This window comes from Rutilus rutilus (genome assembly GCF_951802725.1).
Source record: "Rutilus rutilus genome assembly, chromosome: 13".
Taxonomy (NCBI): Eukaryota; Metazoa; Chordata; class Actinopteri; order Cypriniformes; family Leuciscidae; genus Rutilus; species Rutilus rutilus.
Window position 1 is genome coordinate 1,538,490 of NC_140218.1, and position 72,089 is coordinate 1,610,578.

The window sequence follows — 72,089 nt, forward strand, 5'->3', positions numbered from 1 at the left end:
GGGATGGAGGCAGTCTATACCAGAAGTCCCCAGCTTAGACTGTGATAATGTTTTTTCAACAAAAAAATTATGTCCATATAATGTCATTATACTGCTATTCATATCTGACTAATTTTTTGGGGGGCTAGTGTTATCAGGGGGAAGGGGATGTAGTGAAGTGTAAGGTTATTTGGGAGTGTGACCACTAGAGGGCATGCTTGTGCAACAGATTGCTGAATCTCTCAGAGTTACCAGTGTTGTTGTAGCCCCGTGCTTGGTGGCAGATCTAGCTTGTGTGTTCCTGTGTAAACATCTGTTAATAAAGACATGTCAGATATACAGTATCTCTCCATCTCCCTATTCTGCTGCACTACAGAATATCAAAAGGAGCAAGATACCAGCTGGAGATAATAAACATTAAATCACATCTCCTCTGTTTCGGTCCCTCTCTCTCTGTGGCAACCATGTTACGTCCTGTGACGTAGTCTTGTGTTTATATTGTGCTTGTGATTGTTTTCTCCTTTTTTCTATCTCTCTCTCTCTCTCTCTCTCTCATGCAGCACTCCAAATGATGCTAATTAACAGGAGCGTGGCTTTTCTGTTGGCAGCCTGTATAAAGCAGCAAAGAGACTGTGATCAGGAGGAATCCCTCTCCAGCTATCCCAGACATTGTTGTGTGAACTGCTGTTGAAAAGAGAACTTATATTCTGTTGTGAAATCAGTTGTCTGAGTACAACGACCATTTAGACTGTGTGAGTTTAAATTATTAAACCATGTAGGGAGACGGGCGCCAATTTATTTGGATTATCCATCCCTAAACTTTTCTCCTGTTTATTTCTCGCTAGTCAGGGAGAGAGGTAAGATAACTGTCTTTATTTTTTTATTTCTTTTGTTAGGTAATTTATCTGGGTTTATACTTAAGGAAGCCCTTGTTTTGTTTGTTATTTTGGCCTGGCCCTCTCCTGACGATCTGGTTATTTAAAATTTGTTTGCCTGTTTGTTGATCTTTGTTTGTTTTATAAATATATTGGTTAAACCTTTAATAAAGGAAAAACTCATTAAGCATAATTTTTCATTTTCCTTTTGTGACAAGGTGTAAATCGATGGGTCTTGTGTAGCATTTTAGATATATATATGTGAAAAGTAATTAGAGCTGGGATAGACGGAAAAAAGATTTCTCACGTTTATTTTTTTATTTTTGTTACATCATTTGTTACTCCCTCTTTAAATCCCCAAGACTAAAGGGGGAATGTAACAACCATGAAACAAGCTTGTTCTCCAATAATCTTTGTTTTATTTACAACCTCTCTCTCTCTCTCTCTCTCTCTCTCTCTCTCATAACAGTCATAACTTTTTTGGTGCTTTAACTTTGCCACCACTAAAAATGAATACAAATACATCACAATAATTCTTAAATCATAATAAATACACTATAAAAATTTACTGTTGGTATAACTTAAAATAAGTTACCGGGTTGCTGGTAAATTCATTGGAATATATACAGTGAGGAAAATAAGTATTTGAACACCCTGCTATTTTGCAAGTTCTCCCACTTAGAAATCATGGAGGGGTCTGAAATTGTCATCGTAGGTGCATGTCCACTGTGAGAGACATAATCTAAAAAAAAAATCCAGAAATCACAATGTATGATTTTTTAACTATTTATTTGTATGAAACAGCTGCAAATAAGTATTTGAACACCTGAGAAAATCAATGTTAATATTTGGTACAGTAGCCTTTGTTTGCAATTACAGAGGTCAAATGTTTCCTGTAGTTTTTCACCAGGTTTGCACACACTGCAGGAGGGATTTTGGCCCACTCCTCCACACAGATCTTCTCTAGATCAGTCAGGTTTCTGGGCTGTCGCTGAGAAACACGGAGTTTGAGCTCCCTCCAAAGATTCTCTATTGGGTTTAGGTCTGGAGACTGGCTAGGCCACGCCAGAACCTTGATATGCTTCTTACAGAGCCACTCCTTGGTTATCCTGGCTGTGTGCTTCGGGTCATTGTCATGTTGGAAGACCCAGCCTCGACCCATCTTCAATGCTCTAACTGAGGGAAGGAGGTTGTTCCCCAAAATCTCGCAATACATGGCTCCGGTCATCCTCTCCTTAATACAGTGCAGTCTCCCTGTCCCATGTGCAGAAAAACACCCCCAAAGCATGATGCTACCACCCCCATGCTTCACAGTAGGGATGGTGTTCTTGGGATGGTACTCATCATTCTTCGTCCTCCAAACACGTTTAGTGGAATTATGACCAAAAAGTTCTATTTTGGTCTCATCTGACCACATGACTTTCTCCCATGACTCCTCTGGATCATCCAAATGGTCATTGGCAAACTTAATAGCAAAATAGCAGGGTGTTCAAATACTTATTTTCCTCACTGTATATATTTTTTGTTAAAGGTGCATTGCGCGAGAGTCTGAGTTTTCGCAGAACTACGCCCCCTCTGGCGGCAAGCGAAACTGCAACCAGAGGTGTGCACGCTCACGGACCACACGCACGCTTGCACGAGCTCGAGCTGGTCATAACCCAAGGAGCATCAGCCGCACAAATCTTTTGTTTACAATCATAATGTCTTCAGAGGTAATAAAGTTTTAAATCTGCAAGTAATTTAAAATATGTGAAAGGAAAGGCAATTGAGTAAATAACACACTTATGTGTGAGGGAAAAAATGGGGGTAGTAGAAAACTTCGTTTTTTATTCCCATCTATCTCCATGTTGAACTGTGTTATGTGTTTACTGTATCCACTTATGACTATTATTATGGAAACACGTTCATGAACAATATAAGTTATAACTTTGTAAAAGCTCAAAATTGTAATCATGATACCATACCATACACAGTCGGTCAACAAAGTACACCCAAATGTCTCAAGGTAATAAACAATCAAGTGGCACTATGACGTTACCATAAAAGCCAAACAGGCTAATCCGCCGAAGATTTGCGGGGGTTTAGCCTGTTTTATTGATCAGCTAAGTAGCATATTCCAATAGCAATACATCGTAATTAAGCAGTAATTTGCTCAAAATTTGTGTCTAAGTATCTAACTTATATATCAGCATTTTATATCACAATCATTCTGAACCTGATCACTGACAATGGTAAGTTAGTAAAACCTATTCCGATTGTACATTTATCTAGCTTACGCTAAAGCATTACACATTTTATGGATCGTCATTTATTGTCATTATTGGCCGTATCAGACATTAGAGAATGGGATATATCTTACCTTTTTATCAAGAAAAAAGCCAACTGAGGATCCCGTTTGAGCCCTAGAGCAGACCGGAGATCTCTCCATTTGTTGAAAGCCTTCCCTATGTTTACTCTCGTCTTACCCCGACGCCTGTCTGACTCCAATTTGGACCTTTTGGTTGCACTAGACAAAAGTTCTCTTTTTTTTTTTATCTTACGTGGAGTTTGCGTTGGTGTTTGAAATGAACTACAAGCCGGTCTCTTAGAATCCATTTTCTACGGAGAATGGCGGCGTCGGCGCATACACAATCACAAACCTGCCAGACATATGAGCGTGCCGTGAACGCGCATGACGTCACGCCCAGTCTCAGATTCCGACCCGAATCCCTCTTATTTATTTTACTGTACAGGATTATAGAGGCAATCGCAGTGATCAGAGAAGGGCTCAGTCAGCCCATCAGGCAATTGTTTAAGCATGTATGGGTTAGAAAACGGGTATTTTTAACATGAAAAGTTGCGCAATGCACCTTTAATACAATGAAAGTGATTGGTTTAATAAATAGAAACTCAAAATATTATGTTATCTGAACCACATTAATTATCTAAGTTGATTTGACAAAAGATAAAAAATTATAAACGCAACACTTTTGTTTTTGCCCCCATTTTTCATGAGCTGAACTCAAAGATCTAAGACTTTTTCTATGTACACAAAAGGCCTATTTATCTCAAATATTGTTCACAAATCTGTCTAAATCTGTGTTAGTGAGCACTTCTCCTTTGCCGAGATAATCCATCCACCTCACAGGTGTGGCATATCAAGATGCTGATTAGACCGCATGATTATTGCACAGGTGTGCCTTAGGCTGGCCACAATAAAAGGCCACTCTAAAATGAGAAGTGCTCACTAACACAGTTTTAGACAGATTTCTGAACAATATTTAAGAGAAATAGGCCTTTTGTGTACATAGAAAAAGTCTTAGATCTTTGAGGTCTAAGTAATAATTAGAATCGATAAAAAAATCGAATAATTCACGTAAGTAATAATTATAATCGATATAAAAATCGAATGCTTCACGATTCGGTTGTAGCATACAATGAAAATTTAATACAATATAGGTATATAAAAATTAAAGAAATGTGCGAAATAGTTCTGCGCCCCCACAGACACGCGCAACACTCTTTCATAGCCATAGATATGTTATGTAATGGACCAAAAAAGCTTAGAGTAAAAAAAAGAGTAGCGTCAATAGCGTAGCGATATATAAAGCACAGTTCACACATAAGCCACTCACTTTCACCCTTTTGTTGGTCAATGTGGTGAATTCGTGTGACCAACTTGAATACATGAGTGAATAACTGTGCGGAACTCCCGAACTCGCAAATTCCTATTAAAATGACTAGATTTCGCAGAGCAACAGTATAATGTGAGCACACCTTAAAGCACAAAGTATATATACTTCGGTTTTTGTTGTTCCACTGCATTGGCCCGGGTCGTTGTTTCACAGTAGAAAATTAAACTAAAGAGTCTGAACAACAACAGACACCTGCATTGACCAGCGCTTTTGTGTGAGGGGGTTAAGAGAGAGTCGCATCTTCAGTTTAAAATAATCAGTCATTCATTACTTCTGGAGAGAAATAGTGCAGACACTGGACAAAGATGAAACTATAGAGCGCATGTGTCGACCAGCTGTGTTCGTGCACACTATCAAATGGAGTATACTTTGAAAGGCTATGCGTTCAACTGGATGCATACGCTAGCATATGTGTAAAAAAAAACTAAGTGTACTTTGGGCTTAAGGCTGATTTATACTTCTGCGTCGGACCTACGCCAGAGCCTCTACGCTGTAGGCTACGCTTTGGTTTTCATTTATACTTCTGTGCATCGTTGTCCGCGTTGATGCGCAATTACACATGCAGAGGGAGCATGTGAAACCCGAGGGAGCGGTTCTAGCAGACCAATCACAGCGCTTGCATCCGTAGTTACGGCGTGAGTTCGACGCAGAAGTATAAATTGGGCTTTAACAGTGCGTTTTCACTGGCGCCGGAGTATAGTGACGTTTTTCATTTCATTCCTATGGAAAATGAGCTTCACGCTCGCGCAGTGGATTGTGGGATTGACAGCGGACTGGAGAAAGCGTTAAGAGCGGCTGAGAGCATCAAAAGGTTGAGCAGTTCGACTTTATGCAAAGAAAGTAAAAAATGTGGGCGGCAGCCAATCGCTGTGAGGTTCAGGTACTGGCATGGCCACAACTCGAATAAAACACTTTAATTGTGTGAAAACTTTAACTTTTTTTACTCTATAAAATACTTTTTATTTGATCATTGTTTAGGAGTGCAGAACTGATTCAGGGATCTTCATCCTATATTGTCACAGGTCATAGTTTATATTGTTTTGTTCTTGTGAGACACCGGTGAATCTGAATGTAATCATATTGTTACTTTAATTTAGTCAAATCTGGATTAGTTACTGACTTAGGGTTTCTAACTCGAAATATTAAGGATTGTGGTTATTTCTGTAGGAAAAGTCTGTAGCAAATAAATATTCTTTTAAAATATATATGGAATACAGTGGAATATATTTGTGTATTTATAATGTGTTTTCGAGTTATATATTTAAATTTACTTTTGAAAATAATGATTAAGATGTGTACACTCACATGAATTCAGGGAGTATGGAAAATGTGAGTCCTTTTTACGATTGAGGGGATGTAAAAAAATTATCTTGCATCACAATAAGTGTATTGTGATTGTCAAAACATTTTAGTAACTAAACTGAATTTTATTAGGTTTAGTGACAACATGTTACAATGTTTACATGGTACAATTTCTAGCAGCCTAAGCTATCTTTTTTTTTATTATAGCTTGACACAAATTTCACGATTTCAATTCAGTTCAATTCTTGTGATTTGATTTAATATTGACTCATTTGGATAAATATTAGGTACACAAGATAGGCGTTAATTTTTCTCAAGAAAAATAATAATCTCACCTAATGCTGTAAACATACAGAGAGCCCTATCAGATGGTAGTATTATTTAAGGTTAAAAAATACAATGCATTTTTTATTATAATAACAACTTTATTTAATGATATAAGTACTCTCTATAGCTCTTTTTTTTTTCTAGACAACTAGCTATATTATGGTCATTAAATGGCTTTCCTGAGGTAAATGTTATGTGACATAATTGTTCTCCAGCTGTTTTATTTACCCTTTCCGCGGTTGAAAAATACTGATTGATCGATATTATGTATGAGGAATATACATTTCGGTAAGTTGTACTGTTTCTTTCAACATTGTTCATTCGTGTTTATTTACTATTAGCTAGTAGAGATGATCGGTTCACGTGCCACTAGCGATCTGTCACGTCACATTTAATATGGAGGCAGAATAGTCTCAACTAGATTAAAAAGTTTGTAGAGACAAACTTTAAGTTGGCTTGAGAAAGTTTGGACCAGAAAGTTTGAAGAAGTTTAAATTAGTTTGAAGTTTAAAGTAGTTTGAAGTTTAAAGTAGTTTAAAGTTTGAAGTAGTTTAAAGTTAAAAAGTTGCTAGAGTGTTTCTAGTGGGTTGCTAAGGTGTCCTGGGTGGTTGCTAGGTGGTTGCTATGGTGTTGCTAGGCGGTTTCTAGGGTGTTCTGGGTGGTTGCTAGGCGGTTGCTAGGGTATTCTGGTTGGTTGCTAGGGTGTTCTGGGTGGTTGCTAGGCGGTTGCTAGGGTATTCTGGGTGGTTGCTAGGGTGTTGCTAGATGGTTGCTAGGGTGTTCTGGGTGGTTGCTAGGCAGTTGCTAGGGTGTTCTGGGTGGTTGCTATGGTGCAATTCGTGGGTTTCCATCCCCCGCACTTTTTCGTAGGGGCAAGTGTGTTCACGATAAGTTGAGGTTTTCGCGGGCCAATGTGTATACATCCAGATTTAAAATTCAAAGAGTCAAGATAGTCTATACGTGAGTTTCATGTTTCCATGGTAATCAGTCACTCGTGCATCACGACACGCCCATGCTCGCACCCGCGCTGTATCCATCATTTTCATAGAGGTCGCATGAGTTCAAAACGGCAAAAAACTCTTTACTCCTTTTTCCTGAAAAAGTCAAGCACTGTAAGTTGTCATGTGGTATCCGAATTGTGTTGCACAATGATGAATAACACTGCCTATTTCTCGAGTTGAATAATTAATTGAATAATAATAACAAGTTTTGATGGAAATTGAAAATATTCACTACTCGCACAAACATGTGCTTATTTTCAGTCTTTTTTTCATTCGTAATGTCTTTTATTTTCACAGATATGTAATCAAAGCCCTTCAAATTAGAATGAAGATGGTGATTGTTAATGCTGAATTTGGATTTTCATGCATTAACAGCCACTATATCTGCTTGAATCATGAAGCGTTGTAACGTGTAGCCTACATGATGTTTACCATATATAATTCAGTAACACTTTACAATTGTTAGATAAAAAAATTTGTAGACAAACTTTAAGCTGTCTTGAAAAAGCCTACCCAGAAAATTTGAAGTAGTTTTAAAAGCTTGAAGTTTGACGTAGCCTACACAAAAAACAATTTGAAATATGTAAAACAATATAGTACAATATACAATACTAGGCTATGTGCAGTATAAAGGACAGAACATCTGCATTTCTTTCTTTCTTTCTTTCTTTCTTTCTGTTTATTGCTTTAAACATAAATAGCATATTAAGCCAATTAAGCAAAAACCTGTCAACAAAGGTCTGCAAAAAAAAAAAAAAAAACCTGGTATTATGCTTGGCATTCTGTCCCCCTCACTTTTCAAATGATGGCTACGCCCCTGGATGAAGGAACATCACCTGCAGCTCAACCTGGCAAAGACTGAGCTTCTCGTCCTCTGCCAATCCGTCTCTACAACAGCACGACTTCACCATCCAGCTAGATTCATCATCAATCACCCCATCAAGGTCAGTCAGAAATCTTGGAGTAACACTGGATGAGCAGCAGACCTTCACAGATCACATTTCAAAGACAGCTCGATCATGCAGGTTTGCACTGCATAACATCAGGAAGATCAGGCCTTTCCTAACTGAGCATGCAACACAACTTCTCATCCAGGCCCTGGTCATCTCTAGGCTTATCTCTGGTCATCTTAGTAGCCTACACTGTAAAATATTTTTTGCTGCATTAAATTAAGGCCGTATAGTCATTTCAACTGTTAAATCTTGAGTAATGATGAATTGCTTTGACTTGTGAAAGTGAAAACTGATAAACTTATGTTAATGTAAAAATATTTTGCCATGAGTTATTGATCACATTTTTCCTGAGTGTAGATCATTGTAATGACATTGTGTTTTCCTCTTTTGTGCACTTTTACATAATACACCAACACTTGTATCTGTTCCCAAGAAAGTGGAGCTGAAATATGTGCAGTAAGTGGACATTTCCTAACTTTCCAAAGGAAAGAAAGTATAAGACTTTGTAATGGCCATTTGTTTCCATTGCACTGGGCAGTGAATAAACCCTCTCAGATAACTGTCATATGGAGGAACTAGCCTACCTGCAAGCGCATAAATAACTTTACTTAATTTATACTTGTATGCTTTATGGCTGCAATATAAGTTGCAGGATTCCACATCTACAGAAAGGCCTACAGAAGAGTCTGCACAGACAGAGGACACATAGGCCTACAGGTGGGCAGTGGATAGACAACGTCTCCTTTTTTATTTGTTGCATGAGGCATGTGTCTAATATCACTTGACCACTGGCTTTTCTTTACAAAGAACAATTGAAATAAAACTCAAGGAACTAAGCATATTTGTATTTTATTAAACATTTAATGAGAAGTGTTTTTTTTTTGGCAATGTTGTGTAATTTGGCACATGCAACAATGTCCCAGGCCCTGTCAGGTGTGCAACCCTCAGACTTTTCAGACACTGAAATCTTCCCTTTAGTTAGCCAAAGTTCATTTCATTGTGTGCCCTTGTCCTGGCTAGAGCTGCATTGTAACTGGTTTGGGTCAGGGAATGGGGTCATAAAACACCTGTCTGCAGGCAGGAACATGTCATAATCACCTATGAAGAAATGCAGTTCTGTTAGGATCAGCATAAGTGTATGTAATACAGTGAGCTTGATATTTAATTGTGGAACTTTTCTTACCACTTTCAAATAATGTGCATAAATGTGAATCTCTGAAAATTCTTAAGTCATGCACAGATCCTGGCCATTTTGTTACCAATCAGTTAGTGAAGCCTGAGTGACATATCTGTAATCGGCATGGTCATGATTCGATGATCTTCATAAAAAATTATGATAGCCTAAAAAAAAAAAAAAAAAAAAAACTGCTTTAGCCTACAACATTGGGTCTTAAGTGGCTTGGAAATGCCAAAAAATAAATAATAATAATAAAACTGTTTTTTAAACATAAAAGCGACAAAAAACGACAATCTCACGAATCACGAGAAAAAATATATATCTCAGAAAGAAAGCGCACTATCGCGCTGCGCTGGACTCCCCGTATCAGCTCCGCTTATGAAGCCGGGATCTAATCCTGTTAACATGAAATAAGCCTGCTCCCGAGCAGGTTTAAGTTTGCGCACATGTTGCTATGGCAGCAATTGAAGAACCAAACAATCCAAGATCATGCCAAATCGCCAACAATCAAATCCAGCTAAGTGAGTTAGCGACGTACGAAGAACCCATGAAGGCTGAGTGACACCCTTAACCACAATGTGTTGTTGCGCCGTTGCTTGTCACCTGTTTTTAAAACTAAGCCATTAAAATTGTGAATCAGTAGTAGGCTACACTGGATTGCAAATGTCTGCGTGTTTAGGGCTTTTCCGGATATTATTGTTGTTTGGGCTTATGATAAAATAATGCGTCAATACTTCGAAAATAATCTAAACACCGTTCTCGACAAAGGCAATCCAGTCAAATACATTACAAAAATAAAAAATAAAATCGCATCTTCACTTGACAAAATTGCACAACGCAAATTACAGTCAGTATCGGGTTTAAAATCATTATGACCATTTTACAGGAGAAGAGCGAGTTTGAGAGGGGCGGAGACAAGTTGCGTGTCTCTCTCTCTCTCTCTCTCTCTCTCTCTCTCTCACACACACACACACACACACACTCACTCACTCACAAACTCTCTGATGGCATCGGGGTCTCTCCAGTGGATCTTCACACTGCTGATGGTCCTGATCATCTTTCAGGGTGTGTGTGTGGTGTTTTACTACATACCCGACAAACACTCGTCCAGGTGAGCGCTTTTATCTCAATATTTCATTATAATTCAATAAACGCTATTTAAATGAATTCAAATCGGGCTCTGTGTTGCTGGTTTTTAATTAGCCTAAAGTGTATGACTAGTTTAAGATTTGCGTCTTAATAAGTGCTTTATTTTTATTTTTATTTTTATTTTTATTCTAACTGATGACTGTATATTGTGCATGCTGTCATGAAGTTGTTAAATTGTTTTCTGAAGAGTCTAAGAAACACACAAGTGATATTTAAATGTCATTAGTTTAGATGGAAACGTCATTATAATTTTAATCAGAATAGAAATGTTTTAGATTTGTTACGCAGGAGAGTAGAGCTGTTCAGGACTGAATCAGAGATAAAGGTGTTTCACTCTATCGTGCTTCAAATAAATCCTTCAGTTTAGTGCGGTGAAAATATTTGAACCATGTGCTGTATAGGCTATTTCAGCAAAAGTAATTCCAGAAAATGTTTGTAACATCTTAATGCCTTATTGTAGCGTTTATCAGATTAGAGCTGGACTATAATATAGTTATATTTTGTGACATTATTTAATCGCGGAGTTGACATTTGCTGTCGTCTACAGATGAAGTTGGACATACTTGTATTACTTGTGTATTAAAAGACCTGGCAATAATATCATTACATTTTGCGATGGAAAAAATAAATCAATTATTGTATTGATTTATTAGTAGGCCTAGATCTGAGTGCTAATATATCAAATACCTTGTTTTCTGTTCAGATGGAATGTTTGTGTGGATGAAACTGGAGTTTTCCTTCTGGAACAAGGAAAAAATGCATGCAAATAAGTGGCTGCCAATATATGATATGCAAATATCATCAGTGGCTGGTTTTAGTGCAATGATGTTTTTGAGCATTGTGTTCAACATTAGGAGAAGTCTTGCTGAAATCTACTAAAAGTACTAAATCAATATTCCTATAGAGCAATCATCTGATTTCATTGAGAATTTAGGGTTATAATATGTTTTATCATTGGCATGTTCTAGCTGAAATTGTGCATCCTGCTCTTCAAGAAGAACTGTTCAACACTTAACCCTCTGGTGCTCTGCAGTCATTTTTATTTTATTTTCCTTATTTATTTATTCAAATTTTTTTACTTCATTGGAATGGTACGAAACAGAAAAGTAAATGGTAAATGGTTTTGGCACTTGCTATGTGAACACACACACACACACACACACACACACACACACACACACACACACACACACACACACACACACACACACACACACACACACACACACACACACACACACACACATAAATCATGGACATGATTCGAAAAGGTTAAATGGTCCTGAAATAAATAGTCACATTTGTGGCCAGTAAAGTTTCCAAAGAACTTTTGATTCTCTTATAGGTCTGTAGAAAAGAACTGGTACTGAAACATTAAGAACCCTTGATAGCCAGCCAAAAGTTAATTAAAAAGAATAGGGTTCTTTGCTGAAAGTAAATATGTATATTTGCTGAAACCTTTATTTTTAAGAGTGAGGAGGAACCCATTAGACAGAACCTACAGGCGCAACAAGAATGTAATAGATTGTGTGCAACAGGGTTATCGGCACTTTTGATTATGTTGATCATTTAGAGGAAAGTTAATGAGCAGCAAAAAAAATGACATTTGCTCTTTTTCTTTCAGAGATGCGATGACAGAGGCGCTTCAGAAGCTGCGCTGCGAAAAACTCAGACGCAAGTTTTCCGTTATCAAACCGGCCAAAAGGTGCGTGAGAATGAAGATCAACCAGCGATCCTGATATTTCAAAGAACTGATCATTTAATTAAATGCCTTTGTTTCCCTCTCAGTATAAAACTCAAGAAGTTCACGCAGGAGCTGTCAGATTTCATGAGCTGCCCGTACAAATCAAACAAAACTGAGCAGGAGCTAAACAGGTGTGTCTTTATCATCTTTACATTCATGCTTATGCATTTGGCAGGTCATCCAAAGGTGACTTGCATTGCATTCAAGGTTTACATTTTCTCAGTCTGATGGGGATCGTACTGATGATCTTGGCATGATAATATGCTAATTGAGCAACAGGAACAACTTGTTTGTTCAGTTCCTTTAATTTCTTTATTCCTCCGTCTTTATGTCCTTCAACCAAGAAGTTAAGTTTGAGCAACACTAGTGCATATAGACAACTGGAATCATCTCATGAAACATTTGGTATTTTAGGATAACAGAGTTTGATACTGTGTAGAAGACAGAATCTTTCAGGAACTCCCAAATATGGTTTGTTCTTAAGTCTGTGTGGTTTACTTCTGGCATTTAACCCTTCACGTGTGTGTGGGTATTTGTAGTGGATTATTTGGGCGGGTTTGTTTTCCAATTTGGCAGCCGGCCTGGACTTCCAGATACCTCTGCTCTTGGCAAAATAGTTTCTATAAATTGAGTTTGTTATTTACTGTGTGTGTATGAGTAGATGCTAATTGATGGTGTTCAGTTATTATAATGCCAATGTGAGTTTTTAACTTTGAAGTTTCTAGCTATTTTATTATTCAACATTGACGAACAAAATACAACTTTTCTACTTCTACATATACGACTCGTGTCCTCTCACCCACCCACTCAAAACGGACCTGTGTGCCCTTAGGGCTATTTCCCTGGTTTTCCGGGGTGGCGTAGTCGATCATATATTGCCATTTCTGTTAAAAGTGTGGTAAACCATTCTCAATCCTCTCGCACTCGCACCGCAACGCTACATAATGACAAAGATGAATTAATGATATTAAGAAGAGGATCTATGACCTCTGGGAGCATCTCTTTCAGTAGCTTAGTCGGTATAGGGTCTAACATACATGTTGCTGATTTAGATGATTTAACGAGTTTAACGAATTCTTCCTCTTCTATAGCAACGAATGAATCAAATCTTTCCTCAGGGAGACTACAATGCACTGTCTGATGCGATACTGTAGTAGACGGCTGCATAGTTATAATTTTTTCTCCAATATTATGAATCTTATAAGTAAAGACGTTTATAAAGTCATTACTGCTGTGCTGCTTGGAAACATCTGGGATTGAAGCTTTATTTCTCGTTAATTTAGACGCTGTTTATAAATACTGTTTTAAACACTGTTTATTTTAAACACTGTTTTAAGACACTTTTTCAAATAAATGCCTAGGGTTTTGTTAGTTTTCTTCTAAGAGGGTTGAAAAATAAGCAGATCTAGCAGCTTTTAAGGCCTTTCTGTACGCAATCGTGCTCTCTATCAATGAAATGCGAAATTTTATTATCACTTTTTTCTTCCAGTTGCGCTCCATTTTCCTGGCTGCTCTCTTAAGGGCCCGAGTGTGCTCGTTGTACCACGCCGTTGGAGTATAACACTGTCATAAAAACCTCTGTTTGGCAAGCAGGAATCATTTTACAGCTCAATGTCTAATACAGTATACAACAAATAGAGGGGTGCAGATACTGTCATGATTCTGCCTTCGTGTACCAGATCTTCTCTTGTCTTGAGGCAGGATCATGGCAGACTCATGTTTTATGTGTAAGCACATGGCCATTTGTTTGGGCTGTGTGCTTGCGTTGTCTTGTCACCTTACCCCGCCCCCTTGTTATCTCATCTTGTAATTATTTTATCATCACCTTCACCTGTGTTCCTGATTAGTTTGCTCCCTATTTAATCCCCTCATGTTTTCTGTCCTGTGTCGGTACATTGTCAATCATTGTGTGTCAAACATTGCGTGTATAACTCTGTGACTGTCCTGTGAGTACTTCGTCTGAATCCTGTTTTATGAGAATTGAGAGATTGTATTGCTGTTTTGTTTCCTGTCAAGTCAGAGTCCAGTCTTTGTTTATTATCTAGTCTTAGTCTAGGTGAATTCCCCTCCAGTCCTGTTTTGCCCCCTCATGGGTTTTGTTTTCTGTTTTGTGTCATAATAAACCTTGAGTGTCTGCATATCGTCTGCATTTGGGTTCTCTCCTTCAACCACATGACAGAATGTACCGACCACAGAAGAACCCAGCAGACTGTGTGTCTTCTCCCACTAAACCACAGCCGATGGACCAAGACTGATGGTGGCAGTTGGCCATTGCTGACAGTAGAAATGGAAAACTTCCATTCCCTCCGCAGGGTGAGTTGTCCCTGAAGAGGTATGCCCAAGTTGTTGAAGAGAAGAGATTCTTCCTGCCTGAGATCCTGGTTTCTCGCTATTTCATCGCTGGTCTCAACTCTCCTCCTCCTCTGTCTGAACGAGAGGAGCTTACTCTGCGCCCATTTCGAGCAATGGTGGATTGCTTGTCTCAGAGAGCCAAAGGGTTCCACGAGGTTTTCATCTGCCATGCTTCCAGTGATCCCGGAGGGTCGCATTCTCGCTGTTGCTTCGCTGGGGGACCAAGCTCACTCCTCTACACCCGAGACACCCACCGCGTCTGTCAGCCTCTGCGGAAAGCGAGGAAGACGCTTATCGTGGGAATCTGCCTCGGAGTCCTCTTCGACGGAGTCTACTCTTCCTGGGGTTGTCTTCCCAGTGCCTGCTACGGACCTCGCAGAGATTCTCCAACCAGTCGCTAGTCCGACTACGGCCTCCGCTCCGCGACCTAGGAGGAAGAGGAGGAGGAGGGGAGTCTCCCGTCCTTCGTCTCTGCCTGTCCCAGAGCCCGCTACTGCAAGCGCTGTCCCAAGCGCTGTTCCAAGCGCTGTCCCAGAGCCCGCCACTGCAAGCGCTGTCCCAGAGCCCGCCACTGCAAGCGCTGTCCCAGAGCCCGCCACTGCAAGCGCTGTCCCAGAGCCCGCCACTGCAAGCGCTGTCCCAGAGCCCGCCACTGCAAGCGCTGTCCCAGAGCCCGCCACTGCAAGCGCTGTCCCAGAGCCCGCCACTGCAAGCGCTGTCCCAGAGCCCGCCACTGCAAGCGCTGTCCCAGAGCCCGCCACTGCAAGCGCTGTCCCAGAGCCCGCCACTGCAAGCGCTGTCCCAGAGCCCGCCACTGCAAGCGCTGTCCCAGAGCCCGCCACTGCAAGCGCTGTCCCAGAGCCCGCCACTGCAAGCGCTGTCCCAGAGCCCGCCACTGCAAGCGCTGTCCCAGAGCCCGCCACTGCAAGCGCTGTCCCAGAGCCCGCCACTGCAAGCGCTGTCCCAGAGCCCGCCACTGCAAGCGCTGTCCCAGAGCCCGCCACTGCAAGCGCTGTCCCAGAGCCCGCCACTGCAAGCGCTGTCCCAGAGCCCGCCACTGCAAGCGCTGTCCCAGAGCCCGCCACTGCAAGCGCTGTCCCAGAGCCCGCCACTGCAAGCGCTGTCCCAGAGCCCGCCACTGCAAGCGCTGTCCCAGAGCCCGCCACTGCAAGCGCTGTCCCAGAGCCCGCCACTGCAAGCGCTGTCCCAGAGCCCGCCACTGCAAGCGCTGTCCCAGAGCCCGCCACTGCAAGCGCTGTCCCAGAGCCCGCCACTGCAAGCGCTGTCCCAGAGCCCGCCACTGCAAGCGCTGTCCCAGAGCCCGCCACTGCAAGCGCTGTCCCAGAGCCCGCCACTGCAAGCGCTGTCCCAGAGCCCGCCACTGCAAGCGCTGTCCCAGAGCCCGCCACTGCAAGCGCTGTCCCAGAGCCCGCTGAGAGAGTTGCGGCTGATTTAGCCGCTAAAGAGGTTCTGCAAGCAGTTTCTGCCCAGAAGGAGATGCCTGTCGTCTTAGCTGCTCGAGCCTTATCTGACTATCTGACCGCTCTTGCAAAGATCCTTGAAATGCCACCCAGACCCAGGTTACTTTCAAGTCACGAACCCACGACATCAGACAGCGCTTCTCACGAGTCTAGTGTGTTAGGCCTAAAGGATTCAAGAGAATCAAATGGGTCAAGTCTGAATGATTCTAATGAATCGAGTCCTGTTCGGAGTCCTGTTCGGAGTCCTGTTCCCGAGTCAAGTGAACCTAATGTATCTAGTATGGAAGATTCAAGTGAATCAATTCCTGTCCTGAGTCCTGTTCGGAAGTCTGCTCTGAGTCGAGCGCAGTCTGGAGTCATCGACCCAGAGGGACCAGTCCGATCCGTCTGTCCTCTCAAACAGGATCCTGTCCCACAGTCACCCGCTTCATCCCCTGTTTTGTCTCCTGTGTCGTCGCCCCCTGTCGCCCCCATCAAGTCTCCTGCCAAGTTGCCATGTATTTTCCCTGTCACCCCTGTCGCTGCCCAGCCCCGGACTGTTTCCCCCAAGTCATCTCCTCATTCGTCTCCAGCCAAGTCCCCCCGGATTCCCCGTCCTCAGCCCTCCACCGAAGATCCATCCACCCTGGACTGCCCCCTAAGGACTTTGTGTTTCCCTCCAGTACTCCCACCTCACCTACCCTCTCTGGATTTCCCCCCATGGACTCAGTGTTTCCTCCTCCTCCCCTTCCTTGTTTGTTGTTTTTATTGTTCCATCCCAACCCTGTTATAGTTTATTCGTGTCTGCCATTGTTAGTTTTTGTCATGTATTGTTGGTTTGTGTCTATGTCACAGTCGGTCTTGTCCTGTGTTTAATGTTCCCTTAGGGAGCGTCTGGAAGCCGCTCCTTAAAGGAGAAGTTCACTTTTAAAATGAAAATTCTGTCATTATATACTCACCCTCATGTGGTTTCAAACCTGTATGAATTTCTTTCTTCTGCTGAACAGAAAAGATGATATTTAGAAGATTATCAGTAACCAGGCAGTTTTTGGGTCCCATTGACTTCCATAGTAGGAAAAAAATATACTATGGAAGTCAATGGGACCCAAAAACTGTCTGGTTACTGATAATCTTCTAAATATCATCTTTTCTGTTCAGCAGAAGAAAGAAATTCATACAGGTTTGAAACAACATGAGGGTGAGTATATGATGACAGAATTTTCATTTTAAAAGTGAACTTCTCCTTTAAGGGAGGGGTTCTGTCATGATTCTTCCTTCGTGTACCAGATCTTCTCTTGTCTTGAGGCAGGATCATGGCAGACTCATGTTTTATGTGTAAGCACATGGCCATTTGTTTGGGCTGTGTGCTTGCGTTGTCTTGTCACCTTACCCCGCCCCCTTGTTATCTCATCTTGTAATTATTTTATCATCACCTTCACCTGTGTTCCTGATTAGTTTGCTCCCTATTTAATCCCCTCATGTTTTCTGTCCTGTGTCGGTACATTGTCAATCATTGTGTGTCAAACATTGCGTGTATAACTCTGTGACTGTCCTGTGAGTACTTCGTCTGAATCCTGTTTTATGAGAATTGAGAGATTGTATTGCTGTTTTGTTTCCTGTCAAGTCAGAGTCCAGTCTTTGTTTATTATCTAGTCTTAGTCTAGGTGAATTCCCCTCCAGTCCTGTTTTGCCCCCTCGTGGGTTTTGTTTTCTGTTTTGTGTCATAATAAACCTTGAGTGTCTGCATATCGTCTGCATTTGGGTTCTCTCCTTCAACCACATGACAGATACAGTGAAATTCAACCAAAAGTTTATTTTCATTACACTACTGTAAAGAGATCTTGCAGTAGATGAAAAGCATTAGAAAAGAAAAGTTCAAACATCCAAAGAATTGAACAGGAACTTGGTTTAGCAATACAATACAGTATACTGTCAATCACAGTACTGTAATAAAAATAAATCTAATTCATGTCCACCGCGGAGCATGAGCCCGAGCCAACGCCAAAGGCCTTCTTCGTCCCGGAGCCCATGCACAAGAGAAGTCTGACCAGGTGCATGAGTCGGCTAAATCGTCCGTCCATGTGGGGTTGCTTGTGGAGTAAGAAGGCATGAAGGGAAGCCCCGCCCACAACACAGTCGACAACATATTCTCATCCACAACATTGACGAGTCTGCATACAGACAGGATGCTGGACAACTGGCTGTCTGGAGCAGTCATTACAATCTGGAGCTGATCACGCTCAAAACAGTGGAGATGATAGTGGACTTCAGGAGAAACACCTTTACACCTTTTCTCCACCTCGGTCTGTCAACTCCACCTGAGCTCTTCCCTCCCTCGGCTCCACCAGACTCCATCGTCCTTGCGGCTCCACCAGGCTCCCTTGTCCCTCCGTTTCTGGCTCCGCCTTGGTCAGATGTCGTCCTGCCTGCACCATGGACTCCCGAGCCATCCGCTGCACTCCGTCTCTTCACCCTTTCGGCTCCATCTGGCTCCGCCTTCCCTCCGGCTCCACCTCGGCCCTCAGTCCCAACGGCTACACCTCAGTCCTTTAGATGCCCTGGATCCACTTCTGACGCTCTTCACTGCGGCTCAGCCTCCAGGACCATCTGTGTTGCCCGTTCTCGTTGGCTTTTTGTCTGCACGTAGGACTTCACTTCCATCGTCTCCATCTCTGTCCATCGTCCTCTTAGTGTCAACAGCCAAGCCTCCACCATGGCTCCTCCCTCCCCCTATGCCCCCGTGGGCCAGTGTCCTGACTGCGCTCTGGCTCCCCACTTATCTGCTCCTGACTCCTCTCACCATCATCGGCACCCTGATCTCTCCCTCTGTTATTTCCCCAGGTTTCCTGCTCTTCACCTGCTGTAGTCCTCCTCCACAGTCTCCACCCTCTCTCCTCAGCTGCACTGTTATGGTGTTATGATGTGTCTTCCGGGAGAAGGGACTAATGTAACGTAGTCCTGTTTGCCTGTGTTCCCTGTCATTGTTAATTGACCTAGTTTTCTAGTGAGTGCCAGTTTGCTCCCAAAGTTATTGATTAGTTTCACCTGCGTTTCATTTAGCTCCTTTTGTTTTCCCTGTGTATATAAGCCCTGAGTTTTCCTAAATTCCTTGTCCAGTATTTAATGTGATGCTAGTTGTTTGTATGTATGCTCTTGCTCCTTGTGTTAATTAAATGTATGTCCCGTTCTTTGCTCCTTGGATTATACATAGCAGCACGTAACATTCATACAGTACACAATATTTTCTTCTTACTATTTGCAATTACTATATATGATATTAGATTACGATTATTTGCTGTAATCTATGGATGCTGTTCTCCGTTTTTTTGATGTAGAGTCTAATGAATGATCTGTAGTGTTTATATATTGACTGATGTGTGTATGATCTGAAAGCATTGTTTGAGTACAGGTGAAATGGTTTTGAACCGATCTGGCAAAATCAAACGTAATGTTTAAATAGTGTTTAAAGAGACAAGCTTGTAAAACTGTTCAAACAATAAATCGTAGCATACTGAACTGGGTCATTTTAATAGAGATGATTATGTAATATGAATCCTCATAAACTCTTCTCTTTCTCTCTCTCTGTGTTTATGACAGAATCCGGCTGCAGTTTTGTTGTAACGCCACAGGATCATTCATTCTCACCAAAAGCAACACAGCCATCAATCAATCCATCCAATATGAAACAAGCACAACAAAAACATACAAAATGAATGCAGCACTCCACAGTATGCTGCCTGAGGTGTGTGTGTGTGTGTGTGTGTGTGTGTGTGTGTGTGTGTGTGAGAGAGAGAGAGAGAGAGAGAGAGTGTGTGAGAGAGTGTGCTTGTGTGTTTGTGTGTGTGTTCTTGTGAGTGTGAAAGAGAATGTGTGTGTGAGAGAGAGTGTGTGTGTGTGTGTGTGTGTGAGAGAGAGAGAGAAAGAAAGGGTGTGTGTTTGTGGCAGTGAGTGATTGTGTATGTAATTTTGAGAGAGTGAGAGAGTTTTGAGCCGGACATTTTTGGTGTCCATGAGGAAAACAGCTTAGAAATCACACTAAGTGAGGTTTCCTGAAAATGTAAAAATGCTGAAAGTTTTGTGTGATGGGTAGGTTTAGGAATAGGGTTAGTGTAAGGGGAGAGAATGTACGGTAACACTTTAGAATACTGTATCTTACTTACTGCATAACTAATAAGTAATTATTGAAGAACTAATAGGTAATTATTCATTAACTACTTCTTCACTACTGTTAACTACTAAGGAAGATGTGTTAACTAATCAGTATGTAATATATTTTTATGATTGTGTTAAGTAACAGTTAGTTAATCAATAAATAATGAATTCTGTCATAACTCTTGAAGAACTACTACTAATTATCTACTAATTAAGGTTCAAGAAAAATAACTAAGAAGTAACTACTAATGAACAGTCATACAAAACTAACCTCAGATTAGTTTTTATATTTTATATACAGTACTGTGTGTGTCTGTTTCCTCAGCATAGAATGCCATTGAGTAAATTCATGTTTGAGGCAATGACTGAGGGAAACTGAAAATATAGGGAACTTATTTGTAATTCATAAATAATTATCAAATAATTCTTCAGGAATTACTTAGAACCTGGAACAGTATTCTAAAGTGAGAATATAGGGAACTCATTAGTAATTAATAAATAATTATCAAATAATTATCCAGGAATTAGGCTACTTATAACCTGAAACAGTATTCTAAAGTGAACATATAAGGAAATTAATTGGTAATTAACAAATAATTATTAGATAATTCTTCAGGAATTACTTGGAACCTGGAACAGTATTCTAAAGTGAGAATATAGGAAACTCATTAGTAATTAATACAGAATTACCACATACTTCTGACTCAAATCAAACTTACTGTAAAAAACACATTATTAACGGTATTATCTAAACCTTTGTAAAATAGATAAGTTAAAAGTAATTAAATAAAAAGTTTGCTTATTTGCAGATCAATATATAAGCCTAGTAAATGTCTGCACTTATCTTTCTTATTAGTGCTGAAGAATGACTAAAACTGGCTAGAAAATAAAATTAAAAACATTGATCAGTGCTTTTTACTTTTCAAGTAATTACCTTTGTACATTTACTAAGGTAATTTTGAAAATGAATAGGCCAATAATTAATAATAGTTCTTCAAGAGTTATGACATAATTCATTAGTTATTGATTAACTAACTGAAACTTAACACAATCATACAATTCTATTACATACTAATTAGTTAACACATCTTCCTTAGTAGTTAACAGTAGTGACTTAAGTGTTAATAAATAATTATCTATTAGTTCCTCAATAATTCCTTATTAGTTATGCAGTAAGTAAGATACAGTATTCTAAAGTGTTACCGAATGTACAATTTGTACAGTATAAGAATCATTATGTTTTTGGAAAGTCCCCAAAAACCCCAACGTGTGTGTGTGTGTGTTTGTGTGCATGTTAATGTGTGCATGCATGTGTTATGTGTGTGCTTGTATGTGTGGTTAATGAGGACCCAAATATGTGGTATAAAAATGTAAACATGGCTTATGTGTCACGTCCCTGGGCTGATCTGTCCGTTCTTGCATTCTCTGTTGTGGTTTTGTGTTTGTTTGGAGCATGTGGGTCTGTTTTGACAGTTCACCATGGGCTTCTGTCATTGCGGTGTCTCTCCCCGCCCCCTTGTTATCCCATTCATTACCTCGTTATTGTTTCACTCCCCTCACCTGATCCTGTATCAATTAATTCCTTCTGTCTCCTATTTAGTCCCCTTGTGTGTATTGTCTTGTGCCAGATTGTTGTTTGAGCTATGTGTGATTATTGCTCCAGTTGCCTTGTCGTATTCGACCTTTTGCTAGCCTTTTGTTTCTTTTTTTTGTTTTATTTTTCTCTACCTCCTCCTGACTTTTTCAGGCGGTTCTGCTGCATTCAGCCCTGGCCTTGCTCTCAGTCTCTGCTTGTGGATTGCCTCTTTCTCTGCCCTCCTTCACGTACTACCTGAGAGTCGCCATTCTCCTGCCGCTTCAGACCGTCGCTGCGCTACACCTTCTGGTTCTGGTTCTTCAGACGTTGCGTCGATCTATTGAGGATGCTACCCTGGGAGTCCCTCTAAATTAGTTTAGCCTATATTGAGCTCCTGTCTGGGTCGTTGACAGACTTTTGTGTTTCCCTTTTTTATGGAGCTTATAATATGACAAAACGTTTTGAATTTGAATTGTGTAAATTTGAATTATTTGCAAGTGTAATCTAACAAAATGTAATTTTAGGTGGTAGTTTAAATAGTTCTGAATTTTTTTTTACATTTTTTTTTTAAACGAATATTGAACATTTGAAATTTAACAAACTGAAAAGTTTTTATGGCTGAATTTTATAGACATGTATTTTCAAACAGCTAGTTTTTTTGTTCTGAATTCTTATACTGAAAATATTCAGTTTAAAAAAAAAATACAGATTCAAGTTTTCAATATGAAGAAATTCGGAACTTCAAATTCAGTTTTCTAAAATTCAATCTCAAAAATTCAAACTCAGAAATTCAGATCTTACAGAAAGTAGGTCACAGGTCATCCACAGGGAAGAGTAAAGGATCTCCGATAAGTCGAACAGAGCATTCAGGCTGCACTGCAGTAGTTTTCTGCCGCTAACACGGTGGTGGTTCAAGAGAATCTGTGTATCTTTCGTTCAGTCGTTTTTTTTTTATTTAATATTAAGAGTAGAAAAACGAGAAAACAGCTTGAGTATTAGATTTCTAATATTCTAGTAATAACAGTGCTCTGCTGCAGCATTTGCTCGGAGCTTACAAAACTTAACGCGTGTATTGCAACTATAGGCTACATTTAATTTTCCCAGCAAACAACTAGACCAGGGGTGGCGAACCTGTTCAGCATGATGAGCCAAAAAAAAAATCCCTCATCACTGCAAAGAGCCACACAACAGATGTGTCTAACAATAACATTACAATGTATTACTTATTACTAGGGGTGGAACGGTACATGTATTCGTATCGAACCGAATCGGTACGGGCGTCACGGTTCGGTGCATGAATTTACACAGAGAATACACGGTATAAAAATAAATAAAACTTGCGTGCAAATTAATTAATGTAATGCAGAACTACTGTTAGATACGCGGGTTCTTTAGGTAATCTGTAGCCCTGCCTTAAGATAGGTTTGTTTATACTTTAGCCTGCCTCCGCAGCGCGAGCCTCTGCTGACCGCGCGCACCTCCCAAAATGGACGAGGCATTTATACTTCGCGCTCGCCGGTGTAGGCTACTATTCTTTGAAATGACAGGGTGCGACTCGGTGTAATTGTCCTCTAAACCATCAGGAATCAGCGGTGAGAAGTAAGGTACACTCGTGAATGTTTATTTTAGTACAACAACACTTTAGTACACCAAAACCACACTATAAAAGAATCGTGTAAACCAGATTATTCCTTGTGACATTAGAAAAAAAAATGGATATGAGAACGTAACCTACAACTAAACTAACGTTATCTTACATAATTTCTAAACATTTTTATTTAGTTTTGTGAACCTTTTAATAATTAATAATAATAATAATAATAATAATTAGTTACATTTATATAGCACTTTTTCTGAGACCTCAAAGCGCTTTACATATGGAAGGGGGGATCTCCTCAACCACCACCAATGTGCAGCTCCACTGGGATGATGCGACGGCAGCCATATTGTGCCAGAACGCCCACCACACACCAGCTTACTGGTGGAGAGGAGACAGTGATGAAGCCAATCAGTGTATGGGGATGATTAGGAGGCCATGATGGACAGAGGCCAAGGGGCAAATGTGGCCAGGATGCCGGGGTTACACCCCTACTCTTTTACGAAGGACATCCTGGGATTTTTAATGACCACAGAGAGTCAGGACCTCGGTTTAACGTCTCATCCGAAGGACGGTGCTCTTTTTGGCAGTATAGTGTCCCCGTCACTATACTGGGGCATTAGGACCCACACAGACCACAGGGTGAGCACCCCCTGCTGGCCTCACTAACACCTCTTCCAGCAGCAACCTGGTTTCCTCAGGAGGTCTCCCATCCAGGTACTAACCAGGCTCAGCCCTGCTTAGCTTCAGTGGGCAACCAGTCTTGGGCTACAGGGTGATATGGCTGCTGGCTAAAAAACATGGCTTTTTATTTAAAGGGCTTATGTCTGCTATTGTAGGCTCATTTTGTTAATGTAAGCAACTAATTTAGACGCAAGAACTGGGTGCCGGTGCTGTGAGATGTACATGCTCGGCCAGATTCGGCTCGAAGTCGTGCGTCTTCGGATGCGGAGCCGTGTGCGCTAAAAAGCCGCGCACCTCACCGCCACGCGAAATGTGGCCTTGCGCACCCAACCAGAGACAATTTATATAAGAGACATGCAACTTCCTCAATCCTCAATAGAACTATAAAAGGAAAACCCGTAACGGCAAAGATGGCGGTTGTATGCACATGTCCCGCCCCTCCCGCTGGAAAGCCAATCATCTGCTTTTAACAGTCAAGCCGGGAAACATTTAAACCTATCGTCTGGTTCCACTGACGCATGCGCACAGTTGAGGTTTTGCGACAGCGGAGACGATTTGGGGACAGCGAGTTGTTGTGTGTGCAAGATCAGTGACAGGGCGCATATTTAATTGAAAGAACCATATGGAAAGGACAAGCAGAGAGAGAGAGCCCCGGTCGCGCGCGCGCTCTCTCTCTCTCTCTCTCTCTCTCTCTTTCCGAAGCCCGGCGAAAGTGTAAACAAGACTTCACCGTCTCCAAATTAAGCGCTGTCTTGCTCTCTCTCCCGCACGCATATTAATCAAAATAAAACGACATGATGGTAAAAGGTCAGAAGACCAAAGTTTCATGTTGGAGCATTCTGAGATTTTTTTTTCCTCCTGAATTACCGTTGGGTGTGATTTGTGCTAAAATACGTTGCCTTATCTTCTCTGAAATGCGTTCCGTACATTCAGCTGACATAAAATTACTCTCTAAATAAACGAAAAAACCTATCCAGTGATGTAATGTTTTCTGTGTTGACACTAACCTTGTGGGATGTCCATGTCCTAACTGCTGGGATAATCACACAACCGTATGACACGTCCAATTGACTCCTTTGAACCGATTCATTTTAATGAATAGTTAAAACAACTGATCTATACAATACATTGTTATTACTGATAAAGTGCAAACCTGCTTATATTTAAATAAAGGAGAACAATATTGACATTGAATATGCACAACACCGGCATTCTGGATAGAGACGTAGGGGAGAGTGGGGTAAGATGAGCCAGTTTTTACTTATAATAATTTGTTACATTTATATAGCGCTTTTTCTGAGACCTCAAAGCGCTTTACATAGAAGGGGGGATCTCCTCAACCACCACCAATGTGCAGCATCCACTTGGATGATGCGACGGCAGCCATATTGCGCCAGAACGCCCACCACACACCAGCTTACTGGTGGAGAGGAGACAGTGATGAAGCCAATCAGTGTATGGGGATGATTAGGAGGCCATGATAGACAGAGGCCAAGGGGCAAACTTATGTGGATCTCAAGGCAAGGGAAATTAAGACAGAAGTACAATGAAGACATCCACTGTTAATTTGGGATGTTGCCTATAAACTGAAAATTAAAAAATGCACCTGTGACAAAGAGCCTTGAAAATATGACCTCAGAAAAAAAAGTGTTCATGTGACTCAACTTACCCCAGTAAGTTGATGCCAGTCAGTGGGTAAATTAAGCCATCTAGGGGTAAATTGACCATCCTATCTTTCACTTTTTTATGCAAGCATAATAATAAAAAAACTTGCCTCTTTAAAATAATAACTTAATAACACACTTACCTTTCTAAACAATGTTAACCCTCTGGGGTCTGAGGTGTTTTTGGGGCCCTTGGGATGTTTTGAAATGCCCTGACATTTGTGCTTTTTTCAGTTGCTTATACACATATTAATGGCAAAGGTGTAAATGCACTATTTAGCACAAAACAGGGCTACCATAATATGTGAGCAACATGTATGTACATGTTTGTATTTTTGAGAGAATAATGTTTATGCGTGGTTATTAAAAAAACAAAATCTTCTCCCCAAATGTGTCACTAATATAAAGCACAATACAAATAATTTAAAGAGAAGGCTTATATTGACCTTTTAAGATTTAGCTTACATCTACCTTGTAAATATATGTTTTGCTATTTTATTAAAAAGATTACAATTACAACAACAATTACAATTTCAACAATATTTCAAGTGTACTCTTTCTTTGTAAAAAATAAATTATAGGCCTACATTTTACTATATGTATTCATTTATTTGAATATAGCCTACATTGGAACAAATAGCCTACTTTAGTAACATCTTAGTTGATGACTTTATTTTTGACAAAAAAATAAATAAATACTGTGCGTATATATATATATATATATATATATATAACAACATATGAGCAGAAATTGCTAAACAAAAGCTTATTTGATGTGGCAGTAGTCTATTTTAAAAAACTTTATAATTTATCCAAAACTAGTCAACAAAATATTGTCTTTCGTATTTCGGCCGAATGTATCGTTTTTATGAAATATTAGGGCATATAAATGTTAATTGCAGTTTAATATGTTGCTTATACAAAGACATTTTATTTCAACACAATTTAGTCGATTTTCTCCATTTCAAAAAGGTTGAACCACTGGTTCAATTTACCCCACATCATCTGGCTCACTTTGCCCCATAGCCACCATTTTGGTAAAAACGGCCTAGCTTAGCAATTCAGGATAACCTTTAGCTTAATGATTCACATGATTTTAAATGTTGACAAATCACCAACATGTACCATACACAACTTTAGACCTAGATCAATTTGCTTTGACAAAATAGCTAATATACCTGAAATGCAGAAAATTTACTTTAACAAGCAAAAAAGGTGTTCCCTCTTGTCCCATGTGCTTCTCTTCACAGCAATATATAAATGATGGAGTCCTTCAAAATGTATGGTCCCATGACACCAAATGTGCATAGATGCCTAGAAACAGGGGGTGGGTCAACTTACCCAATGGCTCATTTTACCCCACTCTCCCCTAAATGAAGTTGGTATCGTGAACCCTTGCGCATGCGTAGTAAAAGTATAACCTGTGGGGGAAAAGGTGTTTTAAACCTTATTTTGGGGCAAAGTCATCAAACTTTTTCAGCGATTTTATCATATTTTACTGCTGTTTCTATACATGCAGTTTTTATGTCCCGGTGACCAGTGAAAGTGCAGTTCTGAGTCTGACTCTCTGCCCATTCATTTAGATAGGAGCCTGGTCTTGTTAGTCCGAAATAGCTGCCCGGAGGCGTTGCCAAGATGGCGGCCGAGTGTCACGACTTGCCTAAAAGGACTTTGACCCAACGCACACGACCGCCCACACCGCAATGCTGACATTTTTGCCATGCGCACCCTTGCGCTCGTGCGTCTGCACATAAATAAGAGATGCTTTATTTCCAGTTTTATAGCTGATTGTCTTATTTTGTTTACATCTTACTTTACACACTTCAGGGCAGGGTGTTGCAGCTAGCTCAGGGGAGAGACTGTATGACACTAGGTGGTACAGCCTGAGACATGCACAATACAAAAACTTGCCTTCTGCATTTTTGTTTTGCTTTTCCCTCCATTGTACCAAACTCGTACCGAACTATGATGTCTGAACCGAGGTATGAACCGAACCGTGACTTCTGTGTACCGTTCCACCCCTACTTATTACAATTACTAATTACATAACACACAATAGTTTTCATGGATTTTAATGGTTGTCAATTTGTCATAGTATCAGCCTACCTAAAAGGTTACATGACTCAGTGGGACACCTGGCACTCCTTGGCTTCCACAATCTTTATCGGCTTGTATTCAGTTGTGGCTACTCGTAGTAATTCTTTCACATGCGTGTCAGTCAGGACAGAGCGATGCTTTGATTTCACTTGTTTCAGTGTTGAAAAAAGTGATTCACACATGTAAGTTGACCCAAACATTGACAATAGTTTGACTGCAGCCTGTTTGACATTGGGATATCTCTCATTCGGCACAATCTTCCAAAACTCCACGGTTCCTTCCCTCAGTCATCCTCAGAAAGTTCAATCATTTCAAGCTGAGTTGCTGCTTCATCTTCCACTAAAGGGGCTTTTAAACAGTCTGATTCAGCAGTGAATGGGTTGATAAGAAATGAAATTTGTGGTCTTTTTTGGCGTAGGCCGGAGAATCTGTCCTCAAAACTCTGTTCAAGATTTTCAAGCAGTGTTGCATACCGTGCAGTAGTCCCATTTACAACCTCTGCTGCTTGTCCACTTGCCTTCAACAAGGATGGAAAATGCGTTAACTGCCTCTTTTGTAGATGAGTCTTGAACAGCTTGAGTTTGTTGACAAATGTGAAAATACTCTGCACCAGGTCAGACACCATCTTTGACTTCCCTTGCAGATCCACACTGAGGCCATTCAGATAATGCAGCATGTCGACCAAAAAAGCCAAGTCCGAAATCCACTGGGGATCACGTAGCTCAGGATAGTCCTTATGTTTCTCTGCGAGGAACAGCTTCACTGGATTTAAAAGCTCAAAAAAACGAGAAAGCACATTACCTCTTGACAGCCATCTTACAGCACAGTGAAGAAGAAGCAGATCAGATGGAAGATCTTCAAGCTCAGCAATGAGATTTTTGAACTGCCTGTGATTGAGAGCATGTGTGCGTATAAAATTGACAATTTCCAGCACAGGTTTCATGATGTGATCAAAGTTCAGCTTTTTAGATACCAAGTGCTCTTGGTGGATAATACAGTGAAATGTCCAAAATTCAGGAAAACGGTCATCAGCTTTACACAGCCCTACAAGGCCTTTCCCAGATCCCAACATGGCTGGTGCTCCGTCAGTGGCTATTGCTGTTAGCTTTGATAACAGCAGATCTGCTTTCTCAACAACAGCCATCAGTGTCTCTTTCAGGTCGATGCCACGGGTTCTGTCTTTCAGTGGCACAATATCAAGCAGCTCTTCCTTAATTGTGCAGTCTTCTGACACAAATCGTACAAATATCGCCAACTGTGGCTTATCTTGAACATCGCAAGACTCATCCAAAGCAATGCTGAAATACCGGCACTTCTGAAGATCTGAATATAAATGTGTTTCAACTGAGTCGTTAATGTCCGATATTCTCTCTTCAACTGTGTGCCGTGACAGCTGAAGGTCCTTTACTGAACGTTTCAAATTTTCATTTTCGGGACAAAGAATAGCAACAACATCACTAAGGCACTTTTTAAGAAACTCCCCTTCACGATATGTTTTTTTTGCACGAGCAATGTTCCATGCCAGCTGATATGACGCTAATGTCACTGTCTCTGAATGCTTGGTAAATTTCCGAAAAAGCTGACTTTGCTTCTCTGACTGACGTTTCAAAGTGTTTACCTTGTGCTTGCGAAGTTCACTGCCTTTGGGAAATTCCCGGGCCACCGTAGAATGGAGTGATGTCAAGATTTGAAGCCTTAAAATGCGACAACGACGTCTGGCATATCAAGCAGAATGGTTTTCCATTTCGTTCAACAAAAAAATATAAATCCTCCCATTCAGATAAAAATGTTCTGTGCTCATCTTCATATTTGCACTTAGCTGTATGCTTCTTTGATTCTGCCATGATAATTCCTACTAACGAACTTCACGTTAACCTGACAGCGGCAGCTCCTGTCAGTCAATAATAGGCTAGCCTCGTTAAATTGCGCGAGAGTTGAGGTTCTGTTAAAAATAATTAAAAAAGAATATGAATAATATATTATTTAAAAAAAGTCAAATTACATTCAGAAAATACATTCAAATTCATTCCTATTTATTTTTAAATAAAATTTTGAAATTCTAAAAAAGTTGCATGAATTGCCACCCCTGCTATAGGTTATAGCAAATTCAGACCAACTGCTGGTCTACACAGAGAAAAAGCCCTTTCTAGGCTCTTCTGTTTTACCGAGCCATTCGTTAGTCTAGTTGTTTGATGAGAAAATTAAATGTAGCCTATAGTTGCAATACACGCGTTAAATTTTGTAAGCTCCGTGCAACTGCTGCAGCAGAGCACTGTTATTACTAGAATATTAGAAATCTAATACTCAAGCTGTTTTCTCGTTTTTCTACTCTTAATATTAAATAAAAAAAACGACTGAACGAAAGATACACAGATTCTCTTGAACCACCACCGTGTTAGCGGCAGAAAACTACTGCAGTGCAGCCTGAATGCTCTGTTCGACTTATCGGAGATCCTTTACTCTTCCCTGTGGATGACCTGTGACCTACTTTCTGTAAGATCTGAATTTTTGAGTTTGAAATTTTGCAGTATAAGAATTCAGAACAAAAAAACTAGCTGTTTGAAAATACGTCTATAAAATTCAGCCATAAAAACATTTCAGTTTGTTAAATTTCAAATGTTCAATATTCGTTTAAAAAAAATCAAATTCAGAACTATTTAAACTACCACCTAAAATTCAATTTTGTTAGATTAGACTTGCAAATAATTCAAATTTACACAATTCAAATTCAAATCGTTTTGTCATATTATAAGCTCCATACTTTTTGAAGAAGAATAAAACCTTTTGTTGCCTGCAGTTTGAGTCTGTGTCCTAACCTAACATTATGAGGACACTACCTGTGTCCTTGTAACGCAAATGGCGTTAAAAGCATAGTAACAGTTTTTTTAAAGTTTTTAATTAAAAAATGCAGAAAGTTTTGTGTAATGGGTATGTGTAATGGTTGGGTTAGTGTAAGGGGAGAGAATATACAGTTTGTACAGTATAAATATCATCATGCCTATGGAAAGTCTCCATAAACCACATATTCAAGTGTGTGTGTGTGTATGTGTATGTGTGTGTGTGTGCAGGACTACCCCTGGTCCGGTCGGCGTCTGGGTCGGTGTGCTGTGGTCGGCAGCGGTGGGATTTTGAAAAACAGCAGCTGTGGACATGAGATTGACAATGCAGACTTTGTCATACGGTAAACGCATCCCATCATTCCTTGCTCCCACACTGACCACAACACATCCATCGGTATTCATCCATCCTTCCTGTTAATATGATGTTTTCTCTCTCTTTCAGGTTTAATTTGGCAACAGTTAATGACAGTGATGTTGGACTGAAGACGGATCTGGTAACCATCAACCCCAGTCAGCTTCAGTCAGTGTTCACACACACACACCAATAAAAACACAGCTTTGATTATCATTTAAATGAAGACTTTTCAGGTTAATTTTTTGCCCTCAGAATCTTTTTTTATTGATTGCTATTTCTAAATAAAATTGTAACTACAGTTTTAATAAAAAACAACATGCCTGGACACTTGTTCTAAGGGTACTCCTTATCCTTATCCTTTGCACTACAAACACGCTGGTGAAACACTGCTTAATGCGCCCTTTTCACCAGTCTAGAGAGATCGGTTGAATGAGTGGATGTGGGCCGCCATCTTATTTACCCATATGCATGGGGGAGTGGCTTGGCATGCAAATTCCAGTCACCAATTCCATTGGCCGTTTTTATAAAACTCAGAGATGATAGGGGCTCCCAAGTGAGACCCCATTTGTCAGTCAACACAACGTAGTAATGACTGACAGATGGGGAACAGAGACATATTTCCCTGGCATACACATATATGATCATCTAGTGTTCTGTCATTAGTGTTTATTAAAAACTGTGCTTCTGTAGATACAAAAACCTGGAGAAGGATCCGGATCCATTGGTGGAGCGGGTCAGTGTGTACGGAAACGCCTCCCTCATTATTCCTGCCTTCGCCTACACGTTCTGCACATCAGCGTCAATCAAAGCACTCAAAGTCCTCCAGCCAATCAGACCTCAGCAGCCGGTGGTGTTCTTCAGCCCCTCTTACCTGCGGACACTGGACCGGTTCTGGAAGTGGCGTGGCATACGGGAGGTGCGCCTCTCCACGGGATTCCTTTTAATCAGCACTGCACTGGAACTGTGTGAGCATGTTCACGTTTACGGATTCTGGCCGTTCGACAGCGACCTGCAGGATCAGCCGATTCCATACCATTATTATGACCTGAAGCGCCCGCACCCCTACATGCACAAGATGCCGGAAGAGTTTGTTTGGCTACTGCAGCTCCACAGCCAGGGGGCGCTGACACTGCACCTGCAGCCCTGCTCCTCACCAGGGGCGGATCGAGAAAATAATTTATAGGGTGGCATTATAGGGTTCGCATGAGGACTATCCCAGGTTGTTGGATTGTTGGATTAAAATATTTAGAACAATGTTATATTATCGCAAATGTTTCCAAGAACGTTTATAACCTGAGAAATCTACCATTTTAACCAGTATAATGGCCCGAGTCATTGTCTCTGACTGACCCCTCAGTCTCTGTCCTCTGCTCTGCTGTCTTTGATAAGTTTGAGCCTGTGACTTTGTGTGTGTTACAGGAGATTGTTGGTAATTTGAAGCCCTCAGGTCCTCCACATGATGCTATCCCTCCTTGACTCTTTAAGGAGGTTTTTCCCACTGTAGGACCATCTGTTCTTGCAGTTGTTAATAGCAGTCTGTCCTCAGGTGTGGTCCCTAAAAATTTTAAACACGCAGTAGTGCAACCTCTGCTTAAAAAACCTGGTCTTGATCCTGCAGATCTTGCGAATTTCAGGCCTATCTCCAAACTACCTTTTCTTTCAAAAATTCTTGAAAAGATAGTCTGTAATCAAATAATGGCTTTTTTTGAAAGACCACAATATCCTCGAAGTTTTCCAGTCTGGTTTTAAATCTCTACACAGCACAGAATCGGCTCTTTTAAAAGTTTTTAACGATATCTATTTAGCTACCGATTCTGGTGACTATGTTGTTCTTGTGCTTCTTGATTTAACTGCTGCATTTGATACTGTGGACCATGAAATTCTGATTTCTCGTTTGGAGCATTGGGTGGGCATAAAGGGCATAGCGCTTGAATGGTTCAGGTCGTATTTGGAAGGTTGGACTCTCTGTGTCAGCTGTGGGAACTCTGAGTCTTCTTCTGCACCTCTCTCGTGTGAGGTCCCTCAGGGCTCAGTTTTGGGCCCTCTTCTTTTTTCTCTTTATTTGCTGCCGCTTGACTCAATAATTAGGAAGCATGGCATGTCATTCCACTGTTATGCGGATGATAGCCAGATTTACATGCCTCTTAAAAAGAATGACACTGTCAGACCGTTAATGGAGTGTCTTGATGATATAAAAGTCTGGATGGCTATTAATTTTTTAAGTTTCAATGCGAATAAAACAGAAGTGATGTTTTTTCGGTGGCACCACTGGGACCCGTTCTGTTGAGTTGGGTGCTTTGGCCCAGTACACTAAGCCAATCATCACTAACCTAGGGGTTAAAATCGACTCTGACCTTAAGCTAGACAGTCAGATTAGAGCAGTAGTTAAAACAATTTTTTTCCAGTTGAGGCAGCAGGCCAAAATAAAGCCTTTTTTACAAAGACAACAATTTGAGACAGTAATCCATGCCTTTGTTACTACCCGGCTGGATTACTGTAATGCACTGTATGTGGGGGTTAGTGGGTCTTCTTTAGGTCGTCTTCAAATGGTACAAAACGCGGCAGTGCGTCTTTTTAACAGGAATGGGTAAACATGAGCACATTTCCCCCATTTTAGCCTTGCTTCACTGTCTGCCTGTACAATTCAGGATCAACTTGTTTTATTTGTTTTAAATCGCTAAATGGTCTTGCCCCACCCTACATTTCTGAGCTACTTTATCTTTATACACCCACTCGTTCTCTCAGGTCAGCTGATCAACTGCTCCTGTATGTGCCCAAAACAAGTCATAAAGCTTTTATCTTTGTCCTTTAACACCAGAAGTTGACATTTTGTTTATTTTTTTGTTTTTATGGTTTGGCTGTTTTTCATATTGTTTTGTTTCTTAATTTGTTTTATATTGTATTTTATGTTTTGTATGAGTTATGTATTGTTGTGTTCTGTTTTTGTATATTTTTCTGTACAGCACTTTGGTCAACTTCGGTCGTTTTAAAGTGCTATATAAATAAAGTTTGATTGATTGATTGATTGATTGATTGTGCGGCCTGTCAGTGATGTCATATCAGCCTTAACCTTGATTTCTGGTTTTACTTGCGTAGTAGAAACCATGGAAACACCAAAGATGCTTTAATGTGTTCCATTAAACAGTTGAGCAACTGTTTGGATACCTTTATCGACAGAAAACGAACCATTGTTATATAGCTCAACACGGTTAGTCTTATTGTCTGAATCCCTTGTTTTATTGATTTACCGCGAGTACCATGTTTGTACCAAGTGGCTAACACTGCATAATCAGAAAGAGCTTTATTTGTAGTAACAGTAATACAGCATTTTCTCCACCATACAATTTTTTTTTTTTATTAATTGCATGCCACTTATTAAACAAAGCTGGATGACTTGTGTTTCTATGATATTCTAGTACCGATCTAGCTTTCTGCAATGTGCAACAAGTGTCTCATAGCAGCCACCGAGCGAAGGCACAGAGTAACATAACAACTTTCAACATACTCAAATGTATTTATAGTATGATTGTTTTGACCAAGTAAAACAGCGCTGCGTTACCCCACAATTTTAATTTGTCAGATAAAGTGACGTGTATGAGTAGTAATTCAGCACTTGTGGGCTGTTTCATTAGAATGAGATAAAACAATGTGAATTTAAGGGATCAAACGTAATTGTAACAAAACATAACTTTAATCGTTAAAATAAACATAAACAACTAAATGAAATGGGTGGCGACTGTGGCATATAAGCAAATATAAACAGCTGCGTAAAATGTCCCAGACTCTCGGCCCGCCCTGCTTCATACTACAGTAACATTAATGCAACTTTAATACTATATAGTATATAGTATATGCATTTGTTAAAGTCATCAATTTGCATTACATATCATATTTTTTAAAGAATACTTATATTTTCATTTATTATACTTAGATTTATTATAATTATTCTTTTTAACTTATATTTTATTTATACTTAGAGTATACTATATTTATAATATATTCAAGTACGTTCAGTGAACATTCAGATCTGCGTTCTATCCCAGAGAGAGCAGTTGTCATGTATAGATTACATAGTTACTTCCTCAGTTTGAGCGATTACGTGAGACATGATGTTGATTTATACATTTTATCATTATTACTTCTAATTTTCAGTCATGATTATTTAGAAACTAGTAGCAAAAAGGAAGAAATGGAATTTAGTCAAGAGCCGCTTGAACTTGAGATTTATTGGATAGGTGCACTACAATGTTCTGTTCATTCATCAACTAAAAATAACATTGACTAAAAGATTGATTCTTAGGACTTAAGAACTGATAAGTGATTAAAAATGAGAAATAGATATTTTTACCCAGCACTATTTTGAATCAATATTCATATGGATCATTCAAAACAAAAACACGGAATGGATCAATAATATTTACCACAATCAGCAGAGACATCATCGCTGACGTCCATTAGGCGGGAATCCTCTGCCTGTTTTCTTTCTTGACCAGCTAGAGTGTTTTCTCTGCGGTCTGGAAGACAGAAATCCGAACATGCCCGTGATTATTGCTGGCCCGTAACAAGCTCTAAATGAATTTTGCTGTCAACTCCACTGTCCTTCACAAGACTTCACGAAGCTCTGCCCCGTAGCGCGGGTATAAATACGGAAGGGGATGCATCGCATATTTGCCTTTTGCCTTTTTCTTTTTAAAGATGTCATTCCGCCCGTGTGTTTCTGGATGCGGTAGTCATCTGGCTCTGGCTGATGGTCACGATCACGGTCTCTCGTGTCTGAGTCTTAAGCATGCTGAGGCAGCATTCGAGGATGTGCATGTTCTCACTGTGGGAACATGACAATCTCGGTGTTGAGATTGAGGCTCAAATACATCTCTCGAGGTGGTGTTCCTTTGCCCATTCCCCCATCTAGTTCTGGATCTGGTGGCCACCGGTCACTTCGGTCTACTTCGGCTAATTGCACTGGTGATTTACATTTACATTTATTCATTTAGCTGACGCTTTTTTTCCAAAGCGACTTACAATTGCTATATATGTCAGAGGTCGCACGCCTCTGGAGCAACTAGGGGTTAAGTGTCTTGCTCAGGGACACATTGGTGTCTCACAGTGGATTCGAACCCGGGTCTCTCACACCAAAGGCATGTGTCTTATCCATTGCGCCACACCACCCCCATGGTGATATGAGGATAGCAGTGAGGACTTCCCCGATGAGACCACCTCCTCGGGACCCTCACTCCTGTTTCGCACCGCAACCATGGGGGCTTCCAAGGGAGCGTGCTGGCCTCTCCTGGGGGTACCAGTCCTTACCTTTGGGGCTCCACCGGATGACACATGTCTATCGCTGCATCGGAGGCTGAGCTGGACTCCTCTGGGGATGAAGATTCGGCTGCGTTACCCCCTTCGGGGACCATAACGTTGCACGGGTCAGACCCAGAGTTAGCCGCTATGCTTTCATGGGCCACCGCAAGCATTGAGCTCAAGTGGAACCCTCCACCGTGTCCCGAACCCTTAAGGCTGGCGATTGGTTTCTTGGGGCGGGTCGTGCTGGTTCTCAGCGCGTGAGGATCTGGAGGTTACCAGGTCATGGACGGGCACCTTTAACTGTCCAAAACCGGTCTGGTGCCGTCTCCCTCCTCAATACCCCTCGATGGTGGAGCAGTCAAGGGTTACGTGGAGATCCCCCCAGTGGAGCGGTCGGTAGTGATGCAGTTGTCAAGTCACCTTCATTTATACAGCGCTTTTAACCACATAGATTGTTTCAAAGCAGCTTTACAATATTAATAGGAAATTAAAGTAACAGAGATTGTTTTGGCTTTACAGCAGCTCTAAAGTTATTGTCCAGCTTAAGTTAGTTTTGATTGATTCACTTCTGTTGCAAAGATCATTAGTCGTGCACGCTCCCTGGGTCGGGCAATGTCTACTCTTGTAGTCCAAGAACTTTTACCGAAGCTGAAGCCTTTGCTTTCTTTCAGAGACCTAGAGACAGTTATTCACGCTAGCATTTTTTTCACATCTGGACTACTGTAACACTCACTATACAGGAGTTAGCCAGAAAGCCCTAGCCCGTCTACAGACAGTTCACAATGCGGCTGCGAGATTGCTGACAGCCACTCGAAAGCGTGATCATATTACTCCTATTTTATCTTCTCTCAAATGACTGCCGGTCCGTTTGCAGATCGAATTCAAACATTTATTTGTTTGTCTTTAAGTCTTTGAATGGGTTGGCACCAAAATACCTGGAGACATTAGTGAACTGGCACTCCTCTGTGAGGCCCCTGATATCCTCTGATCAGTTTCTCTCAGTGGTTCCCAGATCCAGATTAAAACTCAAAGGGGATCGTGCTTTTTCAGTTGGCGTCCCCAAATTAATTTACTTTTTGTATTAGATCTGCTCAGACCATTTCCAGTTTTAAATATTTGCTAATAGCTAATTTATTAACGACAGCTTTTAATTACCCGGGTTATTAATTCTTATGGTGTGCGGTTGTTTTTATGTCTTTCCTTGTTCTATGTTTGTTATATTATTATTTATTATTATTGATGTCCAGCACTTTGGGCAACCTTGGTTGTATTGAAACGTGCTTTATAATTTATTTTAAAAAAGAAAAGAAAAAAGAACGCCATCTTTGGCTGAACCTGACTGATATGCGGGAGGCCGACAAAAATCGGTCCCTAAAGTCCCCCATCTCACCGACCGGCGTCTTCGGCACCTCCGTCAAGAACTTCGCCCAGCAGAACTTCGCCTCCATCCTGCCTTAATAAACATCTGTGTTGTTGGACACTTCCTTGGAAGATGTTAATGTGTTGCCATCACCTGAATCAGCTAGTTCTGTACCTTCAGATGATGGTGTTGGAGAGCAGACAGGTGATATTACACCAGAGGTTACGATGTCTGAGACTTCATGTGTGGAGGAGCAGCCTGAACTCAGAAGGTCTAAAAGGATGAGGAGGCTACCCAGTTATCTGAAAGATTTGGCTTAGAGCTGTGGTGAGTTTCCCAGGCACAGGGCAAGAATGCGTTCTGGAACTCATTGGGATGGAGGCAGTCTATACCAGAAGTCCCCAGCTTAGACTGTGATAATGTTTTTTCAACAAAAAATTAATGTCCATATAATGTCATTATACTGCTATTCATATCTGACAAATTTTTTGGGGGGCTAGTGTTATCAGGGGGAAGGGGATGTAGTGAAGTGTAAGGTTATTTGGGAGTGTGACCACTAGAGGGCATGCTTGTGCAACAGATTGCTGAATCTCTCAGAGTTACCAGTGTTGTTGTAGCCCCGTGCTTGGTGGCAGATCTAGCTTGTGTGTTCCTGTGTAAACATCTGTTAATAAAGACATGTCAGATATACAGTATCTCTCCATCTCCCTATTCTGCTGCACTACAGAATATCAAAAGGAGCAAGATACCAGCTGGAGATAATAAACATTAAATCACATCTCCTCTGTTTCGGTCCCTCTCTCTCTGTGGCAACCATGTTATGTCCTGTGACGTAGTCTTGTGTTTATATTGTGCTTGTGATTGTTTTCTCCTTTTTTTTCTATCTCTCTCTCTCTCTCTCTCTCTCATGCAGCACTCCAAATGATGCTAATTAACAGGAGCGTGGCTTTTCTGTTGGCAGCCTGTATAAAGCAGCAAAGAGACTGTGATCAGGAGGAATCCCTCTCCAGCTATCCCAGATGTTGTTGTGTGAACTGCTGTTGAAAAGAGAACTTATATTCTGTTGTGAAATCAGTTGTCTGAGTACAACGACCATTTAGACTGTGTGAGTTTCAATTATTAAACCATGTAGGGAGACGGGCGCCAATTTATTTGGATTATCCATCCCTTATCCATCCGCGTTCCATGTGGAGATTTGCATGTGAATGTCTTTTGCGCGAGTAGGCGTGGTCAAATTAAAACTAATTAGGAAGCGTTTGAGAAGCTGGACATCTTGTTGGTTTTATACAAATTACTTAAACAGAGAATATTTGTTTTCAGTTTGAATCCGATCATTTAAAAGTACACACTTAAATGTTTATAAAGGTGTATGGCTCATAAATGTGTGACAAGTATTCGCTGAGTTTTGTTTCAGTTTATAGACGTGCTCAAGAAAAAAAAGTTCACCGCGATGGAGAGGCAGAACACACACCCTGTTTATTTTCTTTATTTTTCAAAAGCACAATGTTTTGATTTGATTGTAAGTGGACACATACAAAAGTAGAAATATCACAGATTCTTTTTTTATATTTCTTTTTTTCTGTATGACCATAAATGACGGAGTAATTTAAGTTTAAAGTACTACAATGTAAAGAAAATCCAGCAAAACGCACGGGCGCGTTTGTCGACCTCAGAGGGTTAAGCGTTCAGAGTTTATTAATTTATGAGTTTAAGAGTTCATAAGTCTATGAATTCATGATTTTATAAGTTAATTAGTTTATAAGTGTATGAGTTTAGAGTTTATTAGTTTAAATTGAGTCTCAATGGCTCATATAGTATATAGAATGGCAGTTTATTAGTCTAGGATTTCAAGGAGTTTAGATTTGAATTTTTGACAGTTGGTGAGTTTGAAAATTTGAAAATTCCACAATGTTAAGTCAACGGGAGTTTTTCCGAGTTTGATAGCCATTTTTAGGAAAACCGTAAGTCCGATCAGTTTGAAAAGATATAGCACACCGAGTCAGAACAGTCTGAGTGTCTGAGCCGAGTTTGGAGTATGTAGAGTTAAAGCTCTAGGAGGAGATAGTCTTGTAAATTTAGGGTCAAGAGAATAATAATAATGGCCTAAGTTTAAATAGGATTTCAGTAAGTTGGCTTTCTCAAGCCAACTTAATTATAATTCACACAAAAAATATGATTCACACATGCGTAGACAATTTCACATGCATGAAACCTAATTCACGTACACACAACAAAAAAAAATTTACATGGGTGAAAAATATATATATTCACAAAAAGCAATTCACATGCGCAAAATAAAATTACATATTCATAAAATACATTTCACAAATGCAAAACATTTGAATGTTTAAAATATACGAGTTTATCCTTGAATGTGAATGTGCAAATCGTCATTCACGTGTGAACCGCCTTGGATTTGTGTGTGTGTTTTTGAGACTTTCCTGTGGCAGCGAACTCCTCCTACACAGAGCAGTCGTACTCTTTAGCCCAGTGGTTCCCAATTCCAGTCCTCGTGACCCACTGCTCTGCACATTTTGTAGGTCTCTCTTATCTGACACACTCAGTTCAGTTCATGGAGTCTCTCCTAATGAGCTGATGATCTGGTTCAGGTGTGTTAAAGGGGTCATATAATGGTACATGCACTTTTACAAGTTGATTGTACTGAAATGTGTGTTGGCAGTGCCTGTACACAACCATCATAAAATGATAAAAATCCATCCAGTGTTTTTTTTTTAATCTTCTTATATGTTTCCTCCTGTCTCAAATCAAGCTGTTCGATATTGTGACGTCACAATATCGACGCCCCTCCCACGATGGCTGATTGACAGCAGCGTTTCAAACACAGACCCGCCCTCGCGCCCTCATGAGCGAGCTGTCAATCTTAGCACGCGCCGACTGGTGCGTTCATTGTTGATAGCTGGAGTGCTGAGCAGAATGGCGTCTAACCATTGTGGTGTTCTGTTCTGTTCTTGGGTGTAATAACGAACACAGCAGTCATATTGATGATGTTTCTAAATCCGTACAGTTGAAGACGCAGTGGCTGAGTTTGTTTTCGAAGGGAATATTCCCCACGATCAACGTCAATGCTGTCATGTTTGTGCGAATCATTTCACCAGACTCGAGACTGCTTTATAAACGAGGGTCAGTATAAAGCTGGTTATTTGCTAAGAAGCTGCTCCAGAAAAAAAGGATCAGTACCAACTATTCGTGTTCCTGCTGAACCTCCAGAAGAACAAGTAAGTGTAACGTTTTATTGACCTTTATATTAATCTTTATATTAATCTTTGCAAATAGCTTGCACGCTTCACGATGAATGCGGCTATTTTTACACTCAGGGTACATTATGGCATGTTTTCTATGTACGACGTTCTCAATATAATTCATAATCCCACGTTTATAATGAACAACGCGTTATGGTTTTTGTATTATTATTTTAAACGGTGTACGCACAGAACAGAGGGGCGGGGTTAGCAAAGCTCATTATCATTTAAAGACACATGCACTTAAACGGCGTGCTGAAAACAGAGCTGTTTTGACCAGGGGCCTGTTTCAATAAGGAGGTTCAACCAACTCTGAGTTAAAACTTGAACTCTGAGTTGACTTACCCTGAGATGGGAAACTCTGAGTTTTCGGTTACAGAACAGCTGAAATGAGTTAGTTCAATCAACTCAGAGTTGACCTACACTGAGTTTAGCGCGTGCACCACAACTATAAAAAGCCATTATCAATGGAGCGCAGATATTACGAGTCACCATGGCAACAGCGCCACAAAAAGAGGAATTACTGTTATACAGTGTTGGGTGTAATTAATTACCAAGTAATCTAAATATTGTGATTTAATTAAAGGGATAACTCTTAATTCTTCTGTAATTTAAAATAAAATCTGATGTAATTACATTAAATAGGCTACTGCATAGACTATAGAGAACAATTCTGTATAAAACAATAATGGATTTAACATACATTTTTAAAAGGTATATTTTTTATGTAACCTTCTCCCTCTACACACTTTGGTCAATTCAAGAATAGTTCATGCAATTGTGTATTGTTTATTTGAAAGCATTAAAAGTGCAGTTTCTTGTCTCTCCTTGTATTGTTCAAGTGTTTAAGGTTGATATGGGATTTAGTAATTAGTAATAAGTAAACCAATACTTTCTAAAGATAGTAATTATTACATTAATCTAATTACACTTGTAGCGCCCCCTACCCTTAACCTTTAATAGGGCGGAGCACCCAGGTTCTAACAATGTCTCTCGACTTTATATTAATGTCTCTCCTATTACCCTAGTTGGCTACTGTAACCCAGATTAAATATATTTATACTCTTTTAATAGTATTCTTACACCGAATGGATGTTAAAACTCAATAGGAAAAAACCTCAATCCACCCAAAAGGTAAGTTTAAAGAGATTAACAATAAGATTTATTAAAAAAACAGGGGAAAAAAATAATAAAATAAATGAATAATGTATTTATAAAGAATGGAATGGATTATCAAAAGTCAGAAATGTATATTACTTTTGATAAATAACTCTTAATACCCGTTAAGTGCTTTCCAGTATAGAAAACGACATATAATACCCCAAAATGAATGCAGTACACCGTAAATATATTAAATCACCAATAAAAATATCAGTAGACACTGTATGAATGAGATGAGGAAAATCAGTATCCCCACACCACACTTAGTTGGTATATAAAACCACAACCAACCGAATAAAACACAAAAATAACAGAATAACAGTCAATATAAAAACGTGGGCCCACACACAAACACACACAGTCAAAACAACCCACCCCGTTGCAGGCCTGAAACGTTGCTAGGGAGCGTTGTGGCCTTGAAAACAGCAAATGGCCGCTTCACTCGAATGAGCCAAAATAAATCAACAGATCACCTGAACTCAGATGAACGCAGATGAACACCGATGAATTCCGCGATGTTCCTCCTTAGAAGCGGCTGATCGTCCGGTAGTCTCCCCCAGCAGTCGGCAGAAGGGCGGTGCGGTTCTCTCCACTATGTCAGCGGGGATAAGAGTGCGGCCTGGTCCGGATCCCGGAGCTCTAATTCAGCACAAAATCAGTCTCGTCCATCTTCGAAATGAACTAAACTCAGATGACTATTTGCGGTCAAACTCCAGTTAGCCGTCTGGTTTCTCAGTCTCAGTCTCAATACTGAACGAAGCTTCGTGCTGCTCTGGGAAGCAGACTCGGAAAAATAACCTTACTTTAAAGTTTAAACTCAAGTATAAAAACACAAGCAAAACAAACAAAAGTCTTCACAACACTGGATATAAGTTTAACACACTAATTCAGTCGTTAAATTCACTCTTTTCTTATCTTCATCTCACCACTCACGGAACTCTTTCTCTCGCGATCGCCAAATCTCCCTCTTCCTCCCCTTCTCCAATCAGAAGTTCACTCCTCTTCACAGAAGCGGGACTAAGCGTAAAATTAACCAATCACCAATAAATGAACAAACATGCTGGGCAAAGACACGTTTTAGCATGTACATCCCAATCAAACTTTATAGTTTAGCGTAACTCTTAAAGGGGCAGTACATAGATATATCAACTGAACACACAGACACTATTATGATACTATCTGAATCATAAATCTTAGAAATACGATTTAATCAGTAACTAGCTGTTAATGTACTTAATCATAACCCTCCCTGGGTTACACTCTCCCCCTTCTTTATGACTCATGTCCCCATGAGACTAGCCATCTACATTAGTACCAGGGCTCTAGATTTTAATTTTTTACTCAATCTAAAACATTGAGAGCACAGGGCCATAGGGTGGCACCACAATGTTTTGCAAACATTTTTCTTTCTTGGGAAATCTTCAATTTGCACCACCATACCCCTGTATACTAGGGTTAAGGGTCTGTCCGTAGATTGCCCCAGTTCATCATAACTCAGTTTTTTCACTGGTTTTACTTGTCTCTTTGGACGAGGTTCAACTCTTTCAGTTTCTGCTTCTTTTGGGAGATTCATGAACTGCCCGTCTCCCCCTTTTGATTCCAGATCCTCTATCCAATCAGGGGTCGGCAGAGAAATACATTCTGCTTCCCACTCTGGTAGATCTCTCATCACTTCCCTTTGATTAGGAACTCTTTCCTGGCTGTTAGGGACCTCTAAGTTTTCTGTATTTAATGATGGGGTGGGCATCTGTCTGAACGGTCTCCTTTGTTGAACTGGGAAGTAATCACACAGGCTACTTTCATCACTATCAGTGTGATCTATTGAATCACAACGTGCTGAATCTTGTGCTGATTGCTCTCTTTGTGTTTTCTCCACAGCTTTTGCCCTGGTGACCACTGGGCGCTGGACCTCTTTCCTCTCATCAGGTAAGTACAACCTCACTCTATCTCCAATAGGTAACAAATGATCTCGATGCAAGGTCCTGACACTCCCTGTGCCGGTCTCTGGCTTTACCCTGTATACAGGTAAGTTTGGCAGTTTTTCCATAACAAGGTAGGGTAAAGAGTTCCAGCGATCCTGTAACTTATGCTTTCCTGTAATGGCCAGGTTCTTAATAAGCACCCGATCTCCTTTCTCCAAAGTCTGATGTTTCACTTTACGGTCGTACAGTCTCTTGTTCCTTTGCTGTGTCTTAAGAGAACTCTCAGAGGCTAAGTGGTAGGCATTCTGCAGCTCTTTTTTCATTCTCTCGACATACTGCTGATGTTTCATCCCACTCTCACCAGCCGCCGAAGTCCCAAAGCATACATCCACCGGAAGTCGAGCCTCTCTCGACCAGCACGTTGGAGATTCCCTTCGAGTCAGGTTCAATAGACAGGAAATCGATGCAGACAAGATCTAGTGGGCCACTGCTCGTTATGCTGTTCATGTAAGCCGATCTTTGAGGTAAAGTCTTCCTAGTGATACATCGTCCACATTCCTTCACATACTGCTCCACGTCTTTGTTCATGCGTGGCCAGTAGAAACGATCTTTGCAAAGTTCTGTGGTTCTCTCAATTCCAAGGTGACCTGACTCGTCATGAAGAGACTGTAGCACCTGGGCTCGGTATCTTTCTGGTAAAACTAGCTGCTCTCTCTCTCTCCCGCTGGTACTTGTTGTAATTCGGTACAAGAGGATGTGGCGAATGTTCAGCTTCAAGCCCTGTTGCCGTAAGAGAGTCTCAATAGGGTTAGAACTTTTTGTAGTGGTAAGTATAAGCCCTTTCTCCACTTCCTGCTTCACCTGTCCGATGATGGGGTCTTGCTCTTGTGCTAGTCTCAAGTCAGCGTTGGACAACTGCTCTTTGTGTCCCATTTCCAACTGAACTGGACAAACATACACAGAAGGAATGACTTCTGGAGTAGCACCCAACTGATCTACCAGCCTATTGTATGATTCATCGGAGGTGTGAGTATCAGCCAGCTGACAGATGGCCCTTACTCCTGATCTTGGTAAGTCCACCCATTCTTGCAACAATTCAGTGTGTGAGGGATAGCGCGACAGTACGTCCGCATCAATGTTGTGACGCCCTGGTTTGTACTGAAGGCTAAAGTCATATGTGGCTAAGGCTGCCAGCCACCGATGTCCAGTTGCACTAAGCTTAGCGGTGGTCAGAACGTAGGTGAGGGGGTTGTTATCCGTCCTAACGGTGAACTTTGCTCCGTACAGGTAATCGTGGAATTTATCCACAACGGCCCACTTGAGTGCCAGGAATTCCAACTGATGAATGGGATAGTTGCGTTCAGCAGCACTCAGTTTGCGGCTGGCATAGGCGACAGGTCTCAGTCCCTCTGGGTGTTCCTGATTTAACACGGCACCTAAACCACTCAAGCTTGCGTCGACATGTAGGACATAGGGCTTAGCTGAATCTGCATAGGCCAGTACTGGGCATGTGTAAGGCAATAGATGATGTTATGAAAGGCCTCTGTGCAGCTTGAGTCCCAGCGCTCACCAAACAGCTCTGACTCATGGTAGTACTTGCCTTTCTGTACCGCTTTGTATTGACCTGTAACAGGGGGATAACCTTTGGTTAAGTCAGTCAGTGGTCTAACAACGCCAGAGTAGTTCTTAATAAAACGGCGGTAGAAACCACAAAATCCTAGAAAGGACCTCAGGGACTTCAAATCGTGCGGCATCTTCCAGTGTGACACTGCTTTCACCTTCTCAGGATCAGCAGCTATCCCATCAGTAGATACAATATGTCCCACATATTTGACTTGTGGCTGACAAAACTGGCACTTGTCTATAGATACTTTGAGCCCATATTCTTCCAGCCGATCCAACACTTTCAGCAGCCTTTCCTCATGCTCTTCTAATGTACGGCCAAAGACAATGAGGTCATCCAGATACACAATGACTTGGAGAAGATGCATATCTCCAACAGCTCTCTCCATGAGCCGCTGAAATGTGGCGGGAGCCCCCGTGATCCCCTGTGGCATACGCTCGAACTGGTAAAACCCCAGAGGACAGATGAATGCTGTTTTTTCCTTGTCCTCCTCAGCCATCTCGATCTGATAATAGCCACTACGCAAGTCTAAAACGGAGAACCATTTACTTCCAGACAGACAGTCCAAAGCATCATCTATTCTGGGAGTGGTGTATTGATCGGGAATTGTTCTGGAATTCAAAGTGCGATAGTCTATGCACATACGAATGGTTCCATTTTTCTTCCGCGCAATCACAATCGGTGAGGCATAAGGGCTTCTGGATTCTGTTATGATGCCTGCAGCCAACAGGTCTTTAATGTGCCGCCTCACGTCGTCAATGTCTGCAGGTGCAACACGTCTGGATCGTTCCCTAAATGGTCGGCTGTCACTCAGTCTGATATTATGTTTCACTCCTTTTGCTCGGCCCACATCCCACTCCTCAAGGGAAAACACGTTTCCGTGCTCAGCTAACTTCTCTCTAAGCCTTTTCTCCCAAGCAGCAGGAATAGAAGAGTCACCAAACTTGAACACGCTGGGATCTATCCTCTTCGGATCTATCGGAGCGTCTGGTGTAACTGTTACCGTGTCAGTGGCAAACACTTTAGCAATTACTGTGTCAGTTGGGATGCGGATGTCTTTAGAGGTCTCATTGCAGACCAGCACTCTGAAGTGGTTCACATCAATGGCAGAAGAAGACATAACCGTTGGAGGGATAAACAGTCCAGCTGGAAGTTGACTGTCCATTGGTGTTTCCACAAGAAAAATGTCTTTTCTCAGTGGCTTCTCACACTCCACTTTACACACTGCATAGCTTTCACCTCGTGAAGGGATAGTAAGGACTCCTGGTCCTTTCCACTTTACTTGTCCATCAGCTGACTCTGGGACTTCCTCTTTTCCCTTGACCTGCTGGAAACATGGTTTGAGGAGCGACGACTGAATTCTCAGTGAGTGTGCTTGGTTTGATACACCAGAGTCCTGACTGAGCATGGTCAGACGTTGAAAGAAGCTTGCGTTGGTGCCGATTATTACAGGAACTTGATGGGGACCTTGAGGTTCAGGGCAGACCAGAGCGAGAATGGAAACGGACTCTTTAACCCCAGTGAGGGAAACAGGAAGCAAAACGTCCACTATGATGTATCCCTTGTATGGATAGCTAGAAGAGCTCAGTCCCCAAATGGACAATCCAGTGAGCGGATGGATGGGTATCTGCGGTAAGTATTTGGAATACCACTGTTCGAATACAATGGTGACCTGGGACCCACTGTCCAGTAAAGCTTGACAAGAACATCCATTCAGCTCCACAGGAACGGTTGAGGCGGGACCCACTAACCCTCTAGGAAGTCGACTTACCCCACAGACCACAGTTTGACTCTTTTTAGAGAAACAGTCTAGGCTGTTAGAAGTGGCACTGTTTCCAGTCACAGGGTTCTTTTCAGACTTAGCTTTTCGCAGAGCACGTAACAACTTCTGTATTACTTGAGAGTTGTTTTCCGGTGATTGACACTTGGTAGCGATGTGTCCATCCTCTCCACACCGATAACAGAAGAAATCATCTCTGTGCTTAACTGGCCTTTCTCTATATGATACTGGAACAGACCTGGTGCTTGACTGAGCTTGGGGTGACTGAGTAGTGGAACTAAAACTCATTACTGCCAGCTGTTGTTGCACTTGTTGAACTTGCTTCTTTAACACTTGTACTTCAGACTCTCCAGGGGAATCAGCGCTTTTCTTTTCCTGATTATCTTTTGGATCCACCCTCATGGCAGAAACAGAAACGGTGTTTGGATCTTCCAAGAATTTGGATCTTAGTTCCTGAATTTCTGCTTGGAGTTGTCTGATCACAGAGGAGTCTAGTTTACCATCCTGTCTCAACTGTATGGGCTTCACGGATGCCTTGATTTTATGGCGAGCGCTTTCGTTCTCCTCAGCTTCTTTGATTTCATTTAGCAGGGCTAAAAACGTTGGCGGCTGTTCTCTTCTCTCCCTCAGTCTTAATTGCAGAAGCATCAGATCCGACTCTACCGCACCTCTAATCAGCTGTTCAACTCTTGTTCTGTCCATCATCTTGAGACTCAACCCTCCTCTTTGCACCACTTTAGTTAAGGATTTCTCCATCCTACGCAGAAAGTCAGACAAAGCTTCCCCGGGGAATTGACGTAAGAGACGAAAGGCAAAGTATAGATCCTCCCCTGACTCAAAGGTTCCAAATGTGTTTTCTAACGCTTCCAAATATTGAGAAGCACTTGCCTCCGGACATGAAAATCGAACAGCTTTGATGATGTCAAGGGCTGGCCCTTTCACACTCTCCATTATTCTTCGCCGTTTTTCCTTTTCAGAACACTCACATTCCTCAGTCATTAATCGGGCCTGTTCTATCCAGTTTTCTAGACTTTCCTCTCCAATCGGTATTGGAACAGTGCCAGAAAAGATGCGTAGCCGTCGATAAGCATTAGTTTCACCGGATGGTTTCGTTGTCTTCTCCAGAAGTTCACCCACCGCGCGTATGATGGACTCAGGAGAACTGGAACTGTGTGGAGAGAACAAGGCCTGTATGTCAGTCATAGATTTTCCTTCATCTGTTAAGAACTTTGACAATTTCTTGGAAAACTCAGAGGCTGAAACATCAACCGGTGCCACTACAATTTTCCATGACTCTTCTCCATCTGGCCGCAGTAGTTCAGCGGGAATGCGGGCAGGGTCGATGACCTCACGACACTCACATAGCACCAAGAGGGTACCAGGACTTGGCCCCAATTTTGAGTCTCTTACTCGCACTCTTCCAAAAACTTTCACCGTCTGAACAGCATCTTCAATATTTGCTACTTCGGTAGTGGCAGGTACACCAATCAACAGTATGGCATGGGCCTCCTCAATCTGTGCCTCCTTACACCACATGGAGAGTTCAGCGTGCAGGAGTGGGTTACTTCCAAAGGCCATGCTGAAACTTCAGGCAGATAGTTATCAGTTAATTTATTTAAGCTTAAAATATAATTCAGCTCTTGTTTTCAGTGTCTCTTTTTTCTTCATCAGGGTAACAGGAAGATTAATCCCGGACGAGCCCCCAAATTATGTAGCGCCCAGAATGGGCATTACACACGCCCAGAAAAATAACAGAATAACAGTCAATATAAAAACGTGGGCCCACACACACACACAGTCAAAACAACCCACCCCGTTGCAGGCCTGAAACGTTGCTAGGGAGCATTGTGGCCTTGAAAACAGCAAATGGCCGCTTCACTCGAATGAGCCAAAATAAATCAACAGATCACCTGAACTCAGATGAACGCAGATGAACACCGATGAATTCCGCGATGTTCCTCCTTAGAAGCGGCTGATCGTCCGGTAGTCTCCCCCAGCAGTCGGCAGAAGGGCGGCGCGGTTCTCTCCACTATGTCAGCGGGGATAAGAGTGCGGCCTGGTCCGGATCCCGGAGCTCTAATTCAGCACAAAATCAGTCTCGTCCATCTTCGAAATGAACTAAACTCAGATGACTATTTGCGGTCAAACTCCAGTTAGCCGTCTGGTTTCTCAGTCTCAGTCTCAATACTGAACGAAGCTTCGTGCTGCTCTGGGAAGCAGACTCGGAAAAATAACCTTACTTTAAAGTTTAAACTCAAGTATAAAAACACAAGCAAAACAAACAAAAGTCTTCACAACACTGGATATAAGTTTAACACACTAATTCAGTCGTTAAATTCACTCTTTTCTTATCTTCATCTCACCACTCACGGAACTCTTTCTCTCGCGATCGCCAAATCTCCCTCTTCCTCCCCTTCTCCAATCAGAAGTTCACTCCTCTTCACAGAAGCGGGACTAAGCGTAAAATTAACCAATCACCAATAAATGAACAAACATGCTGGGCAAAGACACGTTTTAGCATGTACATCCCAATCAAACTTTATAGTTTAGCGTAACTCTTAAAGGGGCAGTACATAGATATATCAACTGAACACACAGACACTATTATGATACTATCTGAATCATAAATCTTAGAAATACGATTTAATCAGTAACTAGCTGTTAATGTACTTAATCATAACCCTCCCTGGGTTACACACTGTTGAAGATAACATTGATAACTATTTTAGAGTAACTTACCCAACTGTTATAATATCATAGGTGAAACTGGAAGAACAGTAGGCCTACAGTATGTTATTCAACCTAATTTTAATTTTCATGTGGAGCAATCCTGCAGGTATTAAAAGACCATGGCAGCAGCTGAAAATTAAATATAAAAACATAATTCAATCAGGTAAGGCTTGAGCATATCATGGGTGTAGGCTACCTGACTTTACAAACATTTGACATATTAAATAACTAAATAGCATCCAGTGTCTAGCAGTGCAGCAGCATTTACAGCTGAGGGAATTCCTGGAGGGACTTCAGAGCCAGTCACTCCCGAAGATACAAGGCCTTCATAAAATGTAAGAGGTTTACATATGTGTTATTTTTTAGATAGGCTATTTTTGATATTTCCATTTATTTTACTTTGAGGTTGGGTTTTTTGTTGGTCCTAACAGATTCTGATGGTAATGTCTGTCTTTTGGAGCCTCCTGTCCCAACAGAACCCCAGGCAGTCGTAAGTCGCCCACTCAGTATACCAGAAGTTATGACAAATAGTGTTATAAAGTGTACTCAAATGCTCATCTTCACAGGACGACGGGGATAAAGAGTTTCTGCTGCTACTGAGAGGCCTACAGACGTAATGTTAATATTATGTGTCTACACATCAAACAATCTACACATTCAGATTTTTTCAAATTTTTATGTGGATAATCTAAGTTTAAATCTAAGTATAAACGGGTATTCTTATCTCTCCCTCCGCCCCCAGAGTGTGGAAGAACAGCAGGAGGACGGTCCATCAACTTCTGCTGCACAGATCAACACAGTTCAGTGATTTCCAGTAAATGCCACAGTTTAATTCTGTAGAATTTGTTTAGAACTACATTATGTAACTCTAATCTACTACTGTATTTTCAGTTGCCAGTTAAGGAGTTATATAGACTTCATCTTATTAAAAAAAAATAGAAAAAAACTGCAATAAAAATAGCAATATTTTATTTATTAATAAAATATTAATTGTATTAATAAAAAATTACTGAAAGAATGAATGAGTTGTTTAAACACCGCTTCCCCTTTAAAAAAGGGGAGGAGACCGATAGAAACTCTGGGTTTACCGAAGAAAACCTGCTCCCGACCAGGTTAGGTTCACAGAGTAAGTTACCATGGTAACTGACTCTGAGTATAAGTTACCTCTCTTTCAGAAACAGGCTTGACTTACTCTGCTTTCTCAGGTTTAACATACCTCCCATTCTGAAACAGAAAACTCAGAGTTTCCCTCATTTCAGGGTTAACATACTCAGAGTTTTCACTTAACCTCCTTTCTGAAACAGGCCCCAGGTAAAATGAGAGACCTTGCGTGTGTGCTAGTGTGCCTCATGAAGCGCATGTAAGGACCCAACCAATCAACTGTAAGTGCAGGCGGGCTTTTATCTATACTCCCGAATCACCACTGCAACACTGTTTCGACCAAGGAGCGGTTCGTGGCTGAGCAGAGGTGTGTGCACTGCAGTTGATCGGTTCATTTCTGTGATTGTAGCTGCCTGGTTTAAAAAAAGGTTGGACTAGCTTCGACTGACGATTCTCACACACTTTATTTGAATGTCCGTCATCACATACGATCACCGTTGGACACCATTGACTCGTTGAGAATCAACGTAAAAGCTTGTTCTCCATTTAAACCAGGAGCTAAATCCTTTTAAACTCCTTGCAAACCGTAAACCTTTAATACCACAACCATGTCTGGGTCTCGTTCCATACTGAAATGTTTGGACCATATGCGCATTATATCCGCTCACGCGGGTGAACGTCAAAATAAAAGACCTCCGTTACCATAACACAAATACAACCCAATATAAAAAAAATAAATAGATACCATACAAAAATAAATAATAAATAAATTTAAGGACTATATTATTTACATTTCAAAACAGACAATATAACAGTCAATAACAGTGATTACTGAAGTTAAAGAGTTCGAGATCAGTTGAAGCAACAGTCCACATGTGAACATAAACATTTATTTTTAGTATTGATGGATTTACATGTCCTGTCCACCACATATTCAACTGATGATAATGTAATGACGTGCATATGGAGACATCTCTTTTGTTTTAAGCTGCATATATTATGTTGTTTTATTGTTTCAGATTTCCGAGACAGATGACGTATGAAGTTGCAGACAACCAGTATTGTGATCTTACCATTCCTACTGTGATTCTTTCAAAACAGTCATGTTGCTCTGTCTAGTCTGTCGGTCTCCGTGTCTTTGTTTCGCGATTTTTCTGTGCGTGAGAAAATGCAGAGGGTGTGGAAACTGTCAGTTGCGTGAGTCTCACGGTGAATGAGTTGGCAGCTCTGCAGAATGTAAGCTAAATACAAGGAATGATAAAAATGCTGCGCGGGGTGTAAATGCAGTATCTCGGTGCTCATGGGCACACATTAGACATTAGACGGTTCAGCTAATTGGAAAAAACTTGAGTCATTTGTTTTTGGAAATATAAAAAGCCTTTCTGTTTGTCACGCACAGGACAAACAGAAGAGAGAAAGTTAAAATATTACAAAGAAAATATATCTCACCAAAAAACATGACTAAACCTAGCAACAAGAATTTAGACACGTTTATATTGATTTGCTGATTCTGATTTGTATACCTTATTTCACTTATGATATTTTTGACTTGTGGATTTTGATACATATATTCCAATTTAAACATTTATGACAATGTATTTGTAATTAATAGTTTATGGGTCAATGACATATAGCCTAAGGATTTTCAACAGGCCAATTTTAAAATACAAAAAATAAAATAATAATACCTGTGTTGCAATTGTTCAAACATTAAGGATGTTGTGTACACCTAAATTCATTTTAAACATTTAATTTAAGTGATTTTAGTGTTTTTTCATCTAGATGAATTGTCCGTAGCCTTAAAAAATGTCATGTGGTGCGACCATGATTTATCTTAAAATTAATTAATTTCCTTAACATGCTTAAACATTTTTTTACAAGTTCTTGGTAATTAAAGTGTTTAGAAACCAAGTATTTGCATTTCTTTTGAGTTTTTGTAAATAATGATCTCATTTTTTGTTCTATAATTTCTGAGTTGCCTTCTTAAATCTAGTTAACAGACTTATTTTTTCTGTAAATCATATAAAACTGATAGAAATTTAAAAAAAAAATATAATTTACTAAAGCATACTGAATCAGTGATTCATATTTCAGCCACAGAAATAAGATATTTTATTTTAAATTTAATACAGTGATTGCTTTTATTGGTCGCACCACATAAGTGGTCGCTCCAAATGACACGAAGACCTTTTATAGTTAAAAATCTATTTAAAGAGATCAATGAACAATACATTTTATACAAAAAAATTGATTTAAACCAGATTTTATACAAATTTCACAGAATTTTCCTGAACATAAACATTTAATAAACTTTTTTTTATAAAAATCACATCACAAACACAAGTGCACCATTTAATTTAACTTGACTTAGAATTTCTTTCTAACACATAATAATGTTATAGATATAAATTATTTCATAAAAGTATTGTATACAGTTAACATTTGGGCTCAATAGTTTTTTTTAAGTAATTAATACTTTTATTAATCAAGGACACATTCAGTGTCACATTCAGGCGCAGGCTATAATGTTACGAAAGATTCTATTTCAAATAAATGCTGTTCTTTTGAACTTTCTATTCATCAAATAATCCTGACATGTATGAAAAATGTATCACAGTTTCCAAAAAAAATATGAACATTGATAATAATCAGAAATGTTTCTTGAGCAGCAAATCATTAGTGACCCTGGATCACAAAACCAGTCACAAGTCGCACGGGGTATTTGTGGCAATAGCCAACAATACATTGTATGGGTCAAAATTATTAATTTTTCTTTTATTCCAAAAATAATTTGGATATTAAATAAAGATGTTTTATATTTTGTAAATGTCCTACCATAAATTTATAAACATTTATTTTTGTGAGTGAATATAGCAATATCGCAAACATAAATGGACATCTTTAAAGGCGATTTTCGCAATGTTTCGATTTTGTAGCACCCTCAGATTCTAGATTTTCAGTTGTATCGGCCAAATATTGTTCTATCTTAACAAATCATACATCAATAGAAAGCTTATTTATTCAGCTTTCATATGATGTATAAATCTCAATTTAAAAAAATTGACCCATATGACATTGACCCATTGAGTGGTTTTGTGGTCTAGGGTTACATATTAGAGTGATTTCTGAAGGATTATGTGACACTGAAGACTGGATTAACGATGCTGAAAATTCAGCTTTGATCATAGAAATAAATTACAGTTTACTATATATTCACATAGAAAACAGATATTTTAAACTGTCATAATATTTCACTTTCTCCTATCAAGGTACTCTGCTTTTGCTGCAGGGTCAGAATTTTTTCGCTTGGCAGTGGCATCTGGTAAAATAGATTAAAATAGTTTTAAATAAATAAATAGGCAATAATAAATACACTACAAATAAATGCAGTATTACTAAACTGAAATTACATGCTCTAATTTTTCAGACATAAACTGTCTGAAATATATAAATATATAAAAAAAATCCCAAATTGCATACAAATCTATTCCAAATGATTCTAAAGTACTTTTTTTATATAAACCGTGAATTTAATATAAAAGCATAAAACTGCCAATCTAGGACATATATCTATCATTGAAAACAGTCTGCAGTGGTCGCACCAAGGCAACTCTAAAAGAACTCTGATTGTATTTGTCACGCACACACACACACACACACACACACACACACACACTAAAGGCTCATTAACCACAATGTGTTGTTGTGCCGTTGCTTGTCACCTGTTTTTAAAACTAAGCCATAAAATTGTGAATCAGTAGTAGGCTACACTGGATTGCAAATGTCTGCGTGTTTTTAGGGCTTTTCCAGATATTATCGTTGTTTGGGCTTATAATAAAATAATGCTTCCATACTATACTTCGAAAATAATCTAAACACCGTTCTTGACAAAGGCAATCCCACAGTCAAACACATTACAAAAAATAAAAAATAAAATCCCATCTTCACTTGACAAAATTGCACAACGCAAATTACAGTCAGTATCGGGTTTAAAATCATAACCATTTTACAGGAGAAGAGCGAGTTTGAGAGGGGCGGAGACAAGTTGCGCGCGTGTTTGTGTTTATAACCCCCCCCCCCCCCCCCCTTCTCCTCTCTCTCTCTCTCTCTCTCTCTCTCTCTCTCTCACACACACACACACACACACACACACACTTACTCACTCACAAACTCTCTGATGGCATCGGGGTCTCTCCAGTGGATCTTCACACTGCTGATGGTCCTGATCATCTTTCAGGGTGTGTGTGTGGTGTTTTACTACATACCCGACAAACACTCGTCCAGGTGAGCGCTTTTATCTCAATATTTCATTATAATTCAATAAACGCTATTTAAATGAATTCAAATCGGGCTCTGTGTTGCTGGTTTTTAATTAGCTTAAAGTCTATGACTAGTTTAAGATTTGCGTCTTAATAAGTGCTTTATTTTTATTTTTATTCTAACTGATGACTGTATATTGTGCATGCTGTCATGAAGTTGTTAAATTGTTTTCTGAAGAGTCTAAGAAACACACAAGTGATATTTAAATGTCATTAGTTTAGATGGAAACGTCATTATAATTTTAATCAGAATAGAAATGTTTTAGATTTGTTACGCAGGAGAGTAGAGCTGTTCAGGACTGAATCAGAGATAAAGGTGTTTCACTCTATCGTGCTTCAAATAAATCCTTCAGTTTAGTGCGGTGAAAATATTTGAACCATGTGCTGTATAGGCTATTTCAGCAAAAGTAATTCCAGAAAATGTTTGTAACATCTTAATATCTTAATGCCTTATTGTAGCGTTTATCAGATTAGAGCTGGACTATAATATAGTTATATTTTGTGACGTTATTTAATCGTGGAGTTGACATTTGCTGTCGTCTACAGAAGAAGTTGGACATACTTGTATTACTTGTGTATTAAAAGACCTGGCAATAATATCATTACATTTTGCGATGGAAAAAATAAATCAATTATTGTATTGATTTATTAGTAGGCCTAGATCTGAGTGCTAATATATCAAATACCTTGTTTTCTGTTCAGATGGAATGTTTGTGTGGATGAAACTCCCGTCCTGGGAACTCCAACGTGTTGTCGGGGGAGTTCCCTGTCGAATTGGGATCATGCTATATGTAGCCAATTGCCTTCGAGAGAATTAAAACAAGCCAATGGACATTGGCATGCAAAATTTGCATCCCGCAGCCCGCCTACCAGCGCGTGGCCCTGCATGCCATGGCGCTGCTGCAGGTCCACCAGGCCAAGGCACTCCATGACATGCAGGGGGGTGGTCTCGACCCAGGATTGCTGCAGGAGCTGCGTGCGGCGACGGACTTCGCCCTCTGGGCGACGAAAGTCACTGCACGTTCCCTGGGTCGGGCAATGTCCACTCTGGTGGTCCAGGAGCGCCACCTTTGGCTTTCCCTTGCGGATATGCGGGAAACAGAGAAGAACGAACTTCTCAACTTCCCCATATCCCAAGGGGGACTCTTCGGTGACGCGGTGGAGAGCTTCGCCCAAGAGTTCTCCACTGCCCAGAAGCAGTCGGAGGCAATACGGCACGTCCTGCACAGGAGACGAACTGCGGCCGCTCCTCCTTCAGGGCAGCAGTCTAACCCTGGAGGGCGGAGGTCTGGTCATAAGAGGGCGGCCCAACCCGCTCAGGCGCCTCCGGCCCCTTCCCGAAAGAAGAAGGGCGGAAAGCGTCCCTGAGACGGGCGACCTGGTAGAGGACCTGGATGCTGCTCCACGGGAGGGTGTCTCTGCAAACCTCCTTCCCCCGGGGGAGGGCCGGGCGGAGAATTTTCTGTTAAAGAGTTCTGTTTCGGTTCTGTCTGGTACCCACATTTTCAATAAAAGAGCAGTTTCTACCTCCTCTTCCAGGTCATCCACGGCCGAGACTGGTGGGCACACCCGTCCGAGAGGGTCAGAGTGGCAGTGCGTGCCGCCTCGGAACGGCGCCACTCCTGCTCCCCTCTCCCCAGCTCGTGGATAGCAGTGAGGCTGCGTCACTCCTGTCTGCAGCTGTGCCCGGAGGCGCAGAGACCAGGACACGAGGAGTCAGGGCCTCGTTCCTCATCTCTCCCCCTCCCCTCGCCACCGGGCAGCCCGCAGCAGAATGCCCACGGGCCTTCTCTGCCGTCTGCCCACAGGTGGAAGCAGGTTGGTGTCAAGTTCCACGGCCAGACCCCGCGCTCGGTCGCTACAACGCCACCAGAGCCGGGTCCCTGCCTTCCACCTCGCTGCCCCTCCGCGGGTACGCCGGTGGTTCGGGTGGGCCAGTTGGGACGGTATCTGAAAGCCTGGCTAGCGCTTCCGGGCCCGTCCCGATGGCTCATCCGCACCATTCGGTTCGGCTAAGCAATTCAGTTTGCACGCCGGCCTCCCAAGTTCAGGGGCGTCCACTTCACCCGTGTCCGGTCAGTGGATGCCCCTGTCTTGCGGAAAGAGATCGATGTCCTGCTGGCGAAGGAAGCGATCGAGCCGGTCCCTCCTGCCGAGATGAGGTCCGGGTTTTACAGCCCCTACTTCATTGTGCCCAAGAAAGGCGGTGGGTGACGGCCAATCCTGGACCTGCGAGTTTTGAATCGGGCCCTGCACAAACTCCCGTTCAAGATGCTCACGCAGAAGCGCATTTTCGAATGCATCCGTCCCCAGGATTGGTTTGCAGCGATCGACCTGAAGGACGCGTACTTTCACGTCTCGATTCTTCCTCGACACAGACCGTTTCTACGGTTTGCTTTCGAGGGTTGAGTGTATCAGTACAAAGTCCTACCCCTCGGGCTGGCCCTGTCGCCCCATGTCTTCACGAAAGTCACAGAGGCGGCCGTTGTTCCCATGAGAACAAGGCGTTCACATTCTCAACTATCTCGACGACTGGCTCATTCTAGCTCACTCGCGAGATGTGTTGTGCGATCACAGGGACATGGTGCTTCGACACCTCAGCCGGTTGGGGCTTCAGGTCAACTGGGACAAGAGCAAACTCTGCCCTGTGCAGAGGATCTCTTATCTCGGTATGGAACTGGACTCAGTCGCCCGGACTGCGCGCCTCACGGAGGAACGTGCCCAGTCAGTGCTCACCTGCCTCAGGTCCTTTCGAAGGCAGGACAGCGGTTCCACTGAAACAATTTCAGAGGCTCCTGGGGCATATGGCAGCCGCAGCCGCAGTAACGCCGCTCGGCCTGTTACATGTGAGACCGCTTCAGCGCTGGCTTCACGATCGAGTCCCGAGGTGGGCGTGGCAGAGCGGCACGTTCTGGGTCAAAGTGACCCCGCACTGTCGCCAAACCTTCTCCCCATGGTCGGATCCTGCGTTTCTTCGGGCCGGAGTGCCCTTAGTCCAGGTTTCCAGGCATGCTGTGGTTTTCACAGATGTCTCTGCCATGGGTTGGGGGGCCACGTACAAAGGGCATGCAGTCTCGGGTCTGTGGATGGGGCCCCAGCTGCATTGGCACATCAACTGCCTAGAGTTGCAAGCAGTACGCCTAGCCTTGTGTCCCCTTAAGGGGTTTCTCAGACACAAGCACGTACTGGTCCGTACAGACAGCACTGCGACCGTTGCGTACATCAACCATCAAGGTGGTCTACGCTCCTGTCGTATGTCACGACTCGCCTCCCACCTCCTCCTATGGAGTCAGAAGCATCTGAGGTCGCTTCGTGCCGTTTATGTTCCAGGGGAGCTCAACCGTGTGGCAGACGAGCTCTCACGGCTGCCTCCCCTACCAGGGGAATGGCGACTCCATCCCCAGGCGGTCCAGCTGATTTGGAGTGTCTTCGGAGTCGCACAGGTAGACCTGTTTGCCTCTCCAGACACGACCCATTGCCAGTGGTTTTACTCCCTGACCGAGGGGACCCTCGGCACGGACGCCCTGGCTCACAGCTGGCCCCGGGACCTGCGCAAGTATGCGTTTCCCCCAGTGAGCCTTCTTGCACAGACCCTGTGCAAGGTCAGGGAGGACGAGGAGCAGGTCTTTCTAGTGGCGCCGTATTGGCCCACCAGGACTTGGTTCACGGAACTCATGCTCCTCGCGACAGCCCCTCCTTGGCCGATTCCTCTGAGGAAGGACCTCCTTTCGCTAGAGCACCTTTACGAGGCGCCTCTATACGTTGAAGTGGAACCTGTTCGTAGAATGGTGTTCCTCCCGTCAGGAGGACCCCCGAACTTGCCCGATCAGAGTCGTGCTTTCCTTCCTGCAAGATGGGTTGGAGCGAAGGCAAGGTAAGTAAGTCTTTGGGAAAGCACGACCTGATCATCAGATTCCTTAAGGGTGCTAGGAGGTTTTTACATTTCCAAATAAACTCATTCTGTATGATTTAAAAGCTTGTTTACCCATGGGGACCTCTATTTAGGTCCCCACTGTGCCATAAGTCTGTGTGCATTCAGGTTGAAGTCCCCACCGGGATAGAAAAACAGGTACACACATCACACACACACACACACACACACACACACATAAATCATTGACATGATTCAAAAAGGTTAAATGGTCCTGAAATAAATAGTCACATTTGTGGCCAGTAAAGTTTCCAAAGAACTTTTGATTCTCTTATAGTTCTGTAGAAAAGAACTGGTACTGAAACATTAAGAACCCTTGATAGCCAGCCAAAAGTTAATTAAAAAGAATAGGGTTCTTTGCTGAAAGTAATTATGTATATTTGCTGAAACCTTTATTTTTAAGAGTGAGGAGCAACCCATTAGACAGAACCTACAGGCGCAACAAGAATGTAATAGATTGTGTGCAACAGGGTTATCGGCACTTTTGATTATGTTGATCATTTAGAGGAAAGTTAATGAGCAGCAAAAAAATGACATTTGCTCTTTTTCTTTCAGAGATGTGATGACAGAGGCGCTTCAGAAGCTGCACTGCGAAAAACTCAGATCCAAGTTTTCCGTTATCAAACCAGCCAAAAGGTGCGTGAGAATGAAGATCAACCAGCGATCCTGATATTTCAGAGAACTGATCATTTAATTAAATGCCTTTGTTTCCCTCTCAGTATAAAACTCAAGAAGTTCACGCAGGAGCTGTCAGATTTCATGAGCTGCCCGTACAAATCAAACAAAACTGAGCGGGAGCTAAACAGGTGTGTCTTCATCATCTTTACATTCATGCTTATGCATTTGGCAGGTCATCCAAAGGTGACTTGCATTGCATTCAAGGTTTACATTTTCTAAGTCTGATGGGGATCGTACTGATGATCTTGGAATGATAATTTGCTAATTGAGCAACAGGAACAACTTGTTTGTTCAGTTCCTTTAGTTTCTTTATTCCTCCGTCTTTATGTCCTTCAACAAAGAAGTTAAAGGGCACCTATTATGACTCTTTTCACAAGATGTAAAATAAGTCTCTGATGTCCCCAGACACAATGTGAAGTTTTAGCTCAAAATACGCAACAGATCATTTTTTACAGCATGTTTAAATTGTCATTTTTTTGGGGCTCAGAAAAACGCGCTGTTTTAGTGTGTATCCCTTTAAATGCAAATTAACTGCTGCTGCCGGCCCAGGGGGCGGAGCCTCATGAGCTCGCGCTCAGAAGAACCAGAAGGACAATCTCAACAGAAACTCTCAGTTGCGGTGTTCATTTCGACTCGGCGTCGGACAATAATGCCCACAGAGCCAGAGAATATATGCTGTATAGTGATAGAAAAGGTATAGTTTAGTTTAATTATGGTTATAATTTATTTGTCATATGCTTTTATCCACTATTAATTCAAGCCTGCTGTAGCAAACCCCATCCGAATGATGACCAAAATATACTGATAGAGTTCAGTGAAGTTTATTGTACATCACACAAAAGATGAGCGTTAGTTTTACTCCAGAGAATCACAGTAAGAGCTGAATAAACACAGTATAAGAAGTGAGCATTAAAGTCTTATCCATAAACTCTCTCTCTCTCCCTTTCATTATCAACAACATACACAGCGAAGTACACAAAACACTTGTTACAACTAACAGTAAACAAATATATACACACCTTTTCAGAGGGTGCTTAATAAACTGGTAAACCTTATATCCGTAAAATGACTGGATGAGCTGTGATAAAGTGCGCGCTCTCACTTTAATTTCTGCCGTGGTCAGTAACGTTAGTCCTGTCGCTCTGGAGACCGTAAGCTGGATCACAAACAGTAGCTTACAGATCCATCCTCGATAACAACGAGAGTAAATGAAGACTGCTATGTTCATTCTTACATCCAACAACAACACACCTCAATCGCTTAGGAGACATTCTTGTCTACAGCTGCTCAAGCGTCGAACAATGGCGGACTCTGTGTCCAGATCACTCAGGGCGGGTCTATGCTCAAACTGAAGTGTCAATCAACAGTCGTGGGAGGGGCCTGCGCAATTCTACGTCACATTGCCCTGAATCTGAGAACAGCTCGTTCTGAGACAGTGCTTATGATTTATTGAGATTGTAAAAAAAAACACTGGGTGGATTTTTATCATTCTAGGGTGGTTTTGCTCACACACTGCCAACACACGTTTATGTTCAAACACCAAGTAAAAGTTAATTTTGCATAATAGGTGCCCTTTAAGTTTGAGCAACACTAGTGCATATAGACAACTGGAATCATCTCATGAAACATTTGGTATTTTAGGATAACAGAGTTTGATACTGTGTAGAAGACAGAATCTTTCAGGAACTCCCAAATATGGTTTGTTCTTAAGTCTGTGAGTTTCCATTGATTGATTAACTTTATTGACCCCAGGGGGAAATTCTCTTCCACAGCACTACACTTGTTTAACACACACAACATAACCAATATGAAAAAAAATCCATCCACCTGTTTTTATGCAAATGTAGGGATATCGCATAAATAACAAACAAATGCTGGATGAAAATGTCAAGATGCGCATGAATTCTAAAAATGTGCATAAAAAAATGTATAAATTGCAACTGAGGGGGATACATTTTTTTAATCTGATAAACTGTGATGGAAACACATTTTCCAAATAAATCCCTCGATGTGCCTCAGCAGAGGCTGTGACTGGATAACAGGACTAACCAGCGAACCAATGTTGAATGTTCTGAAAGGCCTGAGTCAAAGTCTGTCATCAGAATGATTTGGTTTAATTCCCTCCAGAAGCGTCTCACACGATTGTGTTCCCGAACACCTGCATCCGAACGCTAGAGAACATGACAGCTTTCATGACAGACATGTTTCATCTGATGCTCGGAGACACAACTCATTTATGATGGAGGGAAAAAGAGCCTGATTGCAGAAACTCAGTTTTATTACTGATATTGCTGTATTCTAATTTTGCAGTCAAGTTAAAGGTAGTGTAGGTAATTTCAGAGAGGCTAGCAATAGCAATTCGCTTTGACAGCATTAGATCACACCATCCCTTCAGAGAGCCTCCAAAGCCAAGCCTCGTCCAAAACACATGAATGCACACAGCCAGAGCAGAGTCTGCAAAGTGTCGCGAGAGACAGCTCTTGTACCACCTGACTTCTGCAGATTCATTTCAGCGTTGATGGTGTTAACATTGAAATGTATAAATTAGAGTCTGAGAACGTGACCAGTTCTAGGTAGAACGTCACGGGTTGCCATCCTGTAATTACGGTTACGACATGGCGTGAACGCAGCATAAGCTCGTTGTTTCAGTTTAAGAGGAACTGTAAAAGGCGGCTGCTGTTTGTTTGTGCTGCTCTGTGACTGACGTCTGTCTACAACTCTGCATAGCCTCACGAAATGCACTGATGACGTGTGATGTCTGCGCGAGCTGGCACACAGAGGTATGGAAATGTTGACAGGCAAGTAGGACATTGTGTCATTACATTCAGACAAACGTTTTTTTGGTCCTGTGACTTCCACATAAGATATATGTAAATGTGTTTTATTTAAACCACTTCTATTATTGATTGCTATCAGGATGTAAAAAGTTTCAACCAGAATAACAAAGTGTTTAAGAAAAAATGGCCTACCCTACCTTTAAAATTGCAACTTCGGATGGAAACATATCTAGTGAAGCAGATTCAGTATTTTACGTCAGATTTTGTGTCTGCACAACTTGTTAAATTGGCACAAAGTTCCCTTTATCATTTCTAGTTAGTGTAAGATAACTTCAAAAAAAGTTAAAATTCTCTTACAGTTACTATTGGTGCATGAGTTGCAAACAGTTTCATGTTTGCTGTAAATATTTTGGCTGTAAATACTGTTTACTGTAAATATTTCATCAATATATATTTAGATATATGTGTAAATATGTAAATATATATATGTATATGTGTGTGTGTGTGTATATATATATATATACATATACATATATACACTCACCTAAAGGATTGTTAGGAACACCTGTTTAATTTCTCATTAATGCAATTATCTAATCAACCAATCACATGGCAGTTGCTTCAATACATTTAGGGGTGTGGTCCTGGTCAAGACAATCTCCTGAACTCCAAACTGAATGTCAGAATGGGAAAGAAAGGTGATTTAAGCAATTTTGAGCGTGGCATGGTTGTTGGTGCCAGACGGGCCGGTCTGAGTATTTCACAATCTGCTCAGTTACTGGGATTTTCACGCACAACCATTTCTAGGGTTTACAAAGAATGGTGTGAAAAGGGAAAAACATCCAGTATGCGGCAGTCCTGTGGGCGAAAATGCCTTGTTGATGCTAGAGGTCAGAGGAGAATGGGCCGACTGATTCAAGCTGATAGAAGAGCAACTTTGACTGAAATAACCACTCGTTACAACTGAGGTATGCAGCAAAGCATTTGTGAAGCCACAACACGCACAACCTTGAGGCGGATGGGCTACAACAGCAGAAGACCCCACCGGGTACCACTCATCTCCACTACAAATAGGAAAAAGAGGCTACAATTTGCACAAGCTCACCAAAATTGGACAGTTGAAGACTGGAAAAATGTTGCCTGGTCTGATGAGTCTCGATTTCTGTTCAGACATTCAGATGGTAGAGTCAGAATCTGGTGTAAACAGAATGAGAACATGGATCCATCATGCCTTGTTACCACTGTGCAGGCTGGTGGTGGTGGTGTAATGGTGTGGGGGTTGTTTTCTTGGCACACTTTAGGCCCCTTAGTGCCAATTGGGCATCGTTTAAATGCCACGGCCTACCTGAGCATTGTTTCTGACCATGTCCATCCCTTTATGACCACCATGTACCCATCCTCTGATGGCTACTTCCAGCAGGATAATGCACCATGTCACAAAGCTCGAATCATTTCAAATTGGTTTCTTGAACATGACAATGAGTTCACTGTACTAAAATGGCCCCCACAGTCACGGGAGTGGAACGGGAGCTTCGTGCCCTGGATGTGCATCCCACAAATCTCCATCAACTGCAAGATGCTATCCTATCAATATGGGCCAACATTTCTAAAGAATGCTTTCAGCACCTTGTTGAATCAATGCCACGTAGAATTAAGGCAGTTCTGAAGGCGAAAGGGGGTCAAACACAGTATTAGTATGGTGTTCCTAATAATCCTTTAGGTGAGTGTATATGTACAGTCTTTCTTTACAAACTGACCTCACCAAATTACTTGTTTGGCCTTAATTCATAATACAGAACTTTTTGTCGCTTCCGCGTATCCATGTGAACTGGAATCATTTTGTTAATGTTTTATCTGTACTGAGGTAAAGGGACGGAGAAGGGGCCTTCACAGGGGAGAGACTAGTTGACACTTCAGGACTGTGTTGTTGTCGTGTCCAGGCGCAGGTACTTCATCAGATCCGGATACGCCCTGAATCTGGCGGACTGCTGTAAACATTGGGATGAACAGAGAGACTAATATTAGTGTAGACGCCATTCTTCTTATGATGCAATGAGTACATCAGGATTTATGGGAAGTGTTCCCGGTTCCGGCTGACCTAACCTGTAGAGCATTACAATAATCTAGCCTTGATGTCATGAATGCATGAACTAACTGTTCCGCATGTCATTGAAAGCATACTGTATGTCGTAATTTTGATATATTTTTAAGATGGAAGAATGCAGTTTTACAGATACTATAAACATGACTTTGAAATGAATGATTGGTATCAAAGAGCACATGTTCCTTACCGACGACGAAGACTTGACAGAGCAGCCGTTAAGTGTTAGACAGTGTGTTAGTCTAGGTAATGACGTGAGGATGTTTTTTTGTCCAATAATTAGAATCTGTTTTTTTCAGAATTAAGTAGTAGGAAATTACTAGTCATCCAGTTTTTTATATCAGCTATGCATTCCGTAATTGTTTTTTTAATCGATAAGTTTTGTCAGAGCGTGAAGAAATATAGAGCTGAGTATCATCAGCATAAGTGAAAACTAATGCCATGCTTCCTAATGATATCTCCCAAGGGTAGCATGTACAGAGTGAACAGCAACGGTCCTAGTACTGAGCCTTGTGGTACTCCATACTGAACTTTTGATCGATAAGACATCTCTTCATTCACTGCTATAAACTGATAATGGTCAGATAAGTATGACTTATGCCATGCTAATGCAATTCCACTAATGCCAACATAATTCGAGTCTATTTAAAAGAATGTTGTGGTCGCTAGTATCAAATGCAGCACTAACATCGAGTAACACTAATAGCGAGACACAACCACGATCGGATGATAAGAGCAAATCATTTGTGACTCTAATGAGAGCAGTCTCAGTACTATGGTACGGTCTAAATCCTGACTGGAAATCCTCGCAGATACCATTTCTTACCATGCTGCCTTTTCTATTAATTTTGACAGAAAAGGTAGATTCGAGATCGGCCTGTAATTGACTAATTCTATAGGATCAAGTTGTGTTTTTTTAATAAGAGGTTTAATAATAGCCAGCTTTAAAAGTTTTTGGTAAATATCCTAATGACAAAGATGAATTAATGATATTAAGAAGAGGATCTATGACCTCTGGAAGCATCTCTTTCAGTAGCTTAGTCGGTATAGGGTCTAACATACATGTCAATTTAGATGATTTAACGAGTTTAGACTCTTTACGAGTTTAACGAGTTTAGAGTTTAGAATTCTTCCTCTTCTATAGCAATGAATGAATGAAATTTTTCCTCAGGGACACTACAATGCACTGTCTGATGCGATACTTTAGTAGACGACTGCATAGTTATAATTTTTTCTCCAATATTATGAATCTTGTAAGTAAAGAAGTTTATAAAGTCATTACTGCTGTGCTGCTTGGAAACATCTGGGATTGAAGCTTTATTTCTCGTTAATTTAGACGCTGTTTATAAATACTGTTTTAAACACTGTTTATTTTAAACACTGTTTTAATACACTTTTTCAAATAAATGCCTAGGGTTTTCTTTGTTTTCTTCTAAGAGGGTTGAAAAATAAGCAGATCTAGCAGCTTTTAAGGCCTTTCTGTACGCAATCGTGCTCTCTATCAATGAAATGCGAAATTTTATTATAATTTTTTTCTTCCAGTTGTGCTCCATTTTCCTGGCTGCTCTCTTAAGGGCCCGAGTGTGCTCGTTGTACCACGGTGTTGGACTATAACACTGTTATAAAAACCTCTGTTTGGCAAGCAGAAATCATTTTACAGCTCAATGTCTAATACAGTATACAACAAATAGAGGGGTGCAGATACAGTGAAATTCAACCAAAAGTTTATTTTCATTACACTACTGTAAAGAGATCTTGCAGTAGATGAAAAGCATTAGAAAAGAAAAGTTCAAATATCCAAAGAATTGAACAGTAACTTGGTTTAGCAATACAATACAGTATACTGTCAATCACAGTACTGTAATAAAAAAAATTCGAATTCATGTCCGCCACGGAGCATGAGCCCGAGCCAACGCCAAAGGCCTTCTTCGTCCCGGAGCCCATGCACAAGAGAAGTCTGACCAGGCTAAATTGTCCGTCCATGTGGGGTTGCTTGTGGAGTAAGAAGGCATGAAAGGAAGCCCCGCCCACAACACAGTCGACAATATATTCTCATCCACAACATTGACGAGTTTGCATACAGACAGGATGCTGGACAACTGGCTGTCTGGAGCAGTCATTACAATCTGGAGCTGATCACCCTCAAAACAGTTGAGATGATAGTGGACTTCAGGAGAAAGCGAGAAACTCGCTTTACTCCACCTCGGTCTGTCAACTCCACCTGGGCTTTTCCCTCCCTCGGCTCCACCAGACTCCATCGTCCTTGCGGCTTCACCAGGCTCCCTTGTCCCTCCGTTTCTGGCTCCGCCTTGGTCAGATGTCGTCCTGCCTGCACCATGGACTCCCGAGGCATCCGCTGCACTCCGTCTCTTCACCCTTTCGGCTCCGCCTTCCCTCCGGCTCCACCTCGGCCCTCAGTCCCAATGGCTACACCATAGTCCTTTAGATACCCTGGATCCACTTCTGACGCTCTTCACTGCGGCTCAGCCTCCAGGACCATCTGTGTTGCCCGTTCTCGTTGGCTTTTTGTCTGCACGTAGGGCTTCACTTCCATCGGCTTCATCACTGTCCATCGTCCTCTTAGTGTCAACAGCCAAGCCTCCACCATGGCTCCTCCCTCCCTCCCTCCCTCCCTCCCTCCCTACTCTTTCCCTGTGTATATAAGCCCTGAGTTTTCCTAAATTCCTTGTCCAGTATTTAATGTGATGCTAGTTGTTTGTATGTATGCTCTTGCTCCTTGTGTTAATTAAATGTATCTAGTTATTCATTCCATGTCCCGTTCTTCGCTCCTTGGATTATACATAGCAGCACGTAACATTCATACAGTACACAATATTTTCTCCTTACTATTTGCAATTACTATATATGATATTAGATTACGATTATTTACTGTAATCTATGGATGCTGTTCTCCGTTTTTTTGATGTAGAGTCTAATGAATGATCTGTAGTGTTTATATATTGACTGATGTGTGTATGATCTGAAAGCATTGTTTGAGTACAGGTGAAATGGTTTTGAACCGATCTGGCAAAATCAAACGTAATGTTTAAATAGTGTTTAAAGAGACAAGCTTGTAAAACTGTTCAAACAATAAATCGTAGCATACTGAACTGGGTCGTTTTAACAGAGATGATTATGTAATATGAATCCTCATAAACTCTTCTCTTTCTCTCTCTGTGTGTTTATGACAGAATCCGGCTGCAGTTTTGTTGTAACGCCACAGGATCATTCATTCTCACCCAACGCAACACAGCCATCAATCAATCCATCCAATATGAAACAAGCACAACAAAAACATACAAAATGAATGCAGCACTCCACAGTATGCTGCCTGAGGTGTGTGTGTGTGTGTGTGAGAGAGTGTGCTTGTGCGTTTTTGTGTGTGTGTTCTTGTGAGTGTGAAAGAGAATGTGTGTGTGAGAGAGAGTGTGTTGTGTGTGAGAGAGAAAGAAAGGGTGTGTGTTTGTGGCAGTGAGTGATTGTGTATGTATTTTTGAGAGAGTGAGAGAGTTTTGAGCCGGACATTTTTGGTGTCCATGAGGAAAACAGCTTAGAAATCACACTAAGTGAGGTTTACTGAAAATGTAAAAATGCTGAAAGTTTTGTGTGATGGGTAGGTTTAGGAATAGGGTTAGTGTAAGGGGAGAGAATGTACAATTTGTACAGTATAAGAATCATTATGTTTTTGGAAAGTCCCCAAAAACCCCAACGTGTGTGTGTGTGTGTGTGTGTGTGTGCATGTTAATGTGTGCATGCATGTGTATGTGTGTGCTTGTATGTGTGGTTAATGAGGACCCAAATATGTGGTATAAAAATGTAAACATGGTTTATGAGGACACTACCTGTGTCCTTGTAACCCAAATGGCGTTAAAATCATAGTAACAGTTTTTTAAAAGTTTTTAATAAAAAAATGCAGAAAGTTTTGTGTAATGGGTATGTGTAGGGGTTGGGTTAGTGTAAGGCAAGAGAATATACAGTTTGTACAGTATAAATATCATCATGCCTATGTAAAGTCTCCATAAACCACACATTCAAGTGAGTGTGTGTGTGTGTGTGTGTGTGTGTGTGTGTATGTGTGTGTGTGTGCAGGACTTCTCCTGGTCCGGTCAGCGTCTGAGTCGGTGTGCTGTGGTCGGCAGCGGTGGGATTTTGAAAAACAGCAGCTGTGGACGTGAGATTGACAATGCAGACTTTGTTATACGGTAAACGCATCCCATCATTCCTTGCTCCCACACTGACCACAACACATCCATCAGTATTCATCCATCCTTCCTGTTAATATGATGTTTTCTCTCTCTTTCAGGTTTAATTTGGCAACAGTTAATGACAGTGATGTTGGACTGAAGACGGATCTGGTAACCATCAACCCCAGTCAGCTTCAGTCAGTGTTCACACACACACACACACACCAATAAAAACACAGCTTTGATTATCATTTAAATGAAGACTTTTCAGGTAAATTTTTTGCCCTCAGAATCTTTTTTTATTGATTGCTATTTCTAAATAAAATTCTAACTACTGCTTTAATAAAAAACAACATGCCTGGACACTTGTTCTAAGGGTACTCCAGTCCGTAGAATGGCAAAGTCATGGACCAATCATCGGTCGATCCTTCTGGTCAATTTCTATGAACCAGTCTACGTACGAACATGAGAATGCGTTTCTGCATTTGCATCTTGAACAGGAGCTTGTGAAGGGCCTGGTTTAAGACTTGCAGATCCAAGATTGGCCGTAACCATAACTTTAAAAAGACACTTGTCGTCCGATTTGCTCTTTTAGGAAAAAAATACTCTTTTTGACTGAAGGGCCCTGGGGAGAATCGCTGCACTACAAACACGCTGGTGAAACACTGCTTAATGCGCCCTTTTCACCAGTCTAGAGAGATCGGTTGAATGAGTGGATGTGGGCCGCCATCTTATTTACCCATATGTATGGGGGAGTGGCTTGGCATGCAAATTCCAGTCACCAATTCCATTGGCCGTTTTTATAAAACTCAGAGATGATAGGGGCTCCCAAGTGAGACCCCATTTGTCAGTCAACATAACGTAGTATTGACTGACAGATGGGGAACAGAGACATATTTCCCTGGCATACACATATATGATCATCTAGTGTTCTGTCATTAGTGTTTATTAAAAACTGTGCTTCTGTAGATACAAAAACCTGGAGAAGGATCCGGATCCATTGGTGGAGCGGGTCAGTGTGTACGGAAACGCCTCCCTCATTATTCCTGCCTTCGCCTACACGTTCTGCACATCAGCGTCAATCAAAGCACTCAAAGTCCTCCAGCCAATCAGACCTCAGCAGCCGGTGGTGTTCTTCAGCCCCTCTTACCTGCGGACACTGGACCGGTTCTGGAAGGGGCGTGGCCTACGGGAGGTGCGCCTCTCCACGGGATTCCTTTTAATCAGCACTGCACTGGAACTGTGTGAGCATGTTCACGTTTACGGATTCTGGCCGTTCGACAGCGACCTGCAGGATCAGCCAATTCCATACCATTATTATGACCTGAAGCGCCCGTCCCGACACATGCACAAGATGCCGGAAGAGTTTGTGCGGCTACTGCAGCTCCACAGCCAGGGGGCGCTGACACTGCACCTGCAGCCCTGCTCCTCACCAGGGGCGGATCGAGAAAATCATTTTTAGGGTGGCATTATAGGGTTCGCATGAGGACTATCCCAGGTTGTTGGGTTGTTGGATTAAAATATTTAGAACAATGTTATATTATCGCAAATGTTTCCAAGAACGTTTATATCCTGAGAAATCCACAATTTTAACCAGTATAATGGCCCGAGTCATTGTCTCTGACTGACCCCTCAGTCTCTGTCCTCTGCTCTGCTGTCTTTGATAAGTTTGAGCCTGTGACTTTGTGTGTGTTACAGGAGATTGTTGGTAATTTGAAGCCCTCAGGTCCTCCACATGATGCTATCCCTCCTTGACTCTTTAAGGAGGTTTTTCCCACTGTAGGACCATCTGTTCTTGCAGTTGTTAATAGCAGTCTGTCCTCAGGTGTGGTCCCTAAAAATTTTAAACACGCAGTAGTGCAACCTCTGCTTAAAAAACCTGGTCTTGATCCTGCAGATCTTGCAAATTTCAGGCCTATCTCCAAACTACCTTTTCTTTCAAAAATTCTTGAAAAGATAGTCTGTAATCAAATAATGGCTTTTTTTGAAAGACCACAATATCCTCGAAGTTTTCCAGTCCGGTTTTAAATCTCTACACAGCACAGAATCGGCTCTTTTAAAAGTTTTTAACGATATCTATTTAGCTACCGATTCTGGTGACTATGTTGTTCTTGTGCTTCTTGATTTACCTGCTGCATTTGATACTGTGGACCATGAAATTCTGATTTCTCGTTTGGAGCATTGGGTGGGCATAAAGGGCATAGCGCTTGAATGGTTCAGGTCGTATTTGGAAGGTCGGACTCTCTGTGTCAGCTGTGGGAACTCTGAGTCTTCTTCTGCACCTCTCTTGTGTGGGGTCCCTCAGGGCTCAGTTTTGGGCCCTCTTCTTTTTTCTCTTTATTTGCTGCCGCTTGACTCAATAATTAGGAAGCATGGCATGTCATTCCACTGTTATGCGGATGATAGCCAGATTTACATGCCTCTTAAAAAGAATGACACTGTCAGGCCGTTAATGGAGTGTCTTGATGATATAAAAGCCTGGATGGCTATTTATTTTTTAAGTTGTAATGCAAATAAAACAGAAGTGATGATTTTTGGTGGCACCACTGGGACCCGTTCCAGCATGCTTTGCAAGGGACTGCATTTAGGGATTAAAGTGTTATTTTATGTGTTTTTCTGTAAATGGAAAGATGTTGTTAGTTAATGTTAGTGTTTAATATTCAGTTATGTTAGAAACTTAGAGGACTTTCTGTAATGTTTTTGAATTTTGTGGTTACCATTATGCAGAAGAGTGTAGCGTCGCTGCTTTTCTGCAGCAGACAAAGGTGCCATTTCCTGACAAATACATACCATTTAAGCTATTCTTTCTTGAAGGTATAACAAATAAATGTATAATACATTAATTATAAGTACCAATTCAAGCTGTAAACACTTATTTATTTAGCATTTACACCCACTCTGTTAC

The 72,089-nt window shown here is 41.3% G+C and overlaps 2 protein-coding genes across 2 annotated transcripts; both read left to right on the forward strand.

Annotated features, from left to right (window-relative positions):
• Positions 1-10,292: 10,292 nt before the first annotated feature.
• LOC311302369 (alpha-2,8-sialyltransferase 8E-like) lies at positions 10,293-32,141 on the forward strand (the record flags this gene model as incomplete). Its single annotated transcript, XM_084428185.1, has 7 exons — positions 10,293-10,399; positions 12,062-12,142; positions 12,226-12,312; positions 19,591-19,735; positions 30,832-30,944; positions 31,046-31,123; positions 31,649-32,141. The coding sequence occupies 7 exons, from the start codon at positions 10,293-10,295 to the stop codon at positions 32,139-32,141; spliced, it is 1,104 nt and encodes a 367-aa protein (XP_084284311.1).
• A 23,230-nt stretch (positions 32,142-55,371) lies between these two features.
• LOC311302370 (alpha-2,8-sialyltransferase 8E-like) lies at positions 55,372-70,646 on the forward strand (the record flags this gene model as incomplete). The annotated part of the gene is made up of 7 exons (XM_084428186.1): positions 55,372-55,478; positions 60,000-60,080; positions 60,164-60,250; positions 68,192-68,336; positions 69,090-69,202; positions 69,304-69,387; positions 70,154-70,646. The coding sequence occupies 7 exons, from the start codon at positions 55,372-55,374 to the stop codon at positions 70,644-70,646; spliced, it is 1,110 nt and encodes a 369-aa protein (XP_084284312.1).
• Positions 70,647-72,089: the final 1,443 nt, after the last annotated feature.